Genomic DNA, 71,767 nt, shown 5'->3' with positions numbered 1-71,767 from the left:
GATGGAAAATAGGAAAATGAAATGAATTTTGGAAGCATAAAAGGATAGGGAAATGTGCCTGGGTCCTCAAGCACAGGTCATGAAGATAATGGAGAAAGAACAGGCAAACAACTTGTCTGGTGACTCAGGTTAAGGACTGTGCTCTGTTTGGCGTGGACCCTATTGTTCCCTAGAGTGAACTAGGGCACACCCTTCACAGCAGCACCACACCAGGACCGGTCCTTTTCTAGACATGTCACACCATAAGAGCGTAAGAGCAGTGTACACTGGGAGCTCTCCTAGCCGACCTTAGTCAAAAAGGTTAGGCCTTTACCACCGTAGAGACCTCCAAATGTAGACTATGGTTTTGAGCCAGTTGTACCTTGAAAGCGCAAACTTGTTTACAGCAGTTCATTTAAATTGGTGTACTGATATCTATTAAACATGCATGGTTCTGTTTCGAACAATTCAGTGAAATTGAATCTTCACTGCATGTTCATGTTTGCTGGGGGAAAATTCTTCTATAAAGCACGATGACTGCAGTCCTTGGCTGCATGTTAATACATGTGGCATCATCGTCATATAAAAAGGCATTATGCAAAAGCATGCACGTTCACAGGTGCTCCTTAGACTCAAAAGCGCAGTGCGGTACTCATTCTCAGCCCCTCAATAGCTGCAGCATTTAACTGAGGTCTCCATTTTGCTGCTCAAAACGTTCAACAAACCTCTCTCCTCCTCTCACCCATTTCCAAGACTTAGTCTCATAAAAGTTGTTCTCACAGTGTGTGGCATTCAGTTCCAGAAAGTGTATAGCACAGTGACAGGACTGAGTTTGAAAGCATCCAAGGGGGGGAGACTGCACCTCTCCAATGCATAGATCAAACTATTCTTTGTAAACCCTTGCTGGTAACTTTTTTTTTTTTTTTTTTTTTTTTTTTTTAAGTCTACGTTAATAGTTACTTGGCCACACCAGAGCCACCAAGCATCTGACTTACTCCTCTTAATGGCACCTCAAGTTTCCTTGGCTCTGGTACTAAGGCCTGTAAGCCCACTCCATGGCCAGTCAGGTCAACAGTCAGAGCCTTGACATATAGCTTTTCTGGCAAGACTATCAAAAATCAGAGAGAGAGAACAAGTTCTCTCTCCGCTGTTTCTCAAGTGTTACTTTAAAGATTGCTGTACTCTCACATGCTTTTCTTCCTCTTTTTCTTTCAGTGAACTCAGAAATATTTTTAAAATATAGAATAGTTTGCAAAAAGCCATCTAGCTGAGGACTCCACGCCATGTTGCAATTATGTCAATTGGACTGCATCTTTGATTTGAATAAATCGAATATTAAAATGTAAATTCTTGATTTTACCTCTTTCTAATCTAATGCTATAGTCTACTATGTTTGACTTTGTGGTATTGCATGTTGTGTGGTCTAAGACAAAGCTTGAGAGTTTGCCTGGAGCAGTAGCAGCAAGGGCTATGAAATGAGCTTGCTCCAGTTAGTTGGCTCTGCATTCAGTATTTGAAATGACTCATACTATTTTGTCTGGTCCAGCTTATAGCGTTTCTCTGGCTAGTTGTATCCTGGGGTCTGCATCATTCTTCTTCAATAAGTACTTTCTTCCTTGTAGCCACACAATTGCATCTGCTTTTTGGCAGATTCAGATATAGGGTATATATTTTGTGGTGAAAACATGCTTAATGATACTGCTGTGCTCTGCCATACCTTGGAATCATATGTGAAAGGAAAATCCCTGTGCTGTGCACAAGTACTATATTACACCATGTTATATTTTCAGTATGTTTCTCTAACCCAGCTCTCAGTAGGTGAAATCCTTGCCATTTTAATGGATCCTGAATTTCACCTAGTCTTTAAAGATGTCCCGTGGTTCCCTCATGAAGCAATATACTCTGCTGTTTTGCATTATTTCATAAACCTTGGCCAGAATGAAATTATTAATAAAGTAAAACAAATTAAAAGGATTAAAATGGGGGTCTAATCAAACCTATAGAAGCAATTAGGGAGTCATCTCTGCCTCTTACCTGTTCACATAAGAATATCAGAAACAACTTTAAAATAGCTATGGTGCTCATTAGACATTCATTTAAAGGCACCACCAAACAATGCAATACCAAATCCTTGGGGCTTTCCTATCCCCATTTAAAAGGATGAAAATACTGATGCAAGATGGGAGGATGGCGAAGAAATTCCCAGCTCCTGTAGCTGGGAATTAGGACTGTAACCAGGTAGCCAGACTTCCAGGGCTTTGCTCATCCCCACCTAGTTCTCTTTCTTTCTTAAATATTTTACATCACTCAGGTCCCTACCCTTGTCCTTTATGGCTATTTACATTCTGCTCATCACTGTGGGAACAACATTAATGTGACCATATTTGACATCAGTTATTTCTTCCACCTGCAAGAACTTCTAATTCTTCCAATCTGACAGGAGATCTGCAGCTATGACATGAAAGCAGGTGGAGCATGCAACACAATATAAAGTGGAGTTTCTCTTTAGAAAACAGAAAAAAGATCAAGGGATTATTTTTTAGATTTGGGGGGGATTAGAACATTTGTCCATTTTTCATCGTCCTTTTGTGCACGCAGGACAGAATATCTTTAAAGAATACACTGGCAGCAACCATCTGTGTAAGGGCTTCTACTCCCATCCGAGTTGTTTTGGGTGTGGATCTTATTTAAAGAGTTGTGTAAATTCACTTTTCAATTCTCCTTGCTGATGTATCATGCTACGCATGATATGTCATACCTCAAGTGCTTCACCCTTTTCATGAAAAACAGGAACACTTTCAGGTCTTTTCTGCCCCTTGTTGGAGGTGTCACTGCATTGGGACACTGACTGAAAACCATGAAGTTGAGCGAGTTTAGCTCTTCAAGTATTGTCCTAGAAAACCACTGCAGCTCTGATACTGGTGGAACCAAGTCTTGGTCCCACATCAGCTACAACGATGGCAAACATGGGAGAAAAAAAAGCTTGGCAAGTGCAAGAGGAGAGTGCAGGATGAAGCTGGACAGGAAAGGAGTTTCCTGCTTCTGATTCAAAATCCCTAGCCTACTTCAGGGCTCAACAATCTGACTGCACCTTGGGTTGCTGTGAAGCTTAAAATGCCAAGTTGAATTTCAGTTACAGGACTAGCAAAGGAGCTCACCAGAGACGTCTTGGTGCTGGTGAACATTGATGTTTCCAGTGGTCAATGGGGTTTGCTTGAATGGGTTTATCTCTCCGTATTGTCACCTCCTACTAGTTAATGAAAAGCTGTTCTAAGAAGAAGCTTCTGATTGTTTTCTCACATTATGCTGATAAGGTGGCTTCAGCATGTTTACTTAGTAATGCAGATAGGCCTCCCACTGTCCTTGGTAATGCTACCTGCAGTTGTGATGGTCCAGGAATTATGCAAGAGGCAAGGATTTCTTAAGGTGATCTCTTTTATTGGACCGACTGCATAGCTGGGGTAGAGTTGGAACCTGAAGAAGAAAGTCTTGCATTCTAAAGCTTGTCCAACCCTATCCTGACTAAACAGTTAGTTCAATAAAAGTTATCACTCTAAGAAATCCTTGCTTCTTGCACTGTCCTTGGTGCATGTTGTGTACGTAGGTCCTGTCTAGGCTAAGTCCCAACTCGTGTTACGAGGCAAAGCTGCAGTTTTAACCCCATTGTAAGACCAATGTGTTTGATATGTCCTATCCAGGGACAAAACAAATTGGCCCTTGACCCTTCTATGCTTCAGCCCCGTAAAAAAATAAAAATAAAAAATAAATAAATAAATAAATAAATAAATAAATGGGTGCAATTAAAACCTCTGAGCTCTACTTAAAGCATTATATTTAATGCAAGACTTTCATAAGCACTGTTTTGTCTGGTTCAGCTTGTAGCATTTTTCTGGTTAGTTTTATCTCTCGGGCTTGCATGTTGTCTTTGGTAGGTCTCCTTTGGAGCATAGATTCCACTGGAAGTTCTGACTTGCCAATTCTTTCATTCCCTGATTCTTTCAACGAAGTTGACCTCTCTCTTCCCCCCCTCTTCATGTAGCTAAAAACTAAGGTTTTGTCTACATGCAAAGGTATCGACTTCAAGTGCAATAGCCATTCCTGGATGACCGCTTGCTTGGCTTTTCTTACGGAAGAATGTGACTTATTAAGCTAAACAAGCATAAGAATGGCTATGCAAAGAGGTACGTGTGCATACTTATAACTCTCTCTCAAAATCTCATTGTATGAACGTACCCTACGTAATGTCCACAACGACTGTATAGCTGACAGCATGTGCATTGTGGGAAGCTGTTTTATTCTGTTTAGTTTAGTTTTTCCTTTGCTAAATCACAAAACCTGCAGCTACAGTGGTATTGGACATTTGGGAGTAATACAAACAGGACTTGGGGGAGGGGAGGGAAGGGAAGTCTCATTCCTAACATACTAAGCCATCAGATCAGACTTCCAACATCTTGCCCATCTGACGAGACATTTTGTGTTGTAATACTCAGTGACTCACATAGATAGAGGTGGATGGGTCAACACCCAGTCAACAAGGAGCAACTTCCAGTGGAGAAAAGAGGGTGATTTCCAATCCATTCCAGTTTGATTTGGTTAGGTGTTCCCTTATGTGTCTTTGATCACTGGGAGGCTGGATCTAGGCCATTCTTACCTAGGCTTAAAGTGTTTATTTCCCAGATCCAGCTGTGGTGGTAGACCACTAGATGAGCCATATGGAGCAAGGGGAAATTTAGTTTTTACTATTTGGGCTTAAAATTACTTGGGTGTTAGTTCTAGCCCAAGGCCAAATTGAAGAGGTTAGTGTGTTGCTACCAATACTCTACCCCTAAGTAGTTTGCACATTGGTACCTTACTACATAAGGATAGACAGCATAGGATTGTGTATATCCATGCATAAAGAATAACAGTACTGTACATAGTTTATTTAACCTGAAGAGTCCCCATGTGCTTCACAACCCAGAAATGCAGCCACCTCTGGGGTGGAGATAGACAAGAGGACTTTAACTAAGGGCAGTGGTATGCAAAAACAGACCCTTAGAAAATCACTATTGGTTTCTTCATACATGCAAGACAAAATAGGAGATTGGCTTGCTTTAATTGTTGGCTCAAAATGTTACTGAATAAACAAAGATAATACTTTTAAAATGTTAAGATTGTGTTTCTGCATTGTGGCAATGGCTGATTATTAAATGGATGGAAATTTGAACAAACAGGGTCAATTTAATATGCAATAGAAAGGCAATGGAGTGCGAAGAGTGAAGTTCTGTTCTTTTGGAGTTACTCTTCTGACCCTGGTCTCCCATGCAGGGTATAAATAACCCCTACTGGACAGAAATTGTGAAAATACTGGTTTTGCAACAAGATGGTTTGAGCATCACCTTAAAAGGTAATGGTTTTACTCTGCCTTTTTTTCCTTTTTCTTTTTCTTTTTTTTTTTTTTATAATTTCACAGAGACTGATACTGACCCTGGGGTCAGGAGGTTTCTGTTAACAGCCAGGAAATGCACTCCCCACTGGTCATTATTGCCTAATTAACAACTTGAAATATTTTACAGTAGCTTTCAATGACACAAGATGGCTGTTTTGGTTTTGCGGGGAGGAGGGTTGCAAAATACTTGCAGTGTTTGCATTTAAAAGGCCCCTCAATGAGATGCAGTTGATATTTCTATTGGTGCTAATGCCTCAGTCTGTCTTGGCTCCATACAGCAAAATGGTGCCTCTGCCTCTGCTTTTATTTACACTGTGAAGGAAATTTAGCAAAGGCTAAACATTTATTTAGAGAGAGAAAATGTACTCTCAACTAATGGAATAATATCGCAATTGTTTCCAGGTTTTGTAACTCCATGAAATAGGACTCCTTTCCTTTGCTGCCTCTTGCGTGAAGAAAGAATACCCATATGAAGGATGATGCAAATGAACAAAAGCCAAGGGAAGCAAAGAATTCCTGCAAGAGTATTCCCGAGCCACAATTCGATATTCCAACCACCGGAGCAGAGAGTTGGGACTGCAGTGAAGTAGCATGTGGAAAAAAAGTCAGGATCCGCTCCCTGGAACTTTACAGGGCTGTTAATAGGTTGGTTAAAAGTTGGGAGAGGGGAGGCTATGTATTGCTACCTTAAACTAGTTAACACATGATAATGGAGGGAAAATTACTGTGATGTAATGTAGTAGCCACTCCTCACCAGCTCTTGGAATGCAGTAGGTGCAATGTGTCTGCTAGGTGAGTTAGTGTTGAGTAGCTACTGCTCAGTACATCTCCTGTACAGACAAGCCCACTCGGAGGTTGCTACACTGCGATGGTGACATTGCTACAAATTTCCCCAGAATAGATAATATACTAAGAAAAGCTCATTCAGAGGTAGAGACTGAGCCCCACAGCAAGTGAACTATTAGTGAGGCTTTATGCTTATGCATTAAAGGACAACATGGCATTAGGAAGTCTGTAAAGGTTATACCCATCTTACAGGCGAGTTTGCTGTGGTTCAAAGCCAAACGAACATCCTTAACAGTTGCATTTAAGCCTGGTAAATGATACCTCCACAGATACAGGTACCATGGGAGATAACAGATAACACGGAAGATAATAAGAAATTTAAACTATTACAAAATGTTAAAAATCATGTGGCTTTCTAAAGTTATAAGTTAATTTAGGATAATATAAAATAAAATAATATAACATGGTAGTTGCATGTTAGTTGGTGGATATTAATGCAATCTAAAACATACATAGTTTTGCAGCCTACATTAACCCAGGGTTTAGGGGGTTAAACAGTTCCTGTGCTGTGCTGTGATAGGTAGAAAGGTAAGACCCTGCACATGGTAACTGCACTGGTATGGACTTGTAAGGTAGCAAGACATTCATAGACAATGATTTTAGGAGGCATCATACAATTGTTGGGGTGGGGAATAGTCAAAGGCATTAAAAGCCTTTGTCAACTAATGGTCTATATGGGAGGGGTTCAGTCCATCCCCTCTGTCCCACTTCTGGCCCGTCCAGTCTTTGGCAGCTGTCTTCATATTGGTGATGACCTAAGGCAGGGATGGGCAATTATTTTGGGTGGAGGGCCGCTGACTGAGTTTTGGCAAGCCATCGAGGGCCACATGACAGGCAGCCGGGGTAGATAAATATTAATTATCTACATTTTTTAGGGGCCCTGCGGGCCGGATAGAATGACCTGACAGGCCACATCTGGCCTGCAGGCCACATTTTGCCTGCCCCTGGCCTAAGGTATGCTTGATATAGGTGTCTGTTGACCATCAGAAAGTATTGGATACTATGAGGATCCTCATCAGTCTTTCTTTTTTTTACATTTGTGCACAGTTTTTAAAGTCACTTTTTCTGTGCCCTCTGAATAGCTTGTTTTTTCAAACTTCAAGAAAGGGGGAAAAACCCATAAAACAAAACGTGGTTGTAAAACTACAAAATGAGAGACAAAAGAATTAGGAGCAAGAGCAGTATCTGAAACTAATTACACGTAGTTTTTAATCTCTCTTTTTTTCCTTTTGATACATAATCTGGTAAGTTTTTTCCCAGCTGCTATTTTAAAGAGTCAGCATGAAACGTGAATTTCAAATTTAAGTTATAGCTATGAGTAATTTGAAAATATGATGCTTGTGGAACTCATTGCTACATTATATTGTGAAATATTCAAAAGATAATTTGTACTTGCATAAATAAATGTAGCATTTGCAATGACATGGGATAGGTTAAAAATTAAACAGAGCATCAGTTTTTGCACTCAGAGAAAGGGATTGCCCACTGGATCCAGGAAGAAATTCCTTTGCGTTGTGTCATAGCGTTGAATATTCCAGATGCAAGTGGGGACCGGGTGTCCTGCCCTTGGAAGTTGAAACTTGTGGCATACTCCACTCCCAGAGACTAAAGGGAACATAGGTCCTTCTTACTAAGTATTGCCTGTACATATTCCTAACCATCGTGTCTGGATCTTGACTGACTGTTATTGAGATTGTGAATCTCGTCTTTTTTCCCTTAGCTTTCTACTGCCTAGTTTATGCTTATTTGATGTCAAAGGAGATGCTCAATGATCATTTTAATAACATGCTAACTTTACAGTGTGACCCCTTCAAATGGCAACCATGTTAATCATTTCATCACTGAATGGCATTGCTAGTCTTTCTCCATTGCAACTGGATGTACCATTCATGCTCTGATTGGCACCTGTGGACCACCAAACCATGTGGCACCCACAAGGACAGCCCAGCCTGAAGAAGGAGAACATTGGAAACCTGAAAGCCATGGGGAGGCCAGCACTACAGAACAGGTAAGAAACAATGGGCCCCTTGGGACTTGGAGCGGGGGGGCAGCAAAGGCACCAGTCGCAGGGCTCAAGTGCCTATATACTAATGCTAGGAGCATGGGGAACAAGCAGGATGAACTAGCGCTCCTGCTTGCACTAAACACCTATGACTTAGTGGGGCTAACAGAGACCTGGTGGGATTCATCCCATGACTGGGCGGTACATATTGAGGGTTATAGATTGTACAGAAAGGACAGGTAGGGGAAGAAAGGGCGGGGGGGGTTGCACTTTATGTCAGTGAGCAATATACATCAACCCTCATCGAGACAGAATCCAAGGTTGAGGAAGTAGAAGGATTGTGGGTTAGGCTACATGGGGGGCAAGGAGAAAGGGATTTGGTGGTAGGGGTCTGCTACAGACCCCCACACCAAGGGGAAGAAATAGATGCGGGGCTCCTGAGGCAACTCTCGGAGACCATAAAAGCCAAAGAGGCGGTAGTCATGGGGGACCTAAACTACCCGGACATCTGCTGGGAGACACAGACAGCAAGGTCCCATCGCTCACGCAGGTTTCTAACCTGTGTACAGGACCTCCACCTGACACAGGAGGTGCATGGTCCCACTAGGGGGAATGCCATACTGGATCTGGTATTGGCAACAGGGGATGACATGATAGGGGACCTCCAGATCGGTAGCCATTTGGGAGACAGTGATCACCTAATAATAGAATTCAACATAAGACGTCGAGTGGGTAAAGTAACCAGTAGGGTGAAAGTGCTAGACTTTAGGAAAGCTGATCTCAATGCACTCAGGCGATTAGTCAAGGACGCACTGCAGAATAGGAGTTTTGAAGGGATGGGAGCCCAAGAAGGGTGGCTGTGCCTTAAGGAAACGATCCTTCGGGCACAAAGCAAGACGATCCCTGAGCGAGGCAAAAAAGGGAAAGGGGCCAAGAGGCTTCCATGGCTGACCAGAGAAATCCAGGGCAGCCTAAGGGCCAAAAGGGGAGCACATAAAAAGTGGAAACAGGGTGAGATCACTAAAGATGAATATACCTCCTCTGCTCGTGCTTGTAGGGAGGCAGTTAGGCGGGCCAAAGCTACCATGGAGCTGAGGATGGCAACCCAAGTAAAAGACAACAAGAAATTGTTTTTTAGATATATTGGGAGTAAAAGGAAGGCCCAGGGAGGAATAGGACCTCTGCTAAATGGGCAGAAACAATTGGTGACAGACGGGGGGACAAGGCTGAACTCCTCAACGAGTTCTTTGCCTCAGTGTTCCTAAGTGAGGGGCACGACAAGTCTCTCACTGGGGTTGTAGAGAGGCAGCAGCAAGGCACCAGACTACCATACATAGATCCTGAGGTGGTGCAGAGTCACTTGGAAGAACTGGATGCCTTTAAGTCGGCAGGCCTGGATGAGCTCCATCCGAGGGTGCTGAAGGCACTGGCCAACATCATTGCAGAGCCACTGGCGGGAATATTCGAACGCTCGTGGCTCAGGGGCCAAGTCCCAGAGGACTGGAAAAGGGCTAACGTGGTCCCCATTTTCAAGAAGGGGAGGAAGGAGGACCCGGGCAACTATAGGCCAGTCAGTCTCACCTCCATCCTTGGTAAAGTCTTTGAAAAAATTATCAAGGCTCACATTTGTGAGAGCCCAGCAGGGCAAATTATGCTGAGGGGAAACCAGCACGGGTTTGTGGTGGGCAGATCGTGCCTGACCAATCTAGTCTCCTTCTATGACCAGGTTACGAAACTCCTGGACACAGGAGGAGGGGTGGTTGTCATATACTTATACTTCATGAAGGCCTTCGATACGGTATCCCACCCCATGCTGGTGAACAAGTTAAGAGGCTGTGATGTGGATGACTACACAGTCCGGTGGGTGGCAAATTGGCTGGAGGGTTGCACCCAGAGAGTCATGGTAGATGGGTCGGTCTCGACCTGGAAGGGTGTGGGCAGTGGGGTCCCACAGGGCTCGGTCCTTGGACCGATACTCTTTAATGTCTTCATCAGTGACTTGGACGAGGGAGTGAAATGTACTCTGTCCAAGTTTGCAGATGACACAAAGCTATGGGGAGAAGTGGACATGCCGGAGGGCAGGGAACAGCTGCAGGCAGACCTGGACAGGTTGGACAAGTGGGCAGAAAACAACAGAATGCAATTCAACAAGGAGAAATGCAAAGTGCTGCACCTAGGGAGGAAAAATGTCCAGCACACTTACAGCCTAGGGAATGACCTGCTGGGTGGCACGGAAGTGGAAAGGGATCTTGGAGTCCTAGTGGACTCCAAGATGAACATGAGTCGGCAGTGTGACGAAGCCATCAGAAAAGCCAATGGCACTTTATCGTGCATCAGCAGATGCATGACGAATAGGTCCAAGGAGGTGATACTTCCCCTCTATCGGGCGCTGGTCAGACCGCAGTTGGAGTACTGCGTGCAATTCTGGGCGCCACACTTCAAGAAGGATGCGGATAACCTGGAGAGGGTCCAGAGAAGGGCAGCTCGTATGGTCAAGGGCCTGCAGACCAAGCCCTACGAGGAGAGACTAGAGAAACTGGACCTTTTCAGCCTCCGCAAGAGAAGGTTGAGAGGCGACCTTGTGGCTGCCTTTAAGTTCATCACGGGGGCACAGAAAGGAATTGGTGAGTATTTATTCACCAAGGCGCCCCCGGGGGTCACAAGAAACAATGGCCGCAAGCTAGCAGAGAGCAGATTTAGATTGGACATTAGGAAGAACTTCTTCACAGTTCGAGTGGCCAAGGTCTGGAACGGGTTCCCAAGGGAGGTGGTGCTCTCCCCTACCCTGGGGGTCTTCAAGAGGAGGTTAGATGAGTATCTAGCTGGGATCATCTAGACCCAGCACTCTTTCCTGCTTATGCAGGGGGTCGGACTCGATGATCTATTGAGGTCCCTTCCGACCCTAACATCTATGAATCTATGGCGACGGCAGCAGAAGTCATCCCTCAGGGTCAAGGATGATCGTTCCCACTAGTCAAGTAAAGGGTTGTAAGTGAGTCCACTGATGACTAAGAAGGCTGATACCAGAGCTGTAGGCTCTGGCAAAATCCATAGGTGGTGGTTAAAGGGAAGGTTGGACCATGGATTTCTCAGCCTGGTTTCCTTTCCTTTCTGCCATTTTTCTGGCTTCAGGGTGAGGATTTTCCTCAAAGTAAGATGCATCTTCTCACACAAGGCATCACCATGTAGCCCTGTCCCAAGCTATTTTTCCCCAGTTTGTGTTGTCAATGCCACACTTCGTAATGATCCCCCTGGAAGCGGCTATCCAGTTGGGTAAGATAAGGTGGGACAGCCTGTGTTTGGGGCACCTCTTCTAGCCCCACACCCCATGCAGGGTAGGCAGAGGGGATCCTAAGGACTGCTCAGTCTCAATTGCAGCTGCCTAATCACTCTCCTGTCCCATTCCAGGGGTGAAGCAACCAACACGCGACTGCTGCTTGCATGTGGATCCGTGACTAGGGACTCCCAGCGAACACTTCATCTGTCCCTGTTGCCACTCATCCATTGCCACAAGACAGTAGAAGTTTTGGGTACTGGTGATTGATTATTGTGATAGAAGTTGGATCCAGTGGGAGAAGCCTGCACATGACTTGTTTTACATATGGAGGCTGTTGTACATTGGCACCCGCATAGATCTTGGCATAGGAGAAACCTGTCCAGTGCTAAGGAGATCCAAGATGACTGGGGTTACTCTTCCACTGCAGCCTTCATCTGCCCTCACTGCCATTGAGAAGTATGCCTTTTTCATCTGCCTACTCCACTGTTAAGGTCTTTGTTATGTTGGATTGCTCTTTGACCTTACTGCCATGGGTGACCCTACCAGGGGTACAAGACTCCCAACGGTGTTGCTCTTAGGGTCATTGGTACATGCAAGCCTCTCCATCCCATCAAGGTGGCAGTCCATGGAGAGGCATGCTCTGATATTCCACACCTAAAAGAGTTGTCCCCTTGGAAGCTACTGCACATTCTAGCTGCAAAGAAAGCAGATACAAAATAGACTGTGGATGTTGCGTTTATTTTGTTGAGTGGACCTTTCCAAATGGAGGCCATGACCAAGGAGAAAATGTTGCCCTCGCTGTCCAAGAGAGATTACAGTGTTGCTCTCACATTCAGGACGGCATGTTCCAGAATTTAGAGGGTCCTGGTGCTCCATCCCACCTATAGCATCAGCTACTTACTCTTGAGGTACAATCCTACAACCCAAGTGAATGAGATGTGCACAGCTGGGGTGTAGGCACTCCCTTGTCTGTGCCTCACTTCCCCCAACCATAAAATGGGGACAATAGAAAATAGAGGGAGCTGGGACTATACCTGCATGGTTGTGAGGTGCTCAGAAACTATGACAAGGATGCTACAGATCAGTATCATAAATGGAGGCAGTGCCTTCAGCATAACACTCCACTTGAGCTCCTAGAAGGCTCAATACTTATTCTTTATGCATAAGGATGCTGCTACCATAACCATTGGAAGGGATTTCAGCAAATTGCCTCAAACCCGCTTCCTAATTTGCAAATTACTGATTGTGCTTCTAAAATGAGGCACCCTCCTGTTCTGTGCATACAGCATTTGCATTTGCAAGTACAAGTAATTGTGGGCACACAGGGTGTGTGTGAAATTGGCATTTCAATCATTTTCAGCTCTGTGCATGGAACCGGGCAGAGAATTTCAGGGAGGCAGAGCTGGAAATTTAGCCTTAAAAATGGAAGTTTTCAGCCCCTTTGTGCAGATTGTTTCCTATATACAAGTCAATGGCCTATTACTCTCTTAGCCCAGTCTTGCAGACAGCTGTCTCCAGGCAAACAATAGTGGTTGCAGCAAAAGTGTGAAGAGTCACTCCCCTTCATTCATTTCAAAGCTTCCTTGTGACTCTTTAAATGCTCCAGAGAAAGGTAGTTAGCTCTGTTAGTCTCAAGTCAGGCAGAAGGCAGGATAGATATGTAATTTATAGATTAACTAAATAAGACACAGAGATGCTTTAAATGCTATCATTACTAAGCAAGGCAAAGCCTGTCTAAGACTATGCCTCCGACTTTTCCTAGCACCGTTAAGTGGGTCAGGAGTTGATTTACTTGTGGTGAATTCAGCAGTTCTAGCCAAAGTCTCTAGAAAAGGTACAGTTGCAATAGCAAGGTGATGCTTTTGCAGGCTTGTTTATTTTTCTTGGAGCAGAGGAATAATCTACGCTGGCAGAAGCACGTTTGCTTCACTTTTGTATCCACATTATAAGTGTTACTAGAAAAGTACCCTTCCAGTTAGTCCATGCTGCAGTACTTTTTCCAATATAGTCATGTAGTGGAGGCACAATTTATACTAGTTCCCTGAAATGAATGACATGGTTGCAGAGTATTTTGCTGCCATAGCTATGTCAGAAAGAGCTATGATTTTTTTAACATGCTTTCCTGATGCAGTGAATGCTGGTAAAACTTTGGAGTGTAGACCTAGACTAGAGCACACCCAGGTTTAGCTTCCCCCATGCAGTTGCACCTCTGCATAGTATATCATCACCAATGTGGATGTGGTGACCTGCAATAAGCCTGAGTCTTATGAGTGCAGCTTGACCTGGTTTAAGGCCATGCCTGCCCCAGCAGTTTGTATGGCTTTCACTGTACACTTGTCTAAAAGTTCAGTCTCTCTCAGACCAAGGAAATGGCACGTGATCCTCTCTCTTTAGAGAGGCCCAGCCCTCTCTTTAAAGCAGTGGGACTGAATCTTACTGCTATGGCTCACTTTTACACCAGCATGCTGCATAACTCACTGGGATAATTCAAAAGAGAATCAGGGTTCACTATTTTTCTGTCCTTCAGCTTCTCCTTGCCCCAGGATAGGTGCTTGATCTGCAGTTTCTTGAAGCATAATTTTCATGCTGTAGGAAGAGTTCCCCCTTCAGACACGCAGAGTGCTATCTTCCCTGTTTTTTCCTGTAGGGCAGAGGTTCCCAAACTTTTTTTTATTGTGTACCCCCTTCCAGATTTACCAGGTACCCAAGTACCCCTACCAGCATATGTTTTATATTTTAACACCTTAAATGCCAATTTTTATAATGAAAATTAAATCTGCCATTACATAATTTCTCACAAATACCCTCCCAGAGATGTTTTGTGTACTCCCAGGGGTATGCATACCACAGTTTGGGGGAACCCCTGCTGTAGGGCAATTGTGGTGGTGGAAGGGTGGTCTCTTGCTGTGACAACTGCTATGAACAGCTTCTCACAATTTTTGGTTTAATTACCAGACACAGAGAGTAACTTAGTGTTAAGTTGTTGGCTACTTCTTTTTATGTACTAAACATTTTCCTCTGCAACAGAAAGAAATCTAGCCTAGGCCAGATGCTAGTCTGAAACAGGGCTAGAGGTGTCTCAGGCGAAAACACCCAGTCTATTGTAGTGCATTGGGGTTGCTGTCACAAGTGCATGACCTCACTGATGGGAAATCTTAGAGAGGAAAGACTAGTGAACACACAGATCTACCTGCATGGTAAGTCATGAAACTAGGTTTAAGCACTTTAAAGCAAGGAAACTAATTTCATTGTCCAATCATATGCCAACTTATGTATTTATATGCACAGATATTGTGCCTTTTCTGCTTAATCAGAGTAGCATGCATAATTTTTAGAATACTAAATGAATACTTGTGCAACTGAGGGCCTTTTTGTGCATTCATCTGGAAGCTGTGATATACAGCCATGCCATCAGATACCACCGAATCTGCACCGAGGAGAACATCTGTGATCGTCACCTCAAATCTCAAAAAGGTTTTCACTCAACAAGGACACTTCTCCAGAGAGAGAGATCACACTTTTGAAAGAGGCACCCGGATACCACACACAGAATTGCTGCAGCACAGAAGGAAACCCCCCGTGAATCACACACCACTGATTATGACATATCACCTCTCCCTGGAACCTATATGGAAAATCCTCAAACAGTTGCAACCTATACTGCAAGAAGACTCAATTCTTAATGAAATCTTCCCAGAACCACCCATCCTAACCTTTAAACAAGCACCAAGCCTCACTAACCTCATCACCAGAAGCAAACTTCCTATGGCCCAAAACACACCAAATGGATCCAGACCGTGCCATGACAAGAAACGTAAAACCTGCCAACACATCTCCACCACCCCCACAATAACTACACCCCACAACATAACCATCACCATTCCTGGATCTTACAGCTGCACCTCCAGAAATGTAATGCACCTCATCCAATGCACCAAATGCCCTGATAGAAAATACGTTTGAGAGACCAAACGACAACTGCGCACCAGAATGAATGCACACCGGAAAATTAGCAAAGACAGGAATACCAAACTACCTGGAGGGGCACATTTCTCACAAGAAAACCACTCTCTCTCCAATCTCTCAGCTCTAATCCTCAAAGGGGATTTACAAAACACCTTTCAGAGACGAGCCTACAAACTTCACTTCATCAACCTACTGGATATATAAAAAATCATGGACTAAATATAGACACTGGATTTATGACACATTATAATCTGCCTGACATCTGACTCCCCAGGGACCTCTCCACTGTTTACCAGCTACATTTGTTCCCTTCCCCTCCCACACCAACCTGTCTCTCACCCACTGACTCCTCAATTACATCTTCACTGATTGCCTGTCTTGCATGCAGACTAGCCCAGACTCTGGCCTCTTTACTATTCTTCCATCCAGGAAGAGCACACACCAACTGCAGAAACTTCTTCAGTCTGGTGAAAGGTTTTTGTACCTGAAAGCTTGCAAAGAAGAATTTTTTAAATTATTTGAGTTGGTTTAATAAAAGATACCATTTTTTCCCAAAGAATCTTGTCTGCCAATAATGCTGTATGCACTTATGCCGATATTTGTGAATGAAGAAAGTGAACCACTTCAAAAAAGCCATACCTTTTATATTTAATGTAATTTTGCTATAATACCAATGTGACATGACTGATGGATTCCTGTCTCCATTTGCAAATACACCTGCAAAATTAACTGTTTGGAGAATGCAGTGAAAAGCAAGTTCAATGGTGTTTGGAGTTTTTCTGCTGGCACCTGATATTTTATGATGCTGACAGCACTTTGCTGGTGCCTTATTAGTGTGATTATAAATGACAAAGTGCATTAGAAGTAGAGTTTTGATTGATGTATTTTTTACTAGCAATGCAGTTTTTTGCACACAGCTCTGCTTCTTCCCAGTGTTTAGCACAGTATTGCAGTTCACCAGTGTATCATACCATATAGGAGGAAGTGTGGTGCTACTGAAAACAGTGTATTTCTCCAGTGCTTCACAATTAAACACACACCCCTGTTAATCCATTAAGGGTGACATGTTAAGGAAAACAATGTGCTTGTGCTCTTTGCTGCTTAATGATGGATACAAGAGCCCCAAGTGTTTTGGCTTTCTGTGCATATCTATCTATATATCTATGTATCTATATATTCTTTCCTCTTATGTACTACATTTCAGATTTCATCTAACCTGATTTTACTGGAGGAATCCATGGCCGACTGGTGATCTAGTGGGATTAGGAGACAACAGGAAACTGGGAGCTTCTAAGAAAGGAAAGGATTTGTAGTTCAGCTGCTTGGAGGGGAAATCATTCACTGAAAAAAATCTTACATACGGTCCAGGGACCTGATCCTGAGGACATTATTCCTATTTAATAAGCTTTATAAAGTGTGTGACTGAAAAGCAAAAGATCACTTTAAAGCATTTTTATATTCAGTTTGTGGAGTCTCTTTTCATCTCATCAGGTAAAATCTGTACTCCTTTAAATCTACCTATAAAGCACCTTTTCAGGGGAAGTGTTAGCAATAACTTGTTTACTCAAATTTTAATATTCTTAAACAAAATGTGTGTGCAGAGTGGGGTAATTAAAAAAATAATAAACTCTTTAAAAAAATCCCCAAAGGTGCACTGATTCTAATGAGTTAGTTAGAGGAGGAAAAGTTTGTAACAGTTATAGGAGGAAAAGCAGCTTGCTCCTGAAGTCCATCTTCAGGTCAGTGTAAAACTTGGATGTACTGTAAATAATTCCAGGCACTGTAAAGCACCAGTCAGTGTAGATTTAAAACACTAGATCAGACCCATAACGTATCTTTTAACATACTGAACAGACTGCTTTTTATACGCATCCCTCAAAGGCAGCAGAAATGATAAAGGGGAGTTGACTGAGAAATATTGCCATGAATGCAGCTTAATCTGGGGGAAAAATATGCTTTACTTGGGGAACAGGAGGAGAAGACTGGAGCAGCTCTGCTGAGGCCTGAAGTGGTGGTGATGCAGTGATTTTTCTTTTCACTTCTCTTCCCATAACTGAATTTAGTCAATTTACTGTTGCTTTGGCCAATGGATTTCTTCCTTTCTCTGGATGTCCTTGCTTAGGACTGATTGATTGTAAATGACCTGTGGGAATGCAGGAACCATCCAGGCTTGAGGTGTTTTTTTTCTTTTTTGAATGATGAGGCAGTATATACATGAAAGCCAACAGGGCGTTTGCTGGTCCTTCACTGACCAGAGCTCCCCCACCCACAGGACTCCTTCTCTGAATACAGGGATCCCACTTTGTGTCTCGGCTGTGCTGCTTGGAAGGTGTTTTCCTTCTCCTGAATGTCCTGAGCTAAGTCCAGGGCCAGGCATGGTGATGCGCGTGGCAGAGGCCAGGCTGTGACTGGGTGCAGCGGGGACGTGTCCCTGTGCAGGGCTGTTCCCCTCAAGGGCAGGGCCAGGGCAGCCCCACAGCAGGGCTCCTTTCCTGCCAGCCCCATGCCCGGTGCAGCTCTGCCAGGGTGTGGACTGAGGACAGTGCCGTACCTAGACTCCTGGCGGCCCTGGGTGAACTTTTAGTATCAGGCCCCCCCCTCACCAGAGATAAGACTTCTGCAACAACAACAAAATCATTATCGCATCTGTGGTATGGATGTCTTTGAATAGTTCGTTCTCAATTGATAACCGAGCCAGTACCGTATATTTAATATTAAAACATTTTTATTTTTTATTTTTTGCAATTGTCTTTTTTTTTTTTTTTTTCATTTTCGGGCCCCGGTTTGCCCATGCCTGTGTCCGGGCCCGGCCGAGGAAAGCCCGCCAGCCCTCCCTGTGGCACCTCATGAGGCTCGAGGAGCCCATCCCCAGGGCCGCGGGGATGGGCTCCTCGAGGCTGAGGAGTCGCACCCCTTCCCCCCGCTCCTCACCTGCGCCTGCAGGGAGAAGCCAGCAAGTGTGTCGGCTGGGTTGTCCTTGGTTCTCCCTCCTGCTCTGGGTTAGCTTAACACAGGTTTTGTTCAACTGAGTTGAGGACTCCCTTCCCACGCTGGACCACTGCTTTACCCCTGCCCCCCAGGAGCCGCCTGCCCCCTTGCTTTGCTTCCGAGGTGCAGGCTGCTGCACCCCCCGGGGGCCTTTCCACCCCATCAGGGCGCCCGCCCGCCCGAGGCTTCGGGCTGCTGCCCCCCCCCGTCGAGCACCAGCACGCGCTGCCGCCCCCTCGAGGAGCGACACCGGGCGCGATGCCACCGGGCGGGCGGGGGGTGGCCCTGCCCCGTCCCGGGCCAGGCCGGGCGCTGCAGCCCCTGCCCCGAGCGCGGCCCGGACGGGGCGGGAATGCGGCTCAGGTGAGGGCGGCAGTGCGCAGGCGCCGCCGTCCAGGTGTGTCGCGGGGTCGGGCTTCACTCCCAGGCGCGGCCCGGCCCGGCCCGGCCCGGCCCGTCCCGTCCCGTCGGGGGCTCATGGCTCTGCTGGGCAGGATCGACTGGCAGGTAGGTAGCTCCGCGGGCTGGGCGCGTGCGGGGCTCCCCCCCCCGGGCCCGATCCTGCGCCCGCCTCGCCCCGCGCTTCCCAGCGGAGCCCCCTCGGGCAGCGCCTCGTGCCTGCGCCCTGGCAAGCGGCATCCTCGTACCGCGACCCTGCGCCCACGGGGGACCCCGGCGCCGCCGCCGCCTCCCCGCAGCCGAGGACCGAGCTGGAGCCCCCTCCGGCCCCTCCCAGAGCCGCCCGCCCTGCAGGGAGCCGGGCAGGCTCGGGCCGGCGGGGCCGGCACCTTGCTCCTTTGGCCCGGCGGTGTCCGGCACCGCGATGCCCGGGCTCTGGCCCCCCTCCCCAGAGGGGCCCGGCAGGTGGGAGCGTCTCCGCCCCGTCCGATGTCCGCCCTCCGCGACCTCCTCTCTCTCGTGCGCCGACATCCCTCGTGCTAACGCCCGGGGCCGCCGGGCGCCCCCAGGACCAGCGCCTCCGGACTTGGTTTGCTTTCGAGCCGAAGAAAAGGACGAGCACCCCGGGCTGGGCGGTGCGGCGCGGCAGGCACCTGTGCACGGTGTCGGGGGCACTGGGAGGCGGCAGGTGGCCCAGCACGAGCCCCTGGCTTGGAGGGGGGTTTCACCCCCCTAGAAACCACCGCACTTCAGCGCTGCCCGGCCCCCGGGCTCCTGCCGGGACGCCCCGTCCCGGCCCGGCCCGGCCCGGCCCGGCCCCGCGCGGGGCTCCGGGGCCGTCGGGGAAGCTTGCTTTCCAGCCCTCGGCATTTAGCTCCGCTCTGCTTTCTTACACTGACTCGTTTCTCGTTGGGGATTTCGTGTGGCGTCTGGTTCAAGCCACCAGCTGAAGCTGCCTTTTAATCCGAGCTCTTTCTTTGCTCCCGGCCGGCTCTCGTCTCTCTCTCTCTTTTTTTTTTAAATCCCTACATTTTTAATTTTTTTTTCTTTAAGCATATCAAAGATTTTTTTGTTTTGCTTCTTGGCGGCCGAGACTAGCCGAGCAGTTGGGGCCCGGATAAGACCCTGCTCCGGACCTCGCACGTCCTACAAAGCCGCCGACACCAGGTCGGGCTTGTTCTCCACGGGCAGGAGCCGCATTTCTGAGCGCAAACGAAGTTGCAGGGAAAGAAACTCTCCAGCCTCTCGCCGGGATTCCCAGCCCCTGGGATCGCCCCAGAGGCTCGCAGGGGGGGGAGTGTGGGATTTTTTGTGTGTGTGGTTTTTTTAAATTTTATTTTACTTATTTTTGAGGGGATCCTTCTTCATACAAATGAGCTTTAAGCTCTCCCTGCCTTTTCTTATTCAGATGCGTAGCCTTAATGACGCCGAGAGCAGACCGAGCTTGCTCTAATCGTCGCGAACTGCATATCAAAGAAGTGTCCCTGGAAAGAAAACAGCGTCGTTTAAAAAAATAAATGCAGCCATACATCCATCCATCCGGGCTCCACCAAAAATGCTAATGGAGGCTCCCTGGGTGCTGATGCGAAGCAGCACCTGCCAGCGAGACAGGCAGATAACACCTTCGACAGTTAGTTGCACCATCACCGCCCTCTTCATCTCTGCTCTCGGCCGCTTCCCCCGGGCAGGTACAAGCGGGAGCTGTGAAAGTCCCCTAGGGTTTGCAGCGGGGCAAGGGCCGCTCTGTCTGCGGGAGGCTCCTCGGGCAGCCCCTGCGTCCTCTTTGCTAACACGGCAGCTGTCTCGCTTAGGAGAACCGGTTGGTTTTTATTAAAACAATTGTTTAAAAAAGGAAATAAGGCGCTGCGTGGGCCGGGCCCGGCTGGGCTCGCTCCGCACATGCCAGCCCGGTGCCCGCGGCCGACGGGGCGTCCTGGCCTCGCTCCTGCTTCACCTCGGGCTCATTAAACACGACAGCAAGACCATGACCTCCACAGTGCTTTACACACCGGCGTCTTCCGAGCCGCCCTCGGGAGTGCGAGCTCCCGGCAATCGTGCGCATCGCGGGCGGGCGGGCGGGCGGCGGGGCGCTCGGCTCCGGCACCGGGGCAGGGGGGCGTCTTGCGGGGCCTGTGGCAAAGCTGAAACGCGGACGGGAGGGAGGGAGGGCTGGGCTCGCTTGTCACGAGCGGTATAGGAAGAGATTTTGCAAGCCAAATCTTTGCTGCCCTGAGGCAGGCGGCTCTCCCCCTGGCTGCGCGCGGACACAGCGCCCCGGGGCCGGCCGAGGCTCCGGGCAGGGTGCGCTCCCGCGGGGCGCTGCAGCGCCGGGCCGGGCCGCGGGCAAAGCCTCCTCCCCGGCGGGGCGGGCGGCTCGGGCGCGGGGAGGAGCCGCCTCCTGAGTGGCTGGCGCTGCGAGGCGAGCCCGGCTGCCGAGCCGTCCCCGGGGAGGGGCTATGATAATCCCGGTGCCATTAAGGGCGTCCGGGCAGGGGCTGGCGTCCCAGTGCCCGGCGCGTCCTCCGTGCCCGGCGCCCGCTTGGATTTACGGCGCGGGGCCGCGGCCCGCACCCCGCCGCCATGCTCTGGAAGCTGGCAGACAACGTCAAGTACGAGGAGGACTGCGAGGTGAGCCCGCGGGGGGCCCCGACGTGCCCCGGCCGGCCGAGGGGTGCCGCGCCGCGCCCTGCCCTGCCCTGCCCTGCCCTGCCCGCGCGCGTCGGGGGGAGCGGGGTCTCGGGGGCAGCGGGCGGGCGGGCGAGCGGGGGAGCCCCGACGGCCGGGCCCGGGCCGCGCTGACGGCTCCGCCTGTCCCCGCAGGAGCGGCACGATGGCAGCGGCGCGGGCAACCCGCGGCTCCCGCACCTGCCGGCCGTCAGCCAGCACCTGTACAGCCCGGCGCCGCCGCTCTCGCACTCGGGCGCCGCCGACTTCCAGCCGCCCTACTTCCCGCCGCCCTACCAGCCGCTGCCTTACTCGCAGTCCAGCGACCCCTACTCGCACCTGGGCGACCCCTTCTCCATCAACGCGCTGCACCAGCCGCCGCCGCCGCCCCCCAGCCAGCAGCAGAGCGCCTGGCCCGGCCGCCAGAGCCAGGACCCGTCCGGCCTGGCCCCGCACGCCCGCCCGGGCCTCGTGCCCCATCTCTCCGCTCTGGAGAGCGGCTCGGCCGGAGGCAGGAGGGAAGCGTACCGGCGAGCCGAGCTCCTGCTGCCCCAAGCCCACGGGCTGGACGCGGCGGCGCTGGCGGAGAACCTGGGGCTCCACGACGTGGCCCATCAGATGGAAGAGGTGCAGGTAAGGCCAAGGGCGCTGGCTCCAGCGGCTCCCTCCTGGGCGAGGGCAGCCACCCCTGCTTTGAGAGCCAGGGGCAGCATCCAAGGGGGGGGGGGGGGGCAGATCCCAGCCTCGCCCGCTCTAAAGGACCTGTACTTCTTTCCGCAGAACGTGGAAGACCAACACTTGCTAATGCATGACCAGACAGTCATTAGAAAAGGTCAGTAGGCACTTTTTGCTTCCCTCTACTTTGGCCTCGCTGTGGCGTCGGGCAGGATTCCCTAATGCCTTTATTTAAGAGCTTCTCCACGGCAGGAGGCCTGCGTGTCACTGCTGGGAGCGAAGGAGGGGGTCTAGATTCCAGCAGTCCCCAGTGACTGCAGCAGGAAGGAGTGTGGGAAAGCTAGAGGAAGGCTTGATGCGGGTGACAAAAGCGCGAGCCAAGCCAGGCGCCGCTTGCCAGCAAGTCCCCGGGATGCTCCCAGCCGTGCAGAGGGAGAGCAGGCCGTTTGCTCTTGCTATCAGTCTTACTGTGTGGGGGAGCGACAGCATTGGGGCAGCCAAGGACATCTCTGCTCTCCCAGCGCCTTGCCTCTTCCCCGCCGGGCCAAGGCTTGCTGGGGGAGCAGCTTGCAGGGAGTTTATCTGGGGGAGAGCCACTGTCATCAGCGACCCTAGAAATCTTTTGGTAACTGCTGCTTGAACCAGGCTTAAACACCTTGACTTGGCTGGCAAGCCTTGGCTTTCTTTTCTTGCTGCTGGCCAGCCAGGTGGCCCTTTAAAAACCAGGGCAAGCTTCCTCTCAAGGGGACTTCAAACAAATAAGTATCTGAGGAAAAGGAGAAGCACTTGTCAGAAGCTCTGATGGCTGTATTAGCTCATGGAAGAACTGTTTTGCTGTCAGGATATGTCCCTGCATGTAGTAAATATGGGCAGGCTTTGCTGTTTTAACTCTTGCTCGTATTAATTGCCCATTGGAATGATTTAATTGCTGAGCAGCTAGCTGGGCAGGATTTCAGTATGTTGCTACATTAATTCTGGTGCGTGTCTCTGGAAAATATGGTATCCCTGCTTGGGACTTAGAATGGCACCTTTAAACACAAGCTGTCTTGCTCTCGGTTCTGGTCTCAGCTGGATATGCGTCTTTTATTGCAATATTTGGAGAAGAGTTGAATTCAAGGGAGAGGCTGGTCTCTCAGCTGTGAAAGTGGAGGAAGAATGCTGTCCTGTTTTGGCACTTCATTCTTTGTATCGCGCTGCTTGTGCTTGGCTGGGCAGGGCGGGGGACCTCTATCCCTATCTTTTGATTTTGAAGGAGTTTTCTGGTGTGTTGATAACTTATGGTCTGCCACTATATAAAGTTTTATAGTCTTGTTGTGCCACTTCTGCGTCCAAATTTGTTAACTTCAGAATACTGTTTCATTGGTACACAATGGGGTTTTTCGTTTGGCTTTTTTTTTTCTTGTTTTTTTTTAATTTTTATTATTATTATTACTTTTATTTTTTTGTGGTCTTTTTACATGACTTTTTAAAGATTGTGACACGTTCTTAATTGTGATGCAGCAGCTTCTTGAAATGTGCTTTGAGGACAGCAAGAACAACATAATCATTGCCTGTTAGCAGCTGTGCGTGCTCCATCTAACCGGTGGCATTGTAGGTTAGGATTTAGGGTGAGATTCACTGGTGAATATTTAACGTGAAACAAGGTTTGACTCCATGTCTTTAGAGAAACCTTAACTGTCGCTTCCTCATTGTATAAAATGCCTGCTTTCCCACCTCCTTCTGCAGGTCCTATTTCGTTAACGAAAAACAGTGCTCTGGGTCTCCCCTGCCAGAAGGATGGATTAATTGGAGTGGTGATAAACCCCAATGAAGTATTTTGTTCTGTTCCGGGGAGACTTTCTCTGCTGAGTTCCACATCTAAATATAAAGTGACAGTAGCAGAGGTTCAGAGAAGGCTCTCACCTCCAGAATGCCTAAACGCCTCTTTGCTGGGAGGCGTACTCAGAAGGTAGGCTGCTATTGCCCCCCACCTTTTACCCTAAAATAGATATTGTTGAATGATTTTTCTTGCAAGGTTCGTACAGAGATGGGGATGGAAGAATTGTTTGTCTAAAGGATTTTCTGAAACTTAAAAATAAAATAACGCTGAATTCTAATAGGCTTTGGAAATAAAACTCCTTGTTTGCACTTCTGGCACTTCCCAAAGAGAAGTGCTATAACAGTTCTGACAGCAAATTTTCTCTCTCTCTGTTTAAAATCTGATTGATTCCATCTTTGAAATGGCAAGAAGAGAATTTTTTTTGACTATTTTTCCTAGCGCGGTGCGAAATAATCTTGCCTGTAAAATTGTCTTAGATCATTGTCTTTATGTATCACTTAGACACTCTCTATGTCCTTTAACTTTTGTAAACTATTGAATCCTTGTAATGCTCCTTGTTCGGCCACCATTTTTTGATGGTGCAGTTTTAAAGGCAAAACGCATTTGATCTTGTGTTTCTGATCTATTTTAGCCTGACGGGTATGTAGGAGAGCATTAAAAAGTAGGTCATTTGAAAACAGAGCTTGTTTTCATTTTTCCCCCAATAGATTCTCATTGCATGTTAGTAACTCAAGTTTTCCATTTTCAAAATAAGTGCCTCCCCCCCAGCTAAATTAGATGATTTCTCTCTCTAATTACAGAGCCAAATCCAAAAATGGTGGCAGATCACTAAGGGAAAAACTGGATAAAATTGGCTTGAATCTTCCAGCCGGTAGAAGGAAAGCTGCAAATGTGACTTTATTGACATCTTTGGTGGAAGGTTAGTTTTTAGATGCGTTTCATAAAAAAAATTGTTGTTGCTGTTAGGCATATGTCTTCTCATTTTGCATGCCTAGAAACTACCAGACAGAACAGAGCTTTTAGAAAATGAGTTCCAGAAAATAAACAAGCAGTGCTGCCTACTAAACCTCTCAACGTATTAATGCAAATAAGACCTTTTTATTTGGGATCATCCTCAGAACAAATGTAGCGTCCCATGCAAGTAACACTCTATGAAAGGGTTTTCTTAAGTAGATGAATGTGTTCCACCTCTGCCCCCCACCCCCCTATGAACTGTCAATAGTAAGTTTTAATTCCGACAGCAGTAACTGTGCAGTTTTTATTCACGAGATAAACATTTTTTTTATTCCTTTTGTTCAATGGAGGAAAAATATATCCTAGTCTTTTTTGTGGTGTGGTGAACTTGACAGGTATAAAGGAATTCCTTCCTTTATACCAAGCAGGTCTTAAGTCTCAGTGAGGATGTCAGCTTGTCTGGAAGCTGGAGTGTGCATGTTTGTTGAGTAGGGGAGTGTGTGAACTTCCTCAATTTCTATGTCCTTTGGCTTCCTATTGGGAGACTTAAAAGCACAGGAGCAGCTGACTCCAATGAGTGACCTACCTCCATGGTATCCTCAGAAGCTTTCCTAATAAACGTGCATATAAAGTGAGATTTACAGCTTTTGACTTCCTGGTAGGAAACCGGAGCTCGTTTAATCTGCAACATGTTATGTGGGCCCTGGATGAGCCTAGCTTGGCTTCAGGAGTGTGTGCACTCAACCGATTTGCTAAGGGGTAGGAATACTTAAACCTAATTTTGTGTAGACTGAGAAGAGCAGTTTCTCAAAATACTGTACTGGTTTCTAGTTTTTAATTCTTTTGGAAAGCAGAATTGGTACTACAGTCAAAGTGTCTGCTGACATGCAAGTCGCAATAAAGTTCAGGGTTTTTGCTAGAATAAGTTTTTTAATTAGGCAAAACAATACTGCTGTTCTCTTTCAATTTAATATGTATCCAAATGATTATTTGTGAATAGTACTTTGTGTGCAAAGTCTATTTAACTTCAGAAATCTGCTTGCGCAAATGGAGGTCTCTTGCCAGTTGTGTGTGCCCGCCTTGAGTGTTCAGAGCCAAACCTACCCTTAACTAGATGCAGAAGCCCACAGCTTGTTTTCTGATACAAAGGCAACCAAAACAATTATTTTTAAAGCACATGGTATACAGATTTCCCCAGTCCAGTTTGAGGAAGGGAGACTTATTGTCTATTAGAAAATAACAACAAACAGTGGGGTGAATCATTATAAATGACTTTAAATTGGAGCATGCTAGGAGGAACTTAAGTACTTGTACTTAATATATATTTCTCTAATCTTCTAATGGTGAACGTCTTGTTTTCTTGCATCCAATAAATGTGCACACTTATCTCCCTGTTCTAGGTGAAGCAGTACATCTTGCTCGTGACTTTGGCTATGTATGTGAGACAGAATTTCCCTCTAAAGCAGTGGCTGAATATTTAACCAGACCGCACTTGGGCCGTAACGAGATGGCTAACAGGAAAAACATGCTTCTTGCTGCAAAGTAAGTTTGGAGAAATGTTTTCTTTTTTTACGATGCTGCTGTCGGTGACCAGAAAAATCTTATATTGTAAAATACAGCCCAGTTCTTGGCTCTTTACTAAAAATGAAGAGCCCCATGTGTTTTATAATTCCAAGAGTTATCATAAGCCCTTGTGGTACTGTGCTGAAGAATTAAGTGAGGCTGAAAGCCAGCATCTATAGACATGGCACTAGGCTCTTATAGAATAAGAAGATACTTTTTTTTGTATATGCACCTGTCTGGGTTTTTATGGGGGGTTTTTTTGTTTTTTTTTTAATAGTGTTGTATAGCAGCAATTTTAAGCTCAGCTGCAAAGCCCACTGGAGTTGGCAAAAGGGATTTCTTTGCCTTGAGTGGGTTTAGTTATCTGGGCTCAGAGATGACTTGGTTGGTTTATAATCCGAGAGAACTAAACAAACAAGTATTGGATTCTTCCTACAAGATGAAGCTTAATTCATAGGAATATCCCTCTTAATGAAAATACTGTGTCTACTAATATGAAATCACACTCTTAGTTATTCAAGTATATATTTTTGTACTCTAGAGTAACTTTTTTTTCCTTTTTCCCCCCCCCCCCCCAAAATACCGCACATTATTGTGCAGTTGATCCAATAATGATGATTCCATTAACTTCCCTCAGTTCACGTGAAAAGAACAAAGCACATCTAAAATCTAGGACTCTGCTCCTGTGAGCTGTAATGCATGGGAGTAACTTCATGTGCTTGAGTAGTCGCATTGAACATTTGTGTGTGCTGCTCATGTGCATAAGTATTCATGGGATCAGGGCCTCTAATGAGGTGGGTAAATGTGGATAATGCACACAGCTAAATGAAATGCCCCAGTTCAGCTGTATTATCAATTGCAAATGACTTAAATGCAGCTGTGGAAGTTCTCACAGAAACTGGCCCTAAATTAATTTAAAAAAAATCAAGAGTAAATGAAGCAGAACCAGCCAGACACCAAACCTGGAAAGATCACACTTTGGAAAGTGTGCGCACATTTGTATGATATATAGTTAAATGGATGTCAGAGACTGACACCGAGGCTTTAATTTTTCGAATTAGATCAAGGGTCTTGATGACGACATAAAATGTAACTGACTTCTAAAATCTTTCTAGTTGCTATGTAGTCCGAATTGCTGTTGGTTCGTTCTGTTTTAAAGGACCCTGAATCTCTCTTCCCTGCCCCCTCCCCTCCCTATTTTCCTTTTTCTTCCTGCTGAATCTTAAAGGACTTCTTGCACTTCTTGCAGGAACCCTTGCTCCGGTGTAAAGTGTGAACACTTCTTATGTCTTGCAGGCAGATCTGTAAGGAATTCACAGACCTCCTCACTCAGGATAGAACTCCTCTTGGAAACACTAGACCTAGTCCAATCTTGGACCCTGGTATCCAGGGCTGTTTGACTCATTTTAGCCTGATCACACATGGCTTTGGGAGTGCTGCCATCTGTGCTGCCATGACATCCGTCCAGAACTACCTAAATGAAGCGTTAAAAATAGCAGACAAAACCTATATGAACACTGGCGACCAGAGCCCTGCAGAAACCAACAAAACCATTGATAAAATGGATAAGCACAGGAAGTAAAATGAGAGAAACCAGACTTTCGAACCGTTCCTTCTAAACACAGACTGAGTTCTTCTTGCCTAGGGGGCAGGTAGAAAAAAAGGGGGAGTGGAGGGGGAAATGGCCCTTTTTTTTTTTTCAGGATCTTCACCCCCTCTCCCTTTCCCCCCACTCCTCCGGATCCATAAGACAAACCTTTCTAAAGCTGCAGTGTCCCTTAACTGTGGAATCGGTTACCGAAGATAAGTACTGGCACAAACGTATTAAAATCCTTTGCTGTAAAAGTGGTGCTATAATGTTATTGATGGATATGCGAAAAGATAGAGAGTTTTCAACACCTAACTATCTAGTGGTGACTAGCTCCGTGTATACTTTTTAAGATGCAAATTTTAGATTGGCTCCTGTTCATTGTCGGATGAAATTTCAGGTTTTTATTCTTTTTAAATGCAACAATAACAATAATGCAGTATTAAGCAATGATTTTTAGTTTTTATGTACTCTAAAAGTTTTATAAATACCTGAAGATAGCAAGATCCTTCTGGTTTTGCTTTATTTTCAGACTACCATGGGAGAAAATTGAAGTCTTTTAGATGTAAAAGCTATTTGATGGCATTTGACATGTTTGTTTTAATTACGAGGCTTATTTTTAATGAAAACATTCAGGCTTTTTAAAACTGCAGGAATGTTGGCTGCGGTGGATATCATCCTGATATTTTTTTTTTAACAAGAAATAACTACATGGAACTGAAAAAAAAAAAAAATCCTCTTAGAAAATCTGTTTTTTGTCTAAGGATATTGCAGCTTTATTTGCATATTTATATTGGGTCATGCTTTTAAATTGGAAAAAAAAACTTGAAAGAATAGGCACATAACTTTTTTTTTTTTAAAGAGAACATTTTTGCCTATTAGGGCCTAAAAAAAGAATCCAGGGAGGCTTTATGTGAATTAAGGGAAGCAGTGTGTTGAATGTATATATTTATTTATGTGTAATTTAATCGGATTTGTAAATAATGGTGAACTTTTTAATACTTTTTTTTTTTTTTATAAAAATGGTTTCAAATTTTAATTTTGGTAAGTATTTCAAAGGTAATGGGTAAGCTAAATACATTGTTAGGTTTATGCACAGGTATGTTATACAGGGTATTTAAGACTTTTTTTTTTTTTTAATTCTCAGTTCTTGCCACTTAAGATTAAATTTTAATCTGAGGTGTATGTTCACAAAGCAATAATTTTGTGTATCATTTGCCTGATAACTGACTAGACATGCAAAATGAGTGTGTGAGTTACTGTGTGTATGTGAATACTGGAGGTTATGAACTACTCTTTACATATTTGTAAATGTTTCCAATATAATTCTGATGTATATGATAACCATATAATAAAAGTATTCTGGATAGAAGCATTGGATGTTTCATTAACTGAAAAGTTTTCTTTTTTCTTTCCATACTATGTGAGCAAGGGGTGAGGTGGCACTAGAGGACATTGTGTATTGAGTCATAATTGCAGCACTTTGTTCGGATTAACAGAACAGAAATGTGAAGCTGTCTGCCAGTAAAACTAATGGTTTCAATTAAATGAGTTATGTATCTCCAAGAATCTTTCTTTTTTTTTTTTCTTTTTTCTTTCTTCTTTAAAGCCATCAGTATCCTGCCAGCTGCCTATGTAAGTAGAAAGCTAGAGGCAAATTTTAAGGCTTCCTTCTAACAAAAATCGGACCCTTCCTGCTTTATGCTATGGTAATCTCATGCATCAGATTCATTCTCTATTTTGAATGATAAATGCTTGCAAATGCCTAGAACATGCAACTGGATATTTGACATTTGGTGTTGGCTCCATTTTACAGAGAGGGGAAACTGAGGCAGAGATCAGCCAAGTATTTTACTCAAAACAACAAGTGGAGCTAAAGGCATGGGGGAGAGGGATGCACCGCACCTAAGCCTTCAGCTCTGTGCTGTGCTGCTTCAACTACAAAGCCATCTTTCTTTTCTATAAACCTATATAAACTATTTCTAAAACAGTTTTGCATGCAAGTCTCTGAGCATTTATACCACACGCAGTATTTCAGCACCCAGCTTTGATCATTGGATAGCACAGGATTTGGTTTAGAATTAAGGATGATGATACTGGACTTGGATGGTTGCACCCTAAAGGATCTAAAACCATAAAGCAAATAAGAACTCTTCATGCATTACTTGAAAAACATCCTATGGCATATTGTGGGTTTCTTGGTTGGGCAGGGGGTAGGGAAGAGATGATTCACGAGGCTTGAATGCTTGGGGTTAGTGTGTGTGCGCGCACGTGCTCTCTCTCTCTCTCTCTCTCTCTCTCTCTCTCTCTTTCCCCCCCCCCCCCCTCCCTCTGTGTAGGGCCCTGTACAGATGCAGAGAAGGGTTTGTTTTTTTTTTGCCTGTTGCTTTTTACATCTTTTCAAGTAAATATTGCTTCACAAAGAATTTGCTTTGTTTCTGTTCCTTTTCTGTTTCAATTTTTAAAAAATATTTTTGAGATGAGAGTATTTCTGGCATTCTTTCATTTTGTTCTAGTGGATGGGAAGAAAATGCTACCAGCATCCAATCCTTTCCTACCACTTTTTCCAAAGCGCAAGCGAGTTTACTTTTCCTGACCCACTGTCGTGGGACTGAAATGGAGGTATAAAGACATGAAAGGACTAAAGCAAGCTGCTTCTCCTGAATGCATGTGGAAATTCAAATCTTTAGACTTATTCTACTGTTTCTTCCCAAATGCTCTGACATTTGAAAATCCTTGTTTTCCCCTTCTGAGCAGGTGAGTGCTGATGCAGCCGATAGGAAGCTGAATTAAATGTGTATTTATGGCTAGGGCTGGAAGAACTGTTCGAAGTAGGGTTTAGTTTTCTTCTGCAGCGCTGCACTCCTAGTACAGTAAGATACTTTTGCTACCAGACAATAGAATCTTGCTTTTTATTAATGCACAAAGCCAGGCTCTGAAATAATTGCCCCCTGGGATAGGAAATAAGGATGTTTCCATTTATTCCTGCGTGCATTTGAGCAAAGACAGTCAATTGTCTAGTGTCCTGACTGGTGTTCTATTTATATGTTGGAACATTAGAAAAGTTGAGTTTCCATTACCTTAATGCTTCTGCTGAACTGTATATTTCAGATGCATTTATTTGAAGCTCGTTATCCAAACGAGCTGTCCCAATAGCATAGTACGAGAGCATCTTCCCTAGAGTCACTCAACAGCACGATTAAACTGCATGATCTGAACTCATCTGTCACCCAAAATTATTAATGTCCAAGAAACTTGCAAGTTTGTAGTGACTTCAATAGCAAGCTAAGCAATAATTTTGAGGCAGCTAACAAAACCAAACCAGAAAAGTTGACATTCAGGCCTTCTTTTTATTTTCAGATGCTCAGATTTTTTTTTTTTTTTTTTTTTTTTTCCCTCTTGGGTCAAAAATTTCCATTCCTGGCTTTTATATACATAGAAATATAAATATGCTCTGAGGTGGTTTTCAAAAACCACCCAGAATCTTGAGACTTGAAAATTGCTACATCTCCGAGGGTACAATTTTTGAAAGTGTTCCAAAAAAATAAAAATGGTTTGGACCTTATGAAGATATGTAAATAAAGGCAAAACATTATTTCAGCTTCTTAAAATGAAAGTTTCAGTTCTTCTATTGTTTATATAAATTTCGCACTGAACATTTCAAAACCATGCGTTCTCACTTTGTTTTGATTTGTTGAATCGGCATTATCTGAGTGAGGGGGGCGGGGAAACGGTCCCAAACCTTTCAATCTGCTCGGCTCATCCATCAGTATTGGCTTGAGCCAAGCACCTAAACCCCTTGATGGATTGGGCTTGAAAATCTCGTGAGTTCAAGTACTCAAGTCTGATCTGTGGAGTTTCTCTCTCCCCTCATTTGCTTTACTCTTGTTAAGTGGTGGTCTTCCTTCCTTCCTTAGGCTGTCAAACAGCACCTAGCTTCATCTCCTTCTTTCTGTGCCTCTTGCTCAAGTGATTCCTGCATCTTCCCTAGTACTTTTGTAACACCAATAAAATGGATTTCTAGTTTTTGTTTTTTTTAAAACAGGACTAACTTATCTAGTGACTGCTTTGCTTGCTTGTTGTAACATTTTCCTTCTCCTTTTTCTGAGGGTTACACTTTTTAAGAGTATAATCTATTCCCGGCAGAGTTTGCATTTCCCAGCGCATCTGTCTATAGCCAAGTACAACATGGTTCTCATGGGTGAAGGACTTTGGGTATTAGTACTATATAAGCATGCTGCAATACTAGTTCAAAATGCTATATTGGAACAGTGGAACTACAAGCGAGGGACAAGTTCTGCAAAATGCTTCCTTATTTATCTTTCAATTTGGGATGGGTGATCTCAATTTTTTTTTTTTCTCAGAACTTTCAACTTCTTTTTGTTTTTTGTTTTGTTTTAAAGAATGACACGAGAGGGGACAGCGATGCCTTCACCTCTCACAAATCCCAAAGCTGTAAGATATGTTTGCTCCTCGTCAGCTCAGGATCTTCATAAGGAGTCTCTGTAAGCGGTTTGTGATTTCCTTTTGGGTATAAGGCTCAGTATCATGGTGAGCTATGTGCACTTACTGTGTCCACAAACCTGCTTTTGAGAATTTCCTCATGCATGCAGGTATGTGCGGATTGTTCTCTAAAACTTAGACCCTTACTTAAAAGTGCAGCACATTGAATCCTAGCGCTTGTACGTTTATTTTGCATGTGCCTTTATAGGAGCATTTCTGGTCATTGTCGTTGCTGCAGCCCAATTCAAAATGATGCATAATTATGCAGATGAGTGTAGATGATCTTCTGCAGAAATAACCTTGGGCCTATTCTGGAATAGGTTTATTAAGCAATTTATTGGTAGTAATGCACACCCTATACAAATTGCTTCCTTTAGTTCTCTCCCTCTTATTTTTCACAGTTGTGTGCCATGTTGTATTTGTTGGATATACTTCTTCCTAGGTTGGACCATGGACCAGCTGCTTCCAATGTGCTGTTATTGTGTAAGGCACTAGCCACAAAAATTAATTTTTCCTTTCCCTTGGCGAGCAACCTCTTAGCCAAATTCCTTGAACAGGTCTTTCTTGTAAGCAACGCTGTGACACATTCTCCGAATAGCTCATCTGATCAACAACATTCCTGCCCATAATCTTTGATCCAAGCCACAAAGCCATATACATGTCATACCATTTTACCATGCACCTTGGACAGTTTTTTACTAATCAGGGTGGATTGTGGTGGAAAACAAAGCTCCAGAACTTGACTGTTTGGGGTTCAGGAGCCCATATTTTTTAGATTTGTTTTTTTCATAGATTTTATTCTAATTATTTTATCAGGGGAAAAATGCAGAGGAACAGTGGCACCCTTCCCTCTGCCATGAGGCACATTAGAAATGCAGCAATAATCCAAATAAATTACATTTTCTGAACGAATTAAGAATCTGTAATTTCCCCAAATAACATTAAGCATGGGGAAACTTTTTGTAGAAAAAATGCAGATCTAGAGGAAAAACAGAAGAGGAAAAGGAGGATGTGGTAAGCAGTTTACCACGAAAGCCAGCCTTCAGAAAAAGTAATTAGCCGTCTATAAGATAGTCAGCGATGGAAACAGAATGGTCTAGTAATTAGAACAGGAGGCTAGATCCTACATTGTCAAAAGTGACTTGTGAGTCCGAATGCCTGACTATCTCTTAGGCATCCTTATGGTACCTTTTGAAGGGCCTGATTTCCAATCGGTGCTCAGCGCCCTACCTCAAGATGGGTGTCTCACATTGGGCCTCCAAGTCTCAAGTGTGCACCACGTGCTTAAGTGTCTTCTTGAAACAGGGTTGAACTAGGACAAGGCTCCTAAGGCTTTTGAGTCAGAGGCTCCTAAAAGTGTAGCGGAAGTTGTAGTGTAGATGGATCCTTGATGTGCCCTGATAATAGGTATAAACCAGGATTTTCAGCTGACTGTAGGGACGGGCAGCCTGTGTTACGGCTTTTACCTAGGCCATAACCAGGCACCGTGACTCTTCTAGAGATGTACTGTGGACAAGGGCGTTGATTGTAGCGGCTATCTTGTCTTTACCCAGCACAGCTTACTGTTTCTTTAACAGTACCTCACATTTTAGCAGTTCATACTAATAGTGAGTTCAGGAATTAGCTTCGCTCATTAGGAGTGCAGTTGGTTTAGATGGTTTCTGGAGGCTGTAATGACTTCAGCTGTGTCTCAGACACTCCCCTGGATTAAATGAGTCGTCAAGCAACACCTGTTGTTTTAAGTGCAGGCTTCCCACTCAGGCAGCTATCACCAGCTCAGGTCCCTTCAGGTCTTGTTTTATCACCAGTATTATCCCCTAACTGAGGTAAGAAAGAGGCCTCGTTACTGAACCAGGTTCCAGACCTCTGCTAATCGGTGTCAAACCTTCTAATCCTTTGTGTCTTAAGTTTTATGTAGGCAGTAGTTTTTGTGCTTGAGAGACGCTACAGCTTGTGCATGGATGTAATCTTTGTTCTGAAGGCATGGGGGAATGCCATCTTGGGTGGGAAAATGTGTGCTGCCGTGCAGGAGCATGTCTGATCATTGAGGCCTTAAATACCTTGTGCATCTTCAAACACTGGGAAATCTTCAGGGCCTGCTGGTATAGACATGACTCTACATAAGCTTCCCCTTTGCACTCGTATATGGAGTGAAATGCAAAGGGAGACACATTTACAGAGATGGAGAGAGACAGACTTGGTAGTGAACTTACTAGCTTTATTGGGGAGAGTTTTGGAAAGACTTTGCGCTTTTTTTTTTTTTTACAACGAGCAGGAGGGATTTATTTTATTTTTTTGGTATCCAAAATGGAAGACACCTAGTCTTAAGCATAGGTGGAGACCTTGGGGAGGCCTGTTAACATCTTTGAGCAAGAAGTGGGTTTTGCTTGTTCTTTCTGAAGAACCTGAAAGATCAATGCAAATCTTCAAGTCATAGGTGTCGTGCAATACTGATGAAACGCTAAGATGGTTCTGCTTTCTGGTTTGATTGCAATGAAGGCTAATGAGGTAGGTTGGGAGGTACCTTCTAAAAGGAGAGGAGAAGGTGTATGATACTATAGGAAAAGTGAGTATCAAGTCACTACTTACACAGATTTGCCTGATGAGTGAAAGCTAGCTGGATCAATTATAAAGCTGCTGCTGTCCTTGCTTACTTCTCTCTCTTTTTTTTTTAACTGCAGACTTCTATGGTGTCTCTTAAAGTTTGCAAAAAAGACCATCTGCAAAGTTCAGATCTGGGTTCAAACTACACCAAAAATATAAAGTGTTGAGAAGCAGGAATTTACTTCAATTCTGCCTATCCTCTCCCTCACTGCTTTTTACTCAGCATATTGGAGCTTTCCCTAGCCCTCCTCCCCCAGTCCTTTAACACTGAATATTTGAGTTGCTCTGTTTTTGCAGTGCTCGGGGAGTCTTTGAATGACCACAAGCAGTCAGATCCTTCTGTTTGCTGCTTTAACAGGCAGCACTACCAGCTGCACGCTGGATTTAGTTGCTCATGCTCAGTGCTGACTCAGAGGAGCAAGGGCCACCTACTGAATCGCCAATCCCATTTCCTGCACCACCTGGGTTTTCCTCAGGTCTCCCCTACAAGTCCTGAGCAGGCCCGAGCCTGTTGAGGTTTGCGATCTGACGAGATTGCAGCCAGGGGAGACTTGGCCAAAGGCCATCATCTTACATAAAATAAAACTTACATAATATGAAATGGAGGCATCACTCTTTCTCTGTACGTGGGGTTGAAAAAAGTAGGTGAAAGAGCGACTCCTAATAGCATTTCGAAACCTTGGAGCTTCCAAAAACTTGTTCAAAGGGGTTTTTGCCACACCTGGCTGGTGCTTCACTCTGGAAATTTGAGGTAGTATATACATATTAAAAAATCCTCCAACAGCAGCCTAAAGGAAGTGTGAGCCTCATAAGTGCAACAAGGGGGAAAGTCTGGTAGCACACATGTTATACACCCCTAAGTGGTGCAATTGGTTTGGAGCTGGCCCTCTGTATAGAGGTGCACCTAATCCAACAGCTACACCAGACACTGGGTTGATGTTGAGAAGCTCTGCTCGATTTATTTGGGCTGGGCTGTTACAGCAGTCTTTGCTGCAGCACCGATATTGCATTCCCTCTTCAGCAGTGGGCCAAAGCTCCTGAAGAATGTGTGGAGTTGAGCAAGACTATTACGGACATCCATGAAGCAATCCTGAAACTGAGCCTGGGCTCTGATGTGCTCAGCTTGTGGTCATGGTGATTTGGTGGATATGACCCTAAACTGCCCTTCGAGTCTATGGAGCCAAGAAAACCGTCTGCCATGCAGCTGCTGCACCCAAAAACACGCTGAAGAGACCCATTTTGTTGGGATGGGCCTGAGATCTGAAAGTGAAGATCCAAAATGTCAGGTTTTGATGGTGCTCAGATATGCATCTGGGCTTCGGGCTAAGATCTCTCCTAGGATTACAGGAGATGAATGCTGAGATGGGACTTTTAGCATAGACAGGAAAGTTTCTTGGAGGGTTTTGTTTTAGCACACTGAAGAGTGGTTTTGGTCTATTAACTCCTTTGTGTGCCATTCCCTACTGCGCTGTTATGGTTGTGGCCTTTTCCTTCACTCGGGGCTTGTCACTGGTGGACAAGCCGCTGTGCTGTGCAATATGGAATATGTTCTGATAGAAAAGTGCTTTTTGGGAAGGATGTGGGGGGTGCCCATGGATGTAGTGTGTGCATGTGGAGGGCAGGGGGGGGGGAATCAAATGGATGAAGGAGTGAGTGCTGAACTCCAGGCCTACCACAATCATCCAGTGTGACACTGAGCCAGCAGCTTACGGTCAGATCTGCAAAAGTATGTAGATGATGAGCTCATACTCAAGTCACTGGGAGTAAGGTGCTTACATACCTTTTGTGGATCTGGGCCTTGGTCTCTCTGTGCCTCAGTTTCCTGTCTGTAAAATGGGCAGAAATGGCAGTCTTAGCTCACCAGGGTGTGGTGAGGATAAATACTTCAGAGACTGGGGATTTCTTACAACTTGCAGGGAGGTACTGCAGGGCTGGTGTTCCAGTACTGTAGATGGAGAGTACGTAGGCGAGAGTGTTCCCTATTGCTTGTGACATGACCTGAATAGCTGTAACCCAGGATGTCATTAGGAGCCAGTACTTCTACAATGGGATTTAAAATCTTTTCTAAACGAGCACAACAGCAACTGGATAAAACAGCCATTAACGCTTGTGATTCTGAGCTGTCCACCCTCCACTGGATCATGATGCAGACTGAAAACCATCCCAGCACCTCTTGTCCAAAGTGAGCGAGCTCACTCCTTGGAGCCTGCACCAACGTGGCATGCTCAGAGGTGTAGCTGGACAGCTCCGTGCCCTTGGCAGACTTGCAATGTCCGGGGCAATGCCAGCTGCTGCATGCCAATCGCAGTGGCACAACTGATTGCTGCTGTGGTCAGAGGTATTTTTTGTGGCCCCTCCACCGCCTCCCCCCTCCCCGCTCAAGGTGGCATGTGGAGCTGCTACCTTGGTCACTGTCCCTTAAGTATGTGTGACATACATGCGTGTGTTTGGTTTTTTGGTTTTTTTTTTTTTGGTTTTTTTTTTTTTAAAGCTTGCTTGTGTCTTTCTGTTAAGCACATCCCTGTCCTTGGCAAGGATTTCCCCTTGTGAACCAGCAGGGTATGATGTCTTGCAGTTGTGAGGATGGCACAGGAAAATCAGGCTCTTTATCAGATGCTCCTCTTGCAGTTTCCGTGCGCAGCTTGCCGAAGCCCGTGTCTGACCTGGATTGGTGAGCGTTCGGGGTGTCAACAAATCTTTTCAGTCATAAATGTGGAGCATACTTATTATATGGTGCCGCGGAGCCTGGCTGTAGTGGAATATCCTCTCTCAGGAATTTAATAAACTGTATCACAATAACAAGTCCAGCATGTTCTGCTCTTGCTGGGTGTGAGTGCTGGATTGATGTCTGCTGGCTGAGCGTCTTTCTGCTGAGTACCGCCTTGTGTGCGCTGTACAGGCTTCCCGTGCGCAATCCACATGCACGAGAATATGGAGCTGCGGTGGTAGGGCTGGATTAACATGTGGACATGCTGAGTTGCGATTCCCACGTTAGCCGATGAGTCAGTGATGGAGCATGTGAATCCTTAAGGTCTTTGAGGACAGAACCTGAAACTTGGCAGCCAGGAGCTAAGTAAATGAAATCTTTTTTTTTTCTTTTCTCTTATTGGCTGTCAATGTGTATAGATCGAAGCATTTGTATGCCAGCTCCTACAGTGGGAGGAGAGAGGAACCTGGGTCAAAGAGTCTGTTGGGTTTTTCCTCTTAAAAGAAGCCGGAGATGTGGGTTCCCAGACTTGTTCTTTGATAGCAAAGCATCTAGGTAAAGTTTGAAACTAAAGGTCTTTCTGTCATCCAGGCAACTAGAGATGTGCCCCGTTTTGGAAAGAAGTGACCACACATTCAGGGTAATGAACATTTGCCTTCATCCCACTTCCAAAAGAGTTCCCTTCTAGATCCAAGATCCATGTTGGAGCAGCTGCTCCATTGCTCTAGACGGGTGGTCACCAACCAGTGGATCGGTAGATCTTGGAGTTGATCTGAGGCTGGGGTTGGGGGCTGAGTGCCTGGGTGCACGCACGTACCCCAGCCCAGCAGGTCAGTCCATGGGGAAGGGAAGGGGTGGGGGTTAGATCGAGGCCCCCACGGTGAGGGACAGTGCCACAGAGGCAGGAGCAGGGATGAGTTGAGTGGGGCCCCGGCTGCGTGGGACTTACCTGCTGAGGAGGTGTGCCCCCAAATATTTTTTTTCCTTCTGCCTTGATCTGCCTCCCCCTTTCCCACTCCACGGACTTACCGGCTGGGCTAGATGGGGCAGCACACAGTAGATCTTGGGTTGCTTTTAAATGCCAAAGGTGATCTCCTGCTTAAAGGTTGGAGACCGCTGCTCCAGGCTGTTGGGCACATGTGAACAGCCCAGCATGAGCCCCACAGGAGCAAGACAAGCCCTCCTGGAAGACTGCGAATGGAGAACTGCAGCAGCAAGGCACACGGGGGTAGCTCCGAGACGCTGCCCCAGCTGCAATCTTGTCTGGAGACACCACTGGGTTGAATCGCTTTGCTAAGGCTTGTATAGCACAGAGATCATTCCTAGTGCTGCCTCCTTGGGTGGTGCTAATTGTGTATGACCTGGCTGCTGCCATCATACTGCGCTCCTGATTGTGATGTAAAGATCCTGCTGTACCTGGAGCTGATGGGGGTTACCTGGGTCAGTTTCCTACTCCGTAGTGTTTAATCTCTGAGCCCTTGTTCTGTGCCAATGATTTTGGAGTGGGGGAAGGAGGGTTTCCCTGCCCACTAAACCAGAAGCTGGCCTATGCTTCCTTTGTCTATCGCACAGCAGTCACGTTTAGTCCAAGCCACGCTTTCACTCGCTCATTTTTAGGGCAACTGTAGGCGTTTGGACACTTTGGCTTTCCTACATCACAAACACAGCCCCTGCTTCTTCTAGTTTCTGCATGGATTGATTAAAGCATGTCCCCTTGAGTTAGTAAAAACTGAACTGAGTGGAAAGAAGGATACTCATTTTTATTTACACTTCTGCTGCTCCTGCAACTGCGGGCACTGTAATCTCAGGGCTGCAAAGGTCTGCGAGTGCGTTCTCTATCCTCAGCTCAGTTTTATTTTGTGTCTTTGTTGGGAGAAACCTACCATATGTCCATAAGGCAGGTGTCCTGCTGACAGCCTGACTACTCTCCTCCAAGCACCGGTGGAGTTTCTCATGTGTAATGATGAGGAGCTTGTTAACAAAGGCCCCAAATGAAATCTGTGGACAGAGTGCAGGTTGCCTTGCACAGATTGGTCTGAGGGTGATTATTCCCCACTCCCGCCCCAGGAAAACAGGCGCTTGTTTCCGCTTCATCTCCCCCTCCAGTTTTCATCAGCAGGGGCAGTCTGGATGGATGCAGGGAATCTCCCTCTTGCAAACTCCCCTTGTGAGGGGGAGGGGGTTGTTGAATTAAACCTTTAGAGCTGGATGAAAACTTTAGCAGTTTTCAGCTTTTCATACATTTATGTTTCCATTCAAGTGCAAAGGAAATGGGAGCTTAAGCTCATTCATGTCTTCAAGGCCACCTTTCATTTTCACTAAACCACCACAGCCCTGAACCCTGTTATTACAAATCAATCTCCTGTTTCCATTCCACACCAGCCCAGGGATCTAGGCTCTGTTAATCATAGTCTTTTAATTTATAGGGGTTTTACCAAGTTTTGTAACTCCCTTATCTAATGGATGAGGAATATGGGAGTTGAGACCAATTGCCTGCCTGGGGAGGGAGCATTTAGCAGTTGCCGAATGCTCAAATTAAGCAAGTGAATAATGGCAGCAAAGAAAGGCAGTGGTTTTGGTGTCCTGCTCAGGGCATATGTGCGCATTACAGAGGGGAGATCTGTGCTGAATGTTGAGTAAATGCCGCAGCCTAAACTCACGTGGCAAATCTCTACCATTTTCTGCTCATGCAAGGTTTGTTTCGTATGCATTCATAATGCAGATACTTTCAGTACTCTGAATCAATCACGAATATATCAAACTTGAGAGGTAATAATGCTTAGCTGTAATTGGCTCAGCAAGTCCCACGGTATTACTTGTTTCCTGATTGGGTAGATATGCTGTCACTTCAGAAGCCCGGGAATGAACTTTCACCCTTTGAAAAATTCATCCTCCGCACGTTTGTGCCAGTGAGGCTCTTATATACCTCCATGTTCGCAAACAGCAGTGGACGGAACAGTGCCATTAACCTGGCAAAAGTCAGTGCATTTTAAAATGCAAACCATATATTTATATGAAGTGTCTTGCAATACTTGCCCAGAGCTAGTTGTGAAATTCCTGGGCAGCTTATGGAAGTGATCGGTACTTGGCTTCTGGGTTTTCCCCACTTGACAAATGGGATAATGCCAAGGCCCAGGGGTAATATAATTTGCAAAATCCCATAAAGAGAAGCTGGTAGCAGCGGTGAGGGCCAGGGTTGGACATTTTTTGCATCTCAGTCCTGCGCAGGGAATATGCATCGTGCTTTCGGTTTTTCTCTCGGACTTTTAGTGGTCATTGCGATAGATGTGCGCTGACAAAGGTCCCGAGTCCACAAGATTCCTCAGTGAGTTACTGTGTCTGCAAAATGCATTTCTTATGAATTGCATCTGGTTGGAAGCGACGTCCCACTTGGGTTCAAGGGAAAACTGATTTGTAAAATGCTTTGTTTGGGCTGGGATGTGGGTAGTACTTCTAATAATGTATGTGATGAATGTTTGGAACCATCCCATCTCGAATGAAGCGTGTTCTCCAATACCTCTAATCAGTATTTTCCAAAAATGTCTTCCAAATATTGTGTTTATAAACTGTAATTTCATAGTAAATGGAAAGTGCTTATGCCCATGTTTCTGATGATGCAGTTGTGTATGTAAATGAGGCTCACAGCTTTTGCACAATCAGTTCTGAGCTCTTGGGCTCGTTCTTGAGATGTTCATACAAATTCCTTCCCTCGTCTGGTTTTGCTGTAACGGATGAAGCTGCCCTGACTCGAGCCGTTCTGAGAAGCATTTCAGAAATCTGATGCTTAACATTTCACTGTAGATTTTTGGCTTCAAAGTGATTTTGTTATGTCCCCAGAGCCTGGTTAAATCCTTAGTTATAATGACTGCACACTGAAGGGTGCTGTTACATAGAAATGCTGTCCCATAATAGCTTCGTTGCTGTGGAAAATCCAATGTTATTTGGTCATTCGCTACGAGTTCCCTAAGCCATCAAGACATTTGCCTCAAGGCTACAAACACAAAGCTACAGGCAAAACCCTCTGGACATAATGAGTGGGCATTTATGCAGAACTAAAAACTGGAACAGCTGAGCAGTAGATCTATGAATAGTAAGCATGCCTCGGAGCACAAAAGACATCGTTCTGGGATAAAAGGGGGGTTTATAATGGTTCTGACATCTTGTATGTCAAGATCATGCTGTGTTGTTGTAACTCTTTTTTATGTTTGTTTGTTTGAACCACGTTCCTTAAGTAAGGTTTAAGTAATTAAAGGGTGTGAAGGAAACCATATAGCATTATTAGGGGGAAAAATTAAGCAACTGACACTTTTGGCAAAGTCCATCTCTCTCTCTCGGTTGTTTTTTTTTAATCACCATTGCTATTGAAGAAACCAACTGTTTCTATGCCTACTTCCACCCCTTTAGATTTCTGTAGGGTGTTCCTTATCTCTTTCCCTAAAAAAAAAGGCCGATCCTAACGTTAACTGAGAAGTATCATCCGAAGGAAAGGAGAGGGTTGGATTAGCTATAAACTAGAGGGTCAGAGAGCCAGGGCTGTACAAAGGAGGGTAATAAAATTCAGTGCGACTTGGATGAGCAAGGAGCTGGAGGAATCTAGGGGTGAGAAATGGGGCTGGAACCAAAATAAGCTTAATACACCTTTAATAGCGTGGCAAAAGGCCGAGGAGGGGGAGGGGTGCACCACTCATTAGCATAATAGCAAAATGGAGAGGGGGGTGGGGGGGAAAGGTGCACGGTGGGGAGAGAGCATAGTCAGTGGGGAGGTGGACTGTGCTTGCATCGCGTGCTGTGTTTAGCACCCACTGGTGCCTGATCAGCTTTGGAGGGTTTGACTATTTCTAATACCTTTTATCTTAAAAATAATTGACTTGCCTTGGGATTGGGGAAGGAGTGGAATAGTTGTGTGTGTGTGTGTGATTGGGGAAAAAGGGCAAGCTCCAACAAGTCTTGCAATCTTTGCAAACTAGTTTTGGGTCTTGCAAAACTGCTCATTTCTACTACCATTACAATCCTCTGAAGATGATGAGTGGCAGAGTGGTCCCGTAAGGATAGCATTAGTCTAAGCCTGGAGAGACCAGGGCTCAAGGCATATGCAGACTGCGGTGTAGGGATGACACAAGTGCCTCTACTGTATGCTGTAGATGTACCCTGGGTTCCTCTCCGCCACAGATTTCTTGGACAAGCCCCTGAGTCTCTCTGGGTATGACTACTTCCATATGGTGCCAGACACATGATGCTCATTCCCCCGGACTATCTCCCAGTTTGGAAGCAGTGCAGCTGCTGCAGTGCTAAGCAGCAGACTATTGGTACACACGTCAGCACGGCACGAAGGTGGCCATGAGCTGCTCTGACATTGTAGTTAAGAGAGTTGTTTTCATTTCTACCTTTATTTTAAACTGTATTATAATTTTTTAAGAAGTTTAAATCCAATCACAATGGTTTTGTCAAAACGAGGCATTTAGATCAACTCAAAAGATTTCTTAAACCCAAACCTTCCTTTGAAAATTTTTAGTTTCACTTTAATTCAGAATGAAGCCACATTTTAAAATATTTTCTAATATTTTCATCAGGAGGTAGGAGGAAACCCCTACACTGCTGTTTTTTTGGGGGAAAAAAAGAGGATCCATGACCATTCATCAGTAACTGGCCAACCCTCCTCAGTTGCCAAGTAAATGGGGCTCCATGCCATGTCTGTATATGTGTTTACAACTCCCCTTACTCAGTATCATCCTGTTTCTCCAGACTGCCAAAACCAGTGTAAGAGCCATATTTTCCACCATTGGCTGCACCGGTTGCATTGCCAAGCAAAGACCTTTATTTCCCCCTGGAAAAAGTGTTTTATTTTTCCTTCTCACCCTCCTGTCTTCCCCTGCTTTGTGCAAGCTGGACTGCTCTTGCTGTCTTTCTCCAGAGCCACACATTTGGTGGCATGGGGCTGCTTATCTGGAAGAACCTCTGCTTTGGGACTCGCGGCTTATTGAGATGTGAATCTGGTAGCATTCAGGGCGCAGTGCTAATTGCATCCAAGCAATCTGGTTTGTATGGAAATAGCACATTGAAAAGAGGAAAATGATCTGGTTAATAATGGACCTGTGGCTTAGTTGTTTGATCAGGCATATATTATTTACTTCTGACTGGTTTTCACCTGCAGTCGGGTATTACATGAAAATGAGGCTCATACTACATGCATGTCAATAGAGGCATGTATTTATCTATGTAACCACAGGATGAAATGGTCCTGAAATGTTAAGTGACATACAGAACAGAAGGCTAGAAGGACTAGGGGTCTCGTATACTGGGTCCTTCTCCTTTATTCTCCCCAAGGAACCAATATATGGTATCTCTACCTGATTCTAAAGGACAATCCATGCCTGTTTTCCATGGCTTAGGAAAATACAGCTGGAGGAAAATTCCTTTCCAGCCTTGTGCTGGCAATCACTTCAGTTATATACACATCACTGAGTTACAGAATTCATTTGGCTATCCTACCTATACACACAAGCGACTCCTTTTCTTATCCATGAATGCAGATTCTGTCAGTAATTGCCCCAACAATCGAATGACGCTGTTGCTTCTAAGAGTAACGGATCTCAGTGCTTTTCCCTTGCAATGAAAATTTGATGGACACTCAAGATCTGCTCTCTGCACAAACGATCTACCCTATCAAATATATAGTCTACAAACTGCGTGTAATAACAGTGCAGTTTGAAATGTCATTTCAGGCTTACTTGCTTTACAATTTGTGGTTGGGCTTTTCGTTTTAGCGTTTACTAATGAAAGGAAATTACATTAATTGTGGGTTTTGGGAGGTAGTCCAAAGAAAATTGTGTTGATACCCATCATGATCTTCCTAACAAGTAGAGGAAAGACAATTATTAGAACAAAAGTTGGTTTTGAGCAGATTTCAGCAGCTATTTGATTTTTTTTCCCTCCCCCGCCTTATAAGATTAGACACCCTTTATAAGATTAGACAAATTTGTGCAACTCAGCTTTTCCAACAACATAGGTATGTAACTATAAAGGCAGAACTTTAATATTTGTTTTGCTACTAGAGAGACAAATCTGGCCAGATATTAATGACATTCATTATATCCATAATCTGTAAGAATTCGCACTGGAACACGTGCGACTTTGAGGAGTAATTTCGACCTAGAAGGCTGGCAGCACTTAGTCCCCAGTTGCTCTTTTTGCCTGTATATCACAACAACATGGACAAACTATCGGTTCTGCTCATCTCTGCAAATGATTGCTTAATTTTCACCTGCATGTGGTAACTGGGCATGTAAAGTAGGGGGTTCATTCCAAGCCTGTCAAAGCTGATGGCACCCCAGTGGGCTGTGATGTAAGTTATAAGCATACAATGCTCAGTCATCTAAAGGCTCTGAGAAGTTGGCTGGCATTATTTAGCCTTGAGTTTTCATGACCTGGAGGACACTTAAGAGGTTCTTCTGCTATATTTTTAAAAGCCATTGTTCTTCAAAAGGCGGTTTTCACAAGTTTCTTCAACTGAATGCCATACATCTGTAGCTTTTGTTTGATTGACTTAAGATGAGTCTTCTTCATTGTATAGCATAAAGCTGAGATTTGGATGCCACTAAATACATTTGAAATGTCAAGAAGTTTGTACTCTTCATGTATGTCTTGATATATGTGCTCTTATATAGCACAAGGCAATCTTTCATTTCAGTCTGAATGTTTCCTGGGCACTATTTCTGTTTTTACAGTGTTTGATGTATGATGAAAAGTAATTTAAGGTTTGCGAAGATGATTCACTTGCTGGCATTGTAGATCCAAGAAACAAACGCAGATGTGAATCCTAAATTCTTCTTTGGCACATAGCGATGCCAGGACTATTCATGCCATTAACCACTAACCCTGCCTAAGGAAGACTAATTGACACTTTTGCTTCAAATGAACAGGTAGCTTCTGACTTCAGAGGAACAGGTAACAACTGTGTAAATACCTTTTGTCGTTCTATCAAACCTTAGCATTATTTATGTTGCTAGATTCTCTTCTTAAACTGGCATGCTGCGGGACTAATCGGAGAATGGGTGGATTTCCGTACTGTCAATTCTGTATTCAGACCTGTCCCAACACTAGAAATAACATGTTACTCTATGGGGCCTCAGCGGGTCTTCTGCATATTGAGCCATGGAGAAGCTTTCTATAATCTAGCTGTGTTTAATGCTGTGGCTGTGTTGTTCACGCCTTCTTGCTTGTCTTATTGAAGTGGACTGTACTGCCGGGTCTTGTGGCATCCTGAAAAAAGTTGAGCAAAATAAACTTGCAGAATCTGTGTTAACTCTTGCTTGTCTTAGCACAAAATCCGATGAAAGACAGGACTTCGCTCTTTGTATTTATAGCAAAATTATTTCTTAATTTTTTTTTCTCTTTAATTTAAACTTTGCAATATAGGAAACAGGCCTGAACCTGTGGACTGAATGTTAGGAACTGTCTGAGAAGATTAAAAGCCCTTAATTGATTATACACAAACAGGTGTGACTGAATGCAGCAGGAGGAGGTTGGGATTAAATGTGTTTGCTAATTATACAAAAATTCCCGGAGTAGGTACTTAGTTGAGCAACCAATGGCACTTACTAGCAGATCAGCCCTTCAACCTCCAACTGAAACCACAACGCTTTCTAGGCAAGTGTGCCAACCTGTCTTACTTTTGGAGTGTCCTTTGCTAACAATTATGTAGACACCAGCAGGTTTGGCAACAGGACGCAAGCCTGTTCCTTGTGTGACGTGACACGGCATGGCTGACAGCACGGGTTGGGAGGTGCTGGAGCAATTCTTTGTCAGTTCATCACCTTCAGAAGGGTACATCTGTGAAAAACTGTCTCTAAACCTAAATAAAAAAGGATTTATTTTGTCAGGAACTCTTGATATTTGCTTCTATCCACAGGTTACAAGAAAGTGTTGGATGATTTTTTATAAGTTATTGCTGTCTTTTCAAGTTTTCTTACTAGGCTTTAGGCTCTAGAGCTGTAAATAGCTGTGAGGTCTTGTCCCCTTTAGGAACTAAGTCTTGAGTGAGGCACTGTGCAAAGAGTACAATAATTTCTATGTTGCCTCAGGACTCATAGTAGAGATGATACCTTTTATTAGACCAACAAGATGTTTGCAAAAAAAAAAAATCTCTAATTGCAAGCTTTTGGGCACAAACACCCTTCATCAGGCATCGGAGAAAAGATTGCAAAAGTTCTCCTGGGTAGAAATGAAAGTTCACATTTCATAGGATTTCACAGAGGAGACAATAATTGGCAAACTCCTCTGGGCAGTCAGTTCATAGCTGGTATGAAGCCTCTCGCCTCCTGTGAGGATCTGTGATGATGCAAATCACCCTGAAACAAAAGCAGGAGCAGCATCTCAGGTTTCAGGTGGTCACAGTTGCTTCGTGCCAGCTATGAACTGATTGCGCAGAGGAGTTTTCCATCTATTGACTCCTCTGTGAAATCCTATGAAATATGAACTTTCATTTCTACCCAGGACAACTTTTGCAATCTTTTCTCCAATGCCTGATGAAGGGTGTTTGTGCCCAAAGGCTTGCAATTAAAGATTGATTGAGTGATTGCAAAAATCTTGTTGGTCTCATAAAAGATATCATGTCTACTCTGAGTCCTGATTGCCTTTTTATCTAGACCAATACGGCTACAACCTGGATATGTTGCCTCGTTCATTTGAAGAGCTACCAAAAGAGAACAATGGTGAGTAAAATGACCAGGAAGAATTGGCAATTCAGGAGGAAGGTTCTCAGTTCAGGAGGAGGAGAGGTAGAGGTGGAGATCTGCTGGCCAGTTGCAGAAAACTATTGCATACATACTGTTGTTACAATGATGTCCACATTGACCCGATATTTATTTCAACACGGTAACGTGAAATCACTCTGCAGTTTGTCAGGAGCTCCTAGTCATTTGCTGATGAAATAGTTTCTTTGGGTCTGCAAATTTGAGGATGCCTTGTTCAAGGTGTGTGTTTTACTAGCAAAATTTTCAAGTAGAGGATGATCCTAAATTAGTTCCATTGCTTAAAGGACTGTGTTTTATACAGAGGACTTTGTTTTTTATATCGTAAATTTAGCTCAGAGCATCGTGTTTCATTTGGTACTTATCTACTTGAAAGTTTATGATCCAAATAGAGACTTGGAGTAAGTAACTGGGACTTTGAACTTGAATTTGGCTATGTGTGGAGATGGTGGAGGTAGGAGCGGGGGAGAATGCTACAGAGCACAGGGTGAGAACATGTAATTCTCTGTATGGACCTCTTGGATGCTTTGCTCTACAGGCAGATAAGAAGGACCCTGGTCTAATAAAATACTCTCCATCCTCATGCACATTTCTTCCTTCACTGCTAGTGGATCTTTCTAAAGTTTGAAATTTAAATCTTATTCTCAGCAGAACCAACCATAAAAGACCTATTCAGAGATTTCATAAGCAGCTACCAACACCCCCACATCATGAGACTGTAACCACAAGCCGTTCAAAATGACGTATTATGCCAATCGCATGTCAACCTTGTGGCTCTCTTTGTTTCTTTCTCCATCATTGGACCCTTCATAAGTGCCCTCCGTTGTGCACAGACTAGCCTCTCCTGATGTGTTGGCTTCCTGTGAATGAGAGGTGGTTGGGATTTTTTTTTTTAACCTTTTGTTTTTTGACCAAAAAAAAAAAAAGTAGTTGAAATTTTACATGGAAACATTCTGGTTTCAGTCTAACGTCTCTCAGGAAGATGTCTCGGGTCCTCTGGAGGCAAGAGTGTGAGAGAGAGTGACACATTAACCAACAAATAACTGGGCCCTGCAGAGACACACATGTGGATGTCTTGTATCCCGCGTGACTGATGACTGAATAACTGGCCTTTCTGGCACGTGGCCCTCTTTCTCTGCAGAGGTTTTGGAAGAATCACGCAGAAATGGAAAGCATTTTAGAAATTTGAACACTGTTGTGGGATGGAGCACTGCTTCTAGACCAGCGTTACGTCAACCTCCTTCTCAATGCCCACTTCTCGGTGCAAGTCTCTCAGCGCTAGCTACACCCTCCCTTGATTTCTCCACCTTTCCATAATTGCACTTTTATGGCTATTCTGCATATTGGATTTCTGAGTTCAGTTGCAAGCTCCTCAGGGCCCATTTTTGGCTGAGGGTTTCCGTGGAGGTTGCTTAAGTGAGGTGCCCTGTTGAGTTGGTTTTGTTTTTTCAGTAGCATGTAAGTACCTTGAGCCATTAGACTTCCTTGAAAAGTCTAGCTGTAGGCTCCAGTTGAGGAATTCATCCCTATTCATCACAGTTATCAAGCATTAACTTAAGTCCCTGTGCAACTAATGGGATTTAAGCACATGTTTAAAGTGAAGCATGCATTTAAGTACTTTTTTTTAATTGGGCACCCTTAATATGTATTTGTTACCATGCAAGGGTGGCATTTTCCATGTGAAATGTAGCAGGAGGACTCCATTGGTCCAGGTTTAATCAAAATTAAAAAATACTTGGGGCTAAATGTTCAACCTTATTCTCCCTGCGTGCAGTTAGGTGCACTCACTGTAAACAGGATGCAGTAGTTTTACCCAGGCAAACTGCCATTTGCAGAGAAGGATTGGAGAAGTCGGCATCTTTCTATGTAATCTGTGCATGCCAAAGATGTGTGCGCCCACTTGTTCGTGTGCTGCTCATGGCAGGCAAACCATATTGGCCTGTGGCTAAAAATGGGGAAATGACTGCTTAAACAATCTCTCAACTCACTTTAAGATGAAGTCTTTTTTCAACAGCAGTTCATTGAAACCAGCAGAATGCATTGAATTCTGCCCTCAAAGGTGTGAGGTTATGCAGCAATTGCTGGCACTTCTCAGTGTAGCTGCAGGTACCTAACTCTTGGCCCAGTGCCTCACTGTGCAGCCCAGGCTGGTACAGGCAGTTTTGCAAAGCATAATTTTACTTAACTACTTCTAACGATCAGGAAATTTATACATTAAAAATGATCCCTACTGCACAACTGCATTGGTTTTGATCTGATGGAAACTGGTTTATTTTCTGTAATGGCATTAACTAGGCTCCAGCATATTATCAAGTTAAATGTATTAGAGTCCTTCTGCAAGGCTCTTTTAACTTGCAGAATCAAATTTGGATTCTGATTAGAAATGGGCCAGGATAAAAACTTTCTCCAGAAATCCCACACGTTAGCGTCTGGATCTAAAATCTGATTATTCAGATTGATTTATAAATTCTGTTATGCATTACGTTGGAAAGTGTGTGGTTTCCTTTTTTAATTCAATGTTGAAATCTGATTTTAAGTAATCCACTATCTTTCCCTCTGAGGTTTAGATGTGGTGGGGTGTTCATACTGCTTGGCTGAAGCTCAAGGCACTCTAAGAGGGTTGAGATGCTTGGGCTGAATGTTGCTTGGGTTTGGGTTATTAGTTTTGCAGAAGAAGAATCTGTTAAAGTGTCTAGAAGGACGAAAGGTGGAACTTATTAGTTAGGATGTGAAGTAGCAGGAGCCCAGAGATGGGGTGGCATGACAGTCACTCCATGGGAATATCGCCATCTGTTTCTTTAAACGTGTCCCCGTGACTGCAGATTGCATTCTTGCTGCGTCCCTCCCTATAGCATCCCCATGAATCTGGTTCGGTCACTACTGTGCTTCCACGGAGGATGATCGATGTTGCCATTCAAATGAAAATGGGTTGTTCTGGTATGTTCATGGCATAGATCTCCATCAGAAACATGCTAATTCTCTAGTAAACCCCGGACAGGCAGACTTGTTACTCGGGTTCTTGACAACAGAGACAAATAGGGGCAGGTTTTTTTATTTCCGTTCAGTGGGACTTAAACTGCAAGCCGCATTGCTGCTCACCTTTCATTTGCCGACACGTGGTGTTGAGAGTATACCTGGTTTGCAAAACTCCACTGCAACTAAGCTGTCTTGCTTATGTTTGGGGCTCCGTGAAGCCAAGGGCGGTTTGTATTATGCCTTTGCATACTCAAACTGCGCAGCACATGAGAAGCTGAAGGGAGCAGGGTAGGGCTTTGGCATGGATGTTTGCTCCTCGGACAGATCCCACTCGGTCCATTTGCCCAAGCAGCTCTTCCTTGCTCCTTAACTGCAGAATAGAGTTGCTTGGATAGTAACCGGGTGACGGCTGAGCTGGGACCAGACTTCTAAGATGTGGAGATGGCTGGGATGGTTTAGTGAGGAATGATCCTGCCTTGAGCAGGGGGCTAGACTAGATGACCTGGTGAGGTCCCTTCCTGCCCTAGTTTGCTATGATCCTACTTGTCTACCTCGCTGGAAATAATTTCCATTTCCAACAGATTAAAACTTTAATTCATTACTTTTTCACTCCTGATGGTGACTCCCAGCACCCAAGTATTTTTGCATATAGACAGTTGGGAAAGTACTGAATTTGTTGAATAAGCACGATTTTCTTTGTATAACTTTCATATATTAATTCTTCTTTTTTCCAGGAAATATTTAATACATATGGGAATCCCAGGTATCGGTCTCTATAATAGAGAATATGGAAGGGGAATTAATTTAAAAAAAACAAGGTTAAAAAAATAATTTTTGATCTAAATATGCAAATGGAAGTGATGTATTTACATCTGCAGTAAATACTGTAATACTCTTCATGACAAGAAACAAAGCTGCCTTTGTACTGTTATACTTTGGGTTTTGAGTAATTGCTTGCATAATAAGGTAATGTGTCTCCACAAGATGCTATCAAAGCGCCATAAGCAGGTGGAAAATCATTCCCACTTCATAGTTATTGGAACACGGGCTGGTGATGTGATGTGATGTGATGTGCCCGGGGTTGCACAGTGAGGAAGTGGCTGATCCCGGAATGAAATCTAGTAGCTTGAATCACACCGGCAATAGGGCTTTCTCGGATGCCAGGAAATTTTGCATAGCTCTCTTACTGCTTAACACTTTACTTAACAGAGTGGTATGATTCTGCACAGAAAGAGAAGCCCTTGTCTCCTCTTGCTCAAAATGACCTTTACGCTAAGAGAACTAGAAAAGCAAGAAGGAAGAAAAGCTGGGTCCCTGAGAGCACAGAGCATGTATTGTCTCTCTGACGATTTGCAGCTGCCTCCGATTTCCCATAATCTGAAGATGCAGGATTTAAAAAAGTTTGGAAGAGAGACCAGGAGAAATCCTGCCTTCATCTGCAGTGAACAGGAAAGGCTGTAAGGCTGGGATTAAACCCAGTTTACAGGCATCATGCTAAGGTTATGCAAGTCCTGGGTCTGCACCAAAGCAGAGATAGGAACGAGTGACAAAATCTGGATTGAGATTTCAAGTACCCCAAAGCTGAAGGCAGTTAATGCCCCAGGTTTCAGTTCAGATTATGTGAGTGACAAGGAGGATGCTAAGCAGTATTTAGTGAGGTTTGGAGTCCAAAGCCTCCTCCCCGTGCGGGGGGACCTGCTATTCACTACACCAAATAAACCAGCTAATTGTCCACCAAAGGAGCAAAGCAATGTGACATTAATTTCCCAACAATACGACGCATTCTTTATTGCAGTTTAGGTTTGGATGCGATGAGAAATCATCCATTAAAAAAAATAAGTGTGTGTACCAAAGCAGAATAGCCACAATAAAACTCTCTTGAGCAAATACTGCAGAAGCAGTGCTAAATGTAGCCAAGGTTTCTGTTTACTCAAGTTCATGCACAGTGAACTATGACTGTTCTGCAATCCTGTGATGGCATTGTCATGAATAAGCCAGACTGCGGGGCCCCCACTGCGTGGAAGTGTCCCTGTTCTTCGCCATGTACAATTGTAAGATCACTGCTGGCACTTTATAAATAATGATTTCCCCCTCTCCCTCCTCCTAAGGAAAATGGGAGGAATCATTTGCACACAACCAGGGACATGGAATTTCCTTGTTCTCAAGATTGTATCTTTTGCCTCGACAGTGTTTCTGGAATTTCTGGTTTGTACGGACAGTTTCTAAAAACCGCATCTCCTTGGCTGGCTGGCAGAGATGGGAAACATGAGATTTTAATATGTTTGTACTTTGATAAATGTCACTGTAGGTGGAATTTTGTGCTACGGAAAAGTGTCCCTGTGCCATCAAGACTAAAAGTGACCTCTGAAATGAGGAATCTTGCATGTATCTCTTGGTTTGGTTTTGTTGTATTTTTGTGGGGGAGAGGGTCATAGTTCACGAAATCTTCATAGATCAGGTGATATTCTTGCCTTTTAACCCAAAATACTGGTTTGGATTTCTCCTGGTTTGGTAATGACTGCAAGTTGTTGCTGCGTCGGTCTTTTGTTTCATTTTCCTGTTATTTGGCAGCTTCAAATGAGTTCACGGTCTATTCCAAATAGGCCTAAAGGATAAAACAACTGTCTTCACTGGTTAGCGGGTTCCAATTTTTCAGCTTCTTTTAATCATCGGCTAACGTTTGCAGACCTCTTTGGCCTGCAGTTAGCTCAGGAGAGAGTCCATTCAAAGTGGACAGTGCTAAAAAATTCTAGTTCATTTGGTAGTTGAAATTGGAAACGTGGTGCCTCGAGTTGCTTCTATTCAACGGCAGAATTTTGCTTTTTGTGACTACTAGTGAATTTTTATTACAGGAAATATATTGGCAGGAAAGTTATGGAAATATGAATAAATTCACTAACATATTAATAGAAAACATGCACAAGATTTTTTTTTTAAGCTTAATTTCTGTAGATCAAACACATATTTGCAAAAACTTTCTGAGGCATTAACCTTGCTCCAATAATGAAACGTCACTCTTAGTAATGAAGCTTCCTTTTCAAGTTTAAAATATTAATATAAATATAAATGTGACCCCCCCCCCACAATAAAAATCCTCTTTGAATATTTAAACAAAAAAGTATATAGGGTTTTCTAAAATCCCATGCTTGTATTCTGTTTACTCCTCAGTGTTTTCAGCTTGGATAATAAAAATGAAACGACTATTGTCATCAGTTCCTTTTTCAAATTCTTTAATGCTTCAGAGTTAAATTTTCCAAAGGCTTGTACACTCTGCTTCTGAACTTGAATACTTCCTAAAGGAATTTTCTCCAGTTCTCTTGGTTTTAAGCCTTTAGAAAAGATTTTTATTTTAAAAGAAAATTCAAAACTAGGGCAGATTTAAGGCGACAGCCTCTCTTAAAGGATATTCTTGTTCATGGCAGTAGAGAGCAGAGATGCAGAAAAGTCAGAGGTCACTTCTGTTATGTGCAGCAGTTTCTCATGGAGGCAAAAATGTCTGGATGTGCAAAGTGTCTGCAGAAGACTGAGTCATCTTTTCTCTCATGGGTGTTCTCCAGGCTATTGCTCTGAAAACTGCTTGTGATGAAGACATCTCAGCTGGCATTATACTAGAATCATTGGCACATTTCATCTGAACCACCCAGTCTCGGTTCTTTCCTCTGGCAACAAATAAGAAAGTCCCTTAGGTGGATGCTGTACCTTGGTGAAGCGGCTCAGTGCAACAGATGCATCTTGAGGCAGAAGCAGGCCCTGTGTGACCACTGGTGGATACAAATATCACGCTTACCCAAAGAATCTTGTCTGCTTATGTCCTTCCACCAACACGGCTACACCCCTGGTGGAAATAGTGCACTTGTTCATACACTAATATCAACCTGCAGTTATGCTGGTGCTGATGCAGCTAAGATGGCAAGAAGGTGCCTATAGATGTATACCTACCACAGAGGAAAAGCCTAGATTTCTGCATAGTCTGGTGTAAATGGTGACTTTTCATTTTTTGTGACCATCACAAAATTAAGTGATTTTGATGAAAAGTACAATTTGCAATGAAATGCCATGATATGGCCACTTGCTGGGGAGTTTCCTAGCAAGTGGCCATGTCCATGGCATTTCATTGCAATGGTGGCAGCAGCGGTGGTGCGTCACCGGGCAGGGCCAGGCGGGCAGTGGGAGGGAAGTGCTTGGTGCTGCCCCAGTGGGAGCGGTGCCTGGGATTGGGGTGGGGGCAGTGGCAGGCAAGGCGGAGGTGCAGTGTCCCCCTACGTGCAAGCCATGCCACCAATGCTCCAGCCCCCCCACCTACCTTGCAACCCTTTATTTCCCCACCCGCTGGGCACTCCTGATCCCTGCCCATAGCCCGGCACTGTGGGCCAGGCTCAGCCAGCCAGATGGCCCTAACCTACCCCCTCAGCCAGTTGGGGCATGGGAGGGGGGATGCCATGAAAATGGCAGCCCCTGCTACGATTGGACCACTATATTCGTGAGCTGGGCCCGTGATTTAAACCAGGCCCTATCCATAACCTAGCCAGTATGCAGCTGAAGGACTTGGTAATGTGGACCCAGGGTCAGTCAGTGGAGTTAGACGAGGGCCAGAACATCCTGATGGTCCTAGCTTATTGGATGACCCCAACAAACCCATCTAGTTTGCCTGCAAGGTAGCCACACACCCCTTCCATGCTTGTAGGAAGCTACTGGTGCACACAAAGCAAATTGGTTGGTTGGGTATCCAACTGCCCTGTCTGGTCACCCAAGGAAGGGGTTTGCACATACATACCAAGTGCTGGTTGCACGTTCATTGTTGAAGATGTAAACAGCTACACGTGCAAAATCCCAGAGCAATTTGAGACTGCAAGTGCGTATCTGAGCCAGCTACTCAATGGGCTAGCTCTGGGGGCCATGTAGACATGGCCTATACATTCCTGACTTCACAAATGCAGCCACTTTTTTGCAGAGGGAACAAATAGCAATAGTAAAGACCAGCAACAAAGGTATTTAAACTGAAGCCAGAGGGGAATTTGGAGGTGGGGCAAGGTGTAAGTTTCTGAATCTGAGTTTTTTTCACTCGTTCCTAATAAAGGATAGACAGACAGCTGGAATTCCTGAATCTCAGGATAGTGAATTGATTTTAAGAACATTACAAATTGTTGGATTCTTCAAGACCCTCCAAATTACGGAGCAAAGACGAAGGTGCTTGCAGCCATGCAAATTGAGCAGCTGTGCATTATTTTCAATAGTACAGAAACAGCATTGTTGCTTGCAGAGGATCCTCCCTTTTCTTTTGACCTCTTCACAGAAAGAAGATGCAAAGAACTATGTAGCAAAGCATGTGATGCAGGGATGGAGGAAATGGGAGGAGAGGTGGGAACAAGAAATGAATGTGTTGAACAAAACAAATGACAAAGAGGACCCACAGACTACAGGACATTAGCACTTGCGGTGGAATGATGCTACAGCCATACCATTGGATTTAGACACTGTCTTGGCATGGGCCCTTTGAGCAGCTCAGTTCTTGCTCCTGTTACAAGGTTGATTTTTTTTCTCTCTCTCTCTCTCTCTCTCTTTTTTCTCTCTTTAATGTCACTGTCTCAGTTTGTGGTGACTTTTTTTCCACTGCAAAGATCTCAGAGTGGAGGATTATTCTAATGATCTGTTCACTGTTCCAAAGGGGCTGATTAATCTGAAAAACTCAACCAGACAGCTGAAACTGCTGCCAAAAACTGTCATCCATTCAGCATTCTCCACTGCCAGCTTCCTATGCCTCTGTTGCCGAGACGGGTCCAGTCTCAAAGACGGAGATTGACATTTCCTAATTCTGCAGCAACAGGGTAAATCATTGGGAATGCTTTTAGAGGCCTCAGAGTTTCCCTTCTACCTTGTCATTTCCTAACAGTGCTGATGGCCTTCTCTGGCAGCAAAAAATTGGGTATTTCAGGCCAAACCTGTTTGCATATACAAGGCAGTTGGCTCAGTTGGCAATGGAGATGGACCTGTGAGCCCGACTGAGGGAATGGTGGCCTCAGTGAAGTAAAGGAAAGAAAGGGTGGGCTCTGCACGCTTGATTTTCCCAGACAAGGTGCAGGTTTAATGCTACCATATTCTAAATACTTTCTATCTTATGCCAGTAGTGATGGTAAAGCTTTGGGAGTGTCATGCTGAGGAAATAGCTACTGGAAGGAACAGAAGTGATTGCTACAAACCGAGTCGCGTTTAACCTGCTTCCTTGTTCTTGAGCAACCAATGTGGGACTTGGCATGTCTGCTACAGGGGACAAGGTAGAGAGGTTTATGTGGATGGCTGCCTTCAAGCTAAAGGAGCCAAGCCTTTAGCTTGGGCAAAGGCTAATGTTTTTAGGTCACAGTTTCTAGCCTCTGTCTCTTCCAGGTCATCCATCCAAGGGCACTGTTACACCTCTCTAAGAATATTTTCCATGGTGGAAGTGAAAGCTGAAGAAAACAATTTAAAAAGAAACCTAGATAATTGCAATTGAGTGCTCCAGGGACTGTTTAATGGAGTCATTAATAAATGACTCAGGCAGCTAGCTCATGGCATTCAGACTTTGGTCTCATGCCTTGCAACACTCCAGTGGGGCGTTGTAATGAACCTGTAAAACATGCCCCATCAGGTCTTATTGCGTAGGACAAAAAATGAACATATGGTGGATGGCAAGAGTGGTGCATTTAATAAACAGGTAGGACAGGCTGTGCTGTATGAACCTTATTAAAGATGTGTCTTTTTAGGAGGAAACCTTCAACTATGTTTAAGAATTTGAGCCATATTGCAATCCTTTAATCAAATGAGAGGTACAAGGCTGTGAACTTCAATTCACCAGGACACCTGCCTACCAAACCCCAATATATGCTGAAACCTTTTCATGAACTTGGCTGTCTGAACCGTATACAAGCTGAAAATATATTAGTGAAGAGGCAGAGTTTTTTCCTACCATCTAAGGAGCTGAAAGAGCTAAACAGAAAGGTGTCGGATGCTGTAGAAATCCCTAAACTTAGACTAAAATGGATTAAATATGCATGCAGAAAACTGGGTCTGCGGTGCCAATTTACTGGGAAATGCGGCAGTGTTTCATTGCTCTTGGAATGAATGGTACTTATATAATAGCTTGACTTCTTTACTTAGTCAGATGATTGAGCAGTTTATCAACCCATAAATGTCTTCATTAGATCTGATAAACAGACTGTGGCAAGCCAGGAAGTTTTGAAAGTCTTACCCTTAGAACCAGGAACTGGATTGACTTCACAAGCTTAAAAAATTGGAGCTAATGATGTTTCAAGAGAGGATAAACTGATGCATGAGACACGACACCCGGGAGCTGCAAGGTGTGATGGTAGATGAGTGGCACTTGAAGCCATAAAAAAAAATAAAAGTTGTCAAATCACTGGCACAGGTAAGTGTCCCCTGGGAAGCTATTAGGAGTGAACTTGGTAGAGGGCCTAATTCTACACGGTGTTGAGCTTTCTTGCTCTCAGTGAAGTCCACGGGATTTGAAGGAGCTCTGTGACTTGCAGGATCAGGCCTTTAGCTGACTTTGAACCCAAGGTAACTTGCAGACACTCCGATTCACATACAGTTTCTTCCTGGAGAGCCTTGCCTAGGGACACCAATAGCCAGGGCTCCCCAGTTTCTGTTCTTAAAGAAGCAGCCCCTGCTCTACCAGAGTTTCCCTCTGCCCTTCATGGCTATTCTCTGACCGTGGCATATTCTTTTCCAAGATAAAAATGGAAAATGTTGCTAGTTCAGCCAGTGATATCAGCCCAGGTCTGTTGAATGTCTATAGTTTTGGCTGGATACTTGAGACTCTACTACTAGAGCAACCTACCTTTCAGTTGCTGTCTGTGCAAACCTCTCATGTGACACCAATTTCTGTGCAGTCTTGCTACTCATGGATGCCAATGATTTTATTTCAGCCAGGATGCTTCATGGAGAGAGGTGGCAGTCCTTGTTCATTATTGGACATTTGTAATCCTTATGAACAGTCGATAAGGAATGGGGGAGGCCATAGGCCAGGTCACTGAGGCTTTATTTTAAACAAAGAGGCCTTTGGAATTTACTTAGAGCCTCTCCAAAACTGTGGCTGTTAAAGTCCAGCCTTACATTCGATTAATTTGCTTCCAGTTTGGGGTTTTTCCATGTGCTGAATCCTGGCTCTATCAGGCAAACATGGCATCCCCTTGTATGGAAGCAATTGCATTCTGATGACCCTATTCCTGGTATGGGAGATTCATAATGTAGCACTGCCAGCAAATGGATATTTTATCTATATGGAGACATCCATGCTGCAGCAAGTTCATAACGTCAGTTAGCATTAGTCTAATAACCGGATCTTGCCAGAAATGCCACATGAACCAGTGCATGCTTTTGGCCCAGGGTGCAGTTAGCAGAGGTGGCTCAGTCCTGTTTGACACTACTGGGAACCCACTAAGAGGAAAAAATTGAGGGATGGATATATGTTGTTCCTCCTTCCCTCTCTCATAGTTTTATTACAGCCTTGTTTGTTGTATAGCATCTGATCCAATAAAATGCAAAGCCATCCACTTCTACCTAAACCACAGCCTAGAATAAAGAGTTGAGTGAATTAACCTTTGGTTATATAGTAGCATGGACGTTCCAGACCATCCCCTTTGACACAAGCTTTCTCAGGCATCTGGGATTTTTACCTGCCTAAAAAAAAAATTGAAGAGCAGAAAAAGGCTGAAGAGTCCAATTTTCAAACATTTTCACCACCCTTCAGCTCCCGCAGGCTCTCGCTGGCACCAAGATGTCCCATTTCTGCTTCTTGACAATCTTCATCCTTCCGTCTAGGAGAAATGCCAATCGGTGACTGTCCCGTAGCAAGGAGAGTTTCATGATGCTGTTTAAAATGAAATAAATTAATCTAAATTAAACTGGCCAGGATGGCAGCAGTGAGCTAGAAATGCTAAGGGAGTTGAGAGGCTGCTGTAGCAGAAAACGCAGTAATAATGGGGGCTTCAACTATCCACAACTAAGCTGAGTCAGTCTTTGCATCCCGATCTGATGTGAGACTAAATTTCTTATAAAGACGGGTTCCTGGAGGAGTAGTTTGTCTTGGCATCTATGGGAGGAAAGGGCCATGCTTGACCTAGTCCAAATTAGTGCACAGGTTTTGGTGCAAAGGGTAAGTGTTTCTGAACTGCTTGCCAACAGCGATCACAATGCAATTGAGTTTCCCATCCATGTAGGAGGGGAGATGAGAAGGGCAACAAGGATGATGGGTGGTATGGAGGGGCTTCCAGATGAGGAGAGGCTAGGCCTGTTCAGTTTAAAAAAGAGATAGTTGGGGGAGAGGGGATATGATAAAGGTTTACAATACTAAATGGCAAAGAGAAAGTAAATGGGGATTTATTATTTCCTTTCTCACACAATACAAGAACTAGGGGATCACAAAATGAAACTAGTACGTGGTAAGTTTGAAACTAGCAAAAGGAAGTTATTTTTCACACAGCGTGCAACTAATGTGTGGAAGTCACTGCTACCAGATGTTGGAGAAGCTGACAGCTTATCCCCATTCAAAAAGGGGAGAGATTCTTGGTGGAAAGGTGCATTGGTAGTTATTGCACATTGTTAGGAATACAGCTTCTGGACCAAAGCTTCCTAGATCTTAAATGCTGGAGGCTGAATGTGAGAGAGGAAGGCGGGGGGAGGAGTCCTGGTCATACCCAGTTCACTCTCCCTTTTAGTATCCACTCTCTTCCACTATGTGACATGGGACACTGGGCAAGATGAACCTGTGGTCTGACCCGGTAAACAGCAATTCTTCTGTCCTATATTCTTATTCCTCATCAATTTACATTTGGTTGAACTTGGGTAAGAAGGAGTTGCTCCCCTTTGTTACTGTTAACATGAGATTTGTCCTGCTTGCGTGTGTGTTTAAAAGCCCCAGATCCTGCAGGCATGTGATGAAGTTTCCGTGTTTCAGTTAGGAAAATGCAAATTTGCCATGAAAAAGGAAAGGCCAACTTTGAAAAAGTGACCAAGTGCATCATGGTCTCAAACTTGAGATGGTAAATAACCCCAACACCTTGAAATGGATTTTATAAAATCTCATCATTAGCATACAAATCTCCTGGAGTGTTTTCTTGGTGTGAATTGTGATTTTTGAATGCTTGGGGAGGATTGCACCAGAGTATGCATCCAGCCCTGTACACCAGTTGAATTAAATCTGTTTCAGACCACAGTTAACCAAGGGCAGTTTGCATTTGTGAGTAAGACCTAAGTGGCCAAGCCTGAGATCCTCCAACATGCTCTGCAGAAAAGCTCCCTTTGTTTGCCATAGATGTTGTCTATTGTATTACAGAAGTGTAACTCAGATCCAAATCCAGGCTGGCAGTAGTGATCCCTTCCCCCAGCTCCCAACCCCTCACACCTCTGCTTTATCTCTGCCCAAGCCTGTTGGAGCAGAGGGTTTATCCGCCACGTAACAGCATGTTGTAGCTATAACTTTGTATGAGGAAAGAATTTGTGATAAACCTAAATGTGCTCAGTTTAAGAAAATAAAGAGCTGGGTGAAAGCTGTAGATATGGTAACTATGCCAGCTTTCTCCTCGTCCACTCTTCTGTTGCATTCTTGTTATACAATAGTAAGAGCTCTAGCAGCTAGTACTGTTGAAAGATGGAGGATTTAAAAGAGGGCTGTGATGGTTGGGTTGGATTTCTGCCTGTATTTGGACTGTATTTATTATTCCACTTGTATGAAGGTGCTTAAGTTATATATAGTTAGGTTTAGACAAGAAATAAATAGCGAGGCAGCTGTGACTACATGCCTGCTTGTGATTAGTCATCGCTACAACTGTTTATAGAGTGTTTGGATTTACCAGAAATTACAAAAATTGCTGAGAATGGAAGATAGTACCATGATCGGTCCTTTTGGTGCAAGTTGCATTGTGTTGAGATGGACTTCTCAGCACAGTTGGAAGTATTAATTTATAGCCTGGCAAGGAACTCAAGAGAGAGAGACTCGGAGATGACTCGCCTGAGACCTGAGCTAGTTAAAATGTTTCTCTTTTGCATTTATTATTTTCTATCCCTCACCTGTCAGGTTCCAAGGAAACAACTTGGGGTGGTCTGGCCAGATGCATTTTAATTTATTATATGAATTGGCAGAATCCCAGATGGGCACAGTCCTTATCCAGTTGGTCAATTAGTGTCCTGATCAAAGGTTGCTGACTCAATGACAGGTTTGCTAAGGATTTCAGTAACTCTGAGTCAGGAGCTTTACCTCACTCAGATTAGAAAAGGAAGGACTGGATTTAATGCTGCATTTGGGTTTTTTTGTTTGGTTGTTTTGGATTTTGGGGGAGTTTTTGAGTCTCGGCAGTAACATAACTAGGGATGGGAGAGCAGGGCATTGACTAAGAGGAGGTGACAAGACGGGAGGTGGTGGCTGCTGTCAGCCCAGCCACTGAAGCTGCCCAGGATGGAAAAAGTGCTTGTTATGCTCTGAGTCTCATCGCTTGGTTATTTAGCTGGGAGAAGATAAGACTGAGGGCGGATTTGATAAGGCTTCAAATGTCTGAAGGGCAATTATAAGGAGGATGGAGATGGGCTATTCTCTGTGGCCCATAGGGACTAGGTGCAATGTCCCCAAGCTACAACACAAGAAATTTTAGTTTGGAGATTAGGAGGAGCTTTCCGAGTGTAAGGGTAATGAAGAAATGGAACAGGCAACCACGAACAGTTGTGGAGTCTCCATCCTTGGACGTTTTCAAAGGCAGGTTGGACAGACACGTGGCTGGGATGTTGTATTCAAAAGTAGTAGCCAGTTGGCAATTTTGCCTTTACTGTCTCTCTGATCCTCTTTCTTCCCAACCGTACAGTACCACGTCACCTTATGGGGTGTTGTGAAGACAGCCCCACCCGGGAATGTCTGTGAAGCACTTGGATCCAATCATGATAAGGGCCATGGAAAAGTGTGTGGTGAAATTACTAGCTGTGCATTTGGTGAAGGCTTTGGATGGCATGTAGCAAAGTTGCCACTGAATGTTGAGGATTCCCATTTACTGAGCACTTTCTCCGTGCACAGAATGAGGCAGGGCTTCTATGGGAGAAAAAAAATAATGTAGAATCATAATATCCTAAAATATAAGTACAGTACAAGATAAAATGCAGGTAAAGCTGCTTCAGCTACTTATTCAGACATTTCCTGCCATTTGAGTGCTTGAACTTTGCAATCTTAGCGGTCCTTTTAACAGAGTTGTTTTTCTTTTTGGTACGTAGTTACAAATTTTAAATTAGCACTGCAGGAGTACTCCGCATGCAAAACTACTTTCTAAACTTACAAGGAAGATTTAGTCCCTGCCCTGACTTGCAAAAGATTTCAACAGAAAAAGTATGCAGATGGTGCTAAGATTGTTGCATCTTGTTGATATTTATTTCTGCTGATCCCCTTAATATTAACTACCTTAATTAAACGCACACACGCACACGTGCTTTCTCATCCAATCAGCAAGTGGAAAGACTGTGTAACTGATCTTTCCAATCACTTGAATATCAACTATGCACATCTCTAACCTTCATCAACCCATGACTCATAGCAGAATAAATTTGCAAAGGGCAAGTTTATGGGTCAGGCCAAGGAGCAGGAGAGTTAGGGGCTGATCATCATACTCTGCTTCTCTGGCCAGGATAGCTCCCCTGTAGTTTTCAGTCTCAGAAAAATAGGGGAAAGTAGCCTTCATTCTGGTTAAAGGCTTGTTCTAGTTATTTCCCATCCACTTCCTCCCTGAACAGTCACAGTTCCTACCAAGGCTGGCTTCTGGGAGCTGCACGAACATGAGCTTCTCTTTGCTCATCAGAAAGAAACAAATAGACATTTATTTGTGGAACATCCATGAACGGGATGAAGTTGAGACGATTCTGAGTTATTCACTCAGCATATATGTTCTTCCACCTTTTGGAAATAAAGTGCTCAAGAAGATGAATTTAACCTGCTGTTGTGTGTTCCTCAACTTGAACCTGGGAGGGGATGCTGACAACGAATGGGCTAGTGGTTAAAAAACTGCAAATCTGTAGTAATACGGATATTGGATACTGTTCTGTCTAGTAAAGCTCTGGATGTCACACAGTTACAAGGTCAGCAGCCATCAAAGGTTGTTGTGAGGCCTGATGAGCTGTGTTACCTTGAAAACTTTCAGAATCCTCATTGCAACCCATGCATGAAGACATCCTGACTGTTTACATTACATGTACTGTTCAGCGTGCAGTGTGTGCGCTTCGGTTCGTGCTGCTACAAAGAGAGTCCTCTTTGAGTGACAGTCTTGCTAGATGTGCATTTTGATTCCAACTGAAAAAGCTCAGTACAGTAGATCTCCCTTGTCAATTTAATTTAAAGACGGTTTTGTTTGCTCCTGATCTGCTACCACAAGCAAATTTATATTTCATAGCATTGGTAAAGAACACTGGGTGTGGAGAAGGTGCTCCCTTCTGCTTTTTTATAGCCTGGGAAGAGATCTGAAGGTTGAGGGACTGATCCAACTCATTTAAATTGATGTGAGTTGGTCCACTGAACTTGATGTGAATCGGGGTGAGTTCTGGCTTGGGACAACTGGGGACCAGATTTTTGTTTGTGGGTTTTTTGTTCTGTTTTTTTTTCTTTCAGATATGCTGCTAACAAAGTTAAGGGAAGTGAAATGACCATAGACATTAACTGATGAGTTAGGACCAAAAGACTAATTGGGTTATTACTGAGCACGTCTACATATGCGCTTTAATGCACAGTAGCCTGTTTTACTGTGCATTAAAGTGTCACGTAAAAAATGTATGATTACGCTAATTCTCAGTAAAATAGCATCACTTAAATATTGTGCAAATTTGTTACTACACATTAAGGCAGCCTAATGTAGTACCTCACGTTGGAGGTACTAAATTTAATGTGCATTAGAAAAAATGCCTTAATGCACATGTAGACATGCATACTGTGACAACATCTGTTACTTGTTGAGGGAAAAATAAATCCAAAGTAACCAGGTTGTCAAGGAAGGATAATGATGCAAGCAACAAGTTCTCAATCATGCTTTAACTCATTTATATTCAGTTTCATTTTATTTAAAAAAATGAGCAAAAGTCACAGTGGAATTGGTGGTTCCTATTTGCTCAAATTATGACACAAAACAACCTTTGAAGTTTGCAAAAAGTGTTAAATTTCAAATGCATGGTAGTTGAGAATTGGCTGCTCTTCCACTCTACTTCAGTGGAAAAAAAAGTCTTGCTGACTTTTAAAATGGAAGCAGGTTCAGGCCTTGAAGCATAAAATAATGGCTTGCAAAATGCTGAGAAGTTAAATGCTTCTCAGAACAAACTCCATTAGAATCTCTGTGGCCAGAATTTCCTGCAAGGTATGAATTGCAAATGTACTACTCCCATGAGAAAAAGTAGAGTCCTCTCCTTGCTGTTCTCTTTGTTCTTCCCTGCTATCTTAGGGCCATTATCTAGTGGCAGACTTTTTTTTTTTTTAAAACACGTTGGGGCAGGTTTTCCAATGGTGCAAACTGGCATTGCTCCATTAACTGCACTGGAGTCGCTTTTCAGTAGCTGAGAATCTGGCCTTTCTTGCTTAAAACACCTTGCAAGAATTTTCTGTCAACATCTTGGTGCAAAATAGACCCCGTGGGAAAAACTAATGCAGTTTCTTAAAAACAACCTTATCATGCAAAACGCTGGCAGATGAGTTGATGGATTGCATGCAAAAATTATGTATGGAGGGCTGATTGTACACGTTGCCTCCTGTGGATGGCCCCGTTAGCTCCACAGTGCTAATCGTAAGAAGCGGAAGTCCTGGCAAGATCAGACTATGCCGTAAGCACAAAAATAAATCTTCTCCTATCACAAAAGAAAAACTTTTATTTGCTGATCTGCATGAATTGGAGACAGATCCCTGCCTGTGAGCCTTATCTCTCCAATGATCTCTCTGGATAAGGAGAGTATTCAAATTTGTTACAGTAAGTTTAAAAAACCCAAACAAATGTATTTTGGAAGTGACATAAATCCTCTTGCTTCAGATACCTCTTTGGCTAATGGAGGAAAGAAGAAACTTACCTTTCAGATGGTTTATTTGAGAGCTGTCTATTGTAGTGGGGCTTGATACTATAGGAGGACTGTCTGGACCATTTGGTGGATTTTGATATGACAGTTCATACGCTGGCAAAAACCCTGAATTTCAGCTTGCTCAAATCTTGAGAAAGTTCCACTCTAGATCTGAAATTTGCCAGTTTTGTCCATGCCTAGCAGAAATCTTTTTTTTTTTTAATTTATCTTAAGCCTAATTAAAACAATTTTAAAAATATCAATCTGATATCAATATCAATTTAGGAAGCCTTCTTCTGTTGTAACTCTTAAGAAGTGAAAATCATTCTGATGTATCCTCTACATGGCAAATAAACTTTTCAAGAGACTGCATGACTTCAGGCTATGCAGAAGGTATATGTATACTTCTGAGACTGGAGTTCATAAGCTGCTGTCCTCAGGAACAGATGAAAAGCCCGATAGATGTTGGGCATCAAGTAGAATCGTGGCAAAGCCGTGGCAGGCGTGGTTGGGTTTGACAACTAACAACGTTTTAAAGCGCTGACAGAATAAGAACTTACATGCGGTGTCAATCATGCCTTGTGTGCCACTTCACATTTATGTCTCCCCAGAAGGACAGCTGTCCCCTTTGGCATCCAAAATGTAGCTATCAATGTCACTATACCAAGGACAGAAAGTATTGGAAGTAGCAGAGTGTAGGATGTGAACAGTAATTTTGGTCTTGCCTCTGAAAGGCATGTGTGAGATGCAGAAATGTGACTCTGAAATGTTAATCTCTACCCCCAAGAAAATTGTTCATGAAGGTGCGCAAAAAAGAGAGCAATAGGTAGGGGTGTCACTAAAGCCCCAGCTTTGGTTTTCTTTTAGCTGGCAAGTGGAGGGAAGGATAAAGAGCAATGCCCTTGTGGGTTTGTCTTGCATGGTAGATCCAGATGGGAGTTCTGCCATGAGCTTTAGTGGGTACAGGGTCAAACCCCACATAATCATTGTACTGGTAGGATGGGCTGTTGCAGGCAGACTTTCTTCTGAGGATCTCAAAGCACTTAAGAAACGCAGAAGCACATAGTAGGCTCCTTATACAGCTGAGGAAAATGAGGCACAGACATTACATAGCCAAAGAAGTCAGGAAATTGGCACTGGAGACAGACATGGAGCCTACAACCTCTAACCCTCCATCCTGCACTCTCTCTTCTACGTCACGCTGAGCTCCTACCGGTGCCATGGGATGATCCTGTCCTTACGCCTCCCTTGGAATCGAGGGGATTTGTCAAATAAACATGCAATCTGTGTACAACCAGCTGATTGCATTATAAGGATTTTTAGCTAGAACTCTTTGAAGAAAATGATTTTTTGGGGGGTAAAATTTCACCTTTTGACAGTCTATTTAAAAAAAAAAATCAGAATTAAAAACCTTTTTTTGGGGGTGGGGTGAGGAATAATAGAAAACTGTCATTGGGAGACTGTGGGGAAAATTCTCCCTTAAATCTTGTTAACGTCTTTTCCTCATTTTGTGAATGGAAGATTTTTTTTGTTTGCTTGTTTTCCATGTCTGGAAGCTCCCCTGCTTCCCCCCTTGGCGTTACTTTCTTGCTCCTTTCGACTGCTTTTTCTCTTAGTAGGGAGAGAGAAAAACCCCCCACTTCCTTTCAAAATAGTAGCTAAGTGAAAAGTTTTATGAAACATTCACAGAAGTTTAGGGCTGGAAGGGAACTCATATATTGGCCAATACTGGATTTTTTAAATACTTTAAAATCACTTATCTGGGGAGAAAAAAGCTAGTTTCAACCAACTCTAATATATAGTGACTAATTTAACAATTAAAAAAAAAAAAGTAAGTACTCCCTGCTGGAAAGAGCTTCTCTATGTAAAATGACAACAATTCAGTGACCTTTGAATAAGGGCTCTTTGGATGTTGCCCTGACAGTAATAACTAACTATGTGATCTTTTCCAATTATACTCTTTTCCAATTATATATATCTCAAACAACCAGTCCATCCTCTAGGTCAAAATTTAGCAAGCTTTTAGAAAGGAAAAAGAAATAGTATAATAAGCAAGAGGCTTCCTGTTGGCTTTAGTTTTGTTTCTTGCTTAAAAGTTGCTCGGATCTGGCATCGGTTTTGTACATCAGCTGTTGTACCACAGCACAACGTGCTACTGTTGGACATTCCTCCACAGGTATGAACTTGGATAATTTTTGGCTGGTGGTTTCAAAATGTCTCTAAGAGCACTGGGTGAAAAGGAATGTCACTTTTGGTGCCCTGAAAGCTTTTACAGTTTGGCAGTGGAACAATAGGGTTTTATTTTATTTTTTTCCCTTCAATTCTCTTTGAAATAGGAGAATTTGAGTTTATAACAAAGTTGAAAAGAAGACTGGGAAATTCAACAACATCTGCAATGCAGATGGATGGTGATTGAGAATGTGCTGGGACAGCAGATCCTCCAGGCTCTGCTCTTGCAGTGACAGGTGCTACACAGAACAGGTTTTTTTGAGGAAATGTTTGCACCCGAGTTCTCCGAATCTTGCACATGCCATCCAGTGAAGTTGGCACATGGGGTATATCTGTGCTGCGGTTACTGCACATGATGTAAATGTACCCAAACTAATTTCCAAATGCCGACCATGGGTGCTCTTAGCAGTGTAGCTCTTAGCACAAAGCTTGAGCGGGGTTTTGCAACTCACACTTAAAAGCAGGTTAGATAATCCACCGGTCCAGCCACAGGCTTGTCTGAAGTTAGTGCGATTCTACCCTTGTGAGTTCCTGTAGTGCCTACTGTGTATTAATCCTCTTGCTTGCGTGAAATTGTTTAGACATAATTTTGGATGCATTTACTGTGGTGCGTGCTTTTGTGTTGCTTTTGCACACCAAGTTGGAACAACTGGGATTGCCAGTATTTGCAGCAAGTTTGCATACATTTTGTTAGGTACATTACCACATGTCTGCCGTTCTGAACAGCTGTCTCAAAACAAAGTTGGGGAGGAAAAGGAATGCTCTTTTAGCGACCTGCAAAATAGATCCTGCCTATGGTAAAGCCCCGCGTCTTCTCAGCTTTAATTTTGAGAGCGAACAAAGATCCCAGTTCTCAGACTCCAGGGAATTCCAAATCCAATTCCTGTCTCTTCTTTATTCCACACATTTCTCCTATTCCTACTGCAAGGTGCACATGTTGTTCTGCATCTGCTTTTGGATGTGTTTGTGTGTGATAGAGATAAGATAGCTATATCGTGCCTTTAGGTACTTTATGACATCTGCACGGTAGTGACAGCTGTGAGTGGAAAGAATGACTGTGTGTGTGTGTGTGTGTGTGTGTGTATGTGCACATCAAAGTGCAGAAGGCAATGCTTGCAGTGTGTTCTAGTGAATGCATGAAGCTGACTATGGGAGGGAGAAATTACAAATCTGAGCTGTAAATGATTTCAGTACATTTTTGGATCACTGCTGAAGATGGTACCCCTGTGTAGGTTTTGAAATCCATTTATATCCTGCCAACCCTCTTAAAAACTTGAGCGCACACAAAACCTCCTCTGTATAAGGATACAACTGGAAAGGAAGTTATAGACATGTCTATAACTAATGCATGCAGCTACCTCAATTGGTACCATTAAAACTTGACTAACCTTCATTCTCGCACCTGCAGCTCTTTGCACAACTATTCCTGTTGTCGTGGTAGCAGAATATGCAAACTAGGTTACACATTTCTGAGTGTGTGCACAGGCACATCATGTCTTTGGGTTATACCACAGCGTGCAAGGCAGAGAGCAAGTAAAATGAGAATGCTTTTGTGAGACAGTGAAAGCTCACAATTATCATCAGGCTTCATTTGGATTCTTATAATAAAAGAGCACCCAGTTAGTGCTTACCACCACTGACAATTAATTAAAAAAAAAAAAAGCTAATAAGTAAATGGATCTACCAAGTATTTTAGATCAAATAAAACTCAGTGAGATGTTGAGAGCTACCAGTTTCCTTCCCTTAAGTATTTATGCAGAGATACAATCTCCTCTAACAGAATAGACTCCTACACCACTGTACCGTTTTTTCCAGGAGTCAACTGATCGCGGGCAAGGCTGAAAAAGGGTAGGGCTTACAGTGTGCCCTGAAGGCTAAAAAACCTGGGTTGTTTGGACCTGGATTGAAAGCATGGTCCAAAGGCTAAGGGCCCTGCCTGAGCTGTTGATATCAAATTAGGTTAGGAGAGTGAGCACACTGCGTGGTGTGCTGGAGGCTGCATTTCTTTGCCACGTGCTGTCTGCATTAAACCTCTGAAGCCAACAAATTGTTTTTTGTGTAAGGAGCAACAGAGTAAAAAGAGACATGGAGGTGGAGAGTGAAACTTTTGATCTTCTAAGAGTGGTGAAGGAAACCAAGTTGGCTCGAGAGATGGCACCTCCTCTGACTGTTTACACTGATCACCCCTCGTCATGGGCAAACACAGTTTGCAGGGAACGCTTGTGAATGCTGCTTCTTCCTTTCTTAGCCTACTGTTGTGCTGTTCTTCGGGTATGCATCTTCCATCCAGTAATTTCATAAGCAAATCTTGGAAGTTCTTTTTCCAGACGTCGGAGAAGCCAGTGTTTAAGTGCAATACACATCGCTCCCCCACTTCTGCAGAACCTTAAGTCCCTTCTAGCTTTATTTTTCTGAGGACATCCAATGGGTTCTCAACCTTTGAGCCTCAAGGCACCCCTCAGAAAATGTCAGCTCTTAGCTTTCACTTGATTTCTGGTGACAGAAAAATAACAGAGCAATTCTTCTGTTGAAAAGACCACAACAGGTGAGCATGTGTGTAACACTATTGGTTCCTATTTAAAATCTCTGGATTTATCTTGTGAATCATGTCTGTATACCTAACAGTGTTAACATCGTGTGACACTCCGCAGCACCCCTGAAACATACTCAAGGCATCCTGGGATCCCATAGCACTCTGGCTGAGAATCGGAGATCTAGTCTAAACCTCTGCTCAAGGCAGGATCCTCCCTGTCTAAGCCATTCAGGAAAGTATTGCTGAACCTGTGTGTAAACTTCCCTGGATGGAGATTCCATAATCTTTCTTTCTAGTTGGTGTTTTACACATACTAGATGTCTGCTTTGCAAATTCTAATACTTTTTTAAGGAAGATTCAAGATTTTAAGATGCGTACATTAAAGCTAGAACCAGCCATTGGTGCCACGGTATGCTAAACCTGATGAATGTGGTAGGGAAGACTTGGCTTTTGAATGGCTACTGTCTACGGGGATAGAAGCACGTGATCGTGACCCATCTTAAAGCAACACGTAATTGAGGCAAACAATAGCAGGAAAGGGTGTAACTAAGCAGCTCAGTGGTCACAAATGCTTGTGGAGCTAATTTGGGACTTGTGGAGGAGAAGGTGAATATCTTCGTGGAGAAGATGAGATATATAGAGAGGGCAGTGGGGAAGATATCATGAAAGTGGTTATGGGAGAAGCAAAAAAATTGGTGACGCACTTGCAGAGAGTAACAATATAGAGCAGCTTCTGCTTGCCGTCATGCTGCAAGACTGCAATTGTTCAATAGCCATTTTTTTTTTCTGTTCTCTCTTCCCCCCAGTAGCACCCATGGCAGCTGCCCCACTTGGCTAGCCCTAGTTGCACCACTGCCCAGTTGAGATTAGTGGTACAACAGCAAGAATAGCAGTGATATGCTCAAAGATGGGAACAAATAGGGAGGGCAAGAACCAGGAAGGCTATGAATGAGAAGCAGCACCTTGAACCTGATGTACTGGCAAATGCAGAACCACTGGAGAGAGTCAACAAGTATGGGAAAGTGGCAAGAATAGCGGCTAAAGGTGGAGGTCTCAACAGTTGGTATTATGTGGATGGGGCAAACACAAGCATCCAAGTGTTTGGGGCTTTGCATGTTTTTTTTGTTTTGTTTTTCTTGGAGAGGGGTTAAGCTGAAATGAATGACTCGGGAGAGAAGAACATGCATTTAGCTCTTCGTGTCCGGACAGTTATAACACCCACTACTCCTATTGCCAGTCAATTTGCTGTCTCAGTGGAGTCATGCCA

The 71,767-nt window shown here is 44.2% G+C and overlaps 1 protein-coding gene across 4 annotated transcripts; it reads left to right on the top strand.

The window, feature by feature from the left end:
• Window positions 1-18,923: 18,923 nt before the first annotated feature.
• On the top strand, window positions 18,924-29,520 carry TFAP2C (transcription factor AP-2 gamma). Of its 4 annotated transcripts, none has more exons than XM_019484501.2 (7): window positions 18,924-18,993; window positions 21,706-22,182; window positions 22,309-22,381; window positions 23,950-24,172; window positions 24,844-24,962; window positions 26,398-26,539; window positions 27,857-29,520. In XM_019484501.2, the coding sequence occupies exons 1-7, from the start codon at window positions 18,964-18,966 to the stop codon at window positions 28,140-28,142; spliced, it is 1,350 nt and encodes a 449-aa protein (XP_019340046.2). In that variant the 5' UTR covers window positions 18,924-18,963; the 3' UTR covers window positions 28,143-29,520. The 4 variants fall into 4 exon arrangements, with proteins under 4 accessions (XP_019340046.2, XP_006260289.2, XP_019340045.2 ...); XM_006260227.4 differs by having other exon boundaries at window positions 18,925-18,993; window positions 22,330-22,381; XM_019484500.2 differs by lacking the exon at window positions 18,924-18,993 and adding an exon at window positions 21,085-21,513.
• The last annotated feature ends 42,247 nt before the right edge of the window (window positions 29,521-71,767 follow it).

Source organism: Alligator mississippiensis, chromosome 9 (genome assembly GCF_030867095.1).
Source record: "Alligator mississippiensis isolate rAllMis1 chromosome 9, rAllMis1, whole genome shotgun sequence".
Lineage (NCBI taxonomy): Eukaryota > Metazoa > Chordata > Crocodylia > Alligatoridae > Alligator > Alligator mississippiensis.
The sequence above is the reverse complement of the archived record's forward strand: the minus strand, read 5'-3'. Positions and strand labels throughout refer to the sequence as shown.

Bases quoted from the DNA above. Each gene is read 5' to 3' on its own strand.
- TFAP2C (XM_019484500.2), top strand. From the start codon at position 21,466: ATGCTCTGGAAGCTGGCAGACAACGTCAAGTACGAGGAGGACTGCGAG. The intron at 21,514-21,705 runs GTGAGCCCGCGG...CTGTCCCCGCAG, and splicing joins AGTACGAGGAGGACTGCGAG to GAGCGGCACGATGGCAGCGG. The intron at 22,183-22,308 runs GTAAGGCCAAGG...CCCGCTCTAAAG, and splicing joins ATCAGATGGAAGAGGTGCAG to GACCTGTACTTCTTTCCGCA.